We start from the raw sequence: 72089 nt of genomic DNA on the forward strand, positions 1-72089 counted from the left end.
CTTGTCATCCCTCCAGTCAATCCCAAGTTTCTTCCGGCGTGTGGAAGTTCCATGTCTTTTTGTCAGCCATTACTCTCAGTTTAGTAGGGAATAACATCATGTATTTGATTCCACGGACTCTCAGTTCTCTTTTTACAGGCTAAAAACTGTCATCGTTTTTGGATCATCAGAGTAAAATGAAGAAATATCTATATTGTTACATTCTCAAAGTGGAGTCGGCCATGTTTTCTAGTCGCCTGAGGGATTATATCCCTATCTCTGTGCTTAAAGATACGAGCAATGATTGTTCTTGGGGGGTGGGTGGGGTCTGTTTCGGTGGGGGTATTGCGAGCCTGTGGGCTCTTTCCACACAGAAAAAGCTGGAAAGTCCTTTAGTTTTAAGGCTGTTTAGAATCCATTTTTCAGCAAAACGTTCCACACACGGGCCTTCTGCCCACTCCGGTACACCCACTATTATCATTTTGCTACTTCTGGATCTTCCCTCTCAGTCCTGTATTGTTTCCTGCGTCATCACATTGTCAAGTTTAGTAACTTCTCTGCAAAGAGTTTTTACTGCACCCTAAAGCATTGATATGTCAAGTTTGTTTTGGTTACCTTTTCACTGATTTTGTGCACATCTTAACCTTAATGTTGATTTTGGTCTCAAGTGTGTTCTTTGTGTCATGAACTGCAGTAATTATGTTCCTTAGCATTGGTTCCGGTTGCTGAGTGTGGTCCAATGCCTCAACTAACCTGTAGTGTTCATCATTGTCTGTCACCCTCCCTTACTATATTCTTGGTGGTCGATTGTCTAATCGTAAGGATCCGTTCTCCTACCATGAAGAGTTCAGGGGCAGACTCAGTTCCTCCACTCCCACTCATTCTTTCTTTTGTAGTGCCTACTTAACATTTCAGCTTCTTCAGTATGAGAATTTAACTCTCTCATCACTCCGCCCCCAAGTTGGTGTTTACTATATTAACAGTTGTTGTTTCTATACCATTTAAAAATCCCCTGCGGCAATTCTCAACTCCTTTGTGAGCACCCAAAGGATCGATGGGCGCCTGAGGGCCCAGTGGTCTCCTGCTATGTACTTCTGTTTACATCACCATAGTGGCCTTCATACTAAAACGGTTGGCGGGCCACCTCCTATCTCAGGTACTCCTGAATAATTGCGGCTGACTCACTGCCCTGAAGGGGTTTCTGGGGTATACTACTCACACTAAATATAGGGTAGCGCTGTTCAAACGTGTAGAAAACAGTACACTAATAAGGGTCGGGCATAACAAATGTTATGGACGAAAACCCTCACTCACCCGAGGGTGACATGTTTCATCATTGGGTTCCTCCAACACACGGGGACCGCAAGGTACCCCGTGTGGGCTACGACTTTACCCAGAGAGGGAAGGAGCAGGAGTGCAAAGCACGTGTTGGTACTACTAACTCAGTATGGTAAGGAGGGGCAGAGTGCAATAAAACAAACCAGAAAAGTGTGACTAAAAAACTATCTACTTAGGGGCAACATCTTTATTCTTCCTTCCTAAGTAGTAGTGTTTTAAAATGCAAGTGAATGTAGGGTTGAAAAAGAATACCCTATCTAATGATCAACATGTTTCTGCCCAGGTGACAGAATTGTTCGAGGCATTCATCAGGAACATAGAGAAAGTCACTCTGCTAATAAGGTGCTTAAAATATAGTACAATACTTAGGCCTTCATCTCTTGACCATCAATCGCAGTAACAATCTATGCGATGGATCTGGAGGCTCTGTAAAAACAATAGAACCATATCTTAAAGGGATTAGCCATACACCCAAGTGCACCACAACCCAAATTCAGTGACCAAATAAAAATTCTTACCTATAGCATATTGTTTATGTGTTTACTCAACCATCTGCCGAGTCTCACACCACGTCAAATATGCTATTAGGAGATGTAAATGTTTGTTAAAAACATAACTGTTAAAGCAGACACCAAAGCACTTGGTACATAGACAGATCTAGAATGGATCATTATTACACATATTCTAACTAATAGTATATTGCAATGTCACCCGGTAGTAATCCCATTACAATATGCCCACTCAAATCATGAACGTTCTGTGTTACTATGTATGTGTTCGTAATATGTTCATAATTACATGGGGAACTAGAATACATAGCAGTGGTCCCGTTGGCTCTCAATCTGTATGTATAACGTTTATAACTTGCAATGTTATTTCACTCAATTGATGTTCCCATTATAGATTCTAGTCTTAGTGTGTCGTCAATCTTAAATTGTGTGGCCCGCTATTTCAACTCGGTTCCAATAAGGAGAGCAAAACACTCGATACTCGGGGTACTTAATATAAGCTAATAACAAACCAAACAAAGGTCTCATACGGAGGAGCGTATTAGCGTTGAAACAGCTTCAATTTCAACAAAGTTAACCAAAGGCTATATGTGGTTTGCTCACCTTCATGACGTTAGGCTTGACTTTGGGAACTCGGAGGGGAGAAACGGACTCAGCGTTCACTCCGTCTATTTATCCGGAAGTCAGTCCGGTGTACACGCCGACGTGCGTATTACGTCACACGCGGTGCGTATGCGTCTTGTAGTCATGGTAACGGAGTAAACAACCTCCGTATACTGGTAGCAAATGTAATGTGCGAGTAAAACAAGCTGTTTATTAGTCTGTGCATGTGTGGTATATATCGGTCTCTAATTCCTTGGTTCCTGTGAGAGTGTGTATTGATTATTTCTGAACCAACATACCAGTACGTAGTGATCATTACTATATTAAGGAGCGGCAGCTGGCATAAGAGAGCCTACTCCCTACATATGGATATTATAAACTCGGGTGTTTATTAAGAATCCTCTAACGTTGCGCAATCCATATTAGTATTTGGTATTAGATGCAAACATACTAATAATGAGGGTGTATTACGATCACGTGACATAAGAACCTATGTAAATATAGATGTATTTATATTAGCGAGAAGCCAATGCGCACCAGGGAATATCATCGTTCAAGCCATTTAAATGGCTGTCCAATCTAAAGACCCAACGCTGTTCTCTATGGAACAATATAGTCTCTATAGGTCCCATATTCTTGTGATAGTGTGGTTTATCCAATATCACCCAACGTAGATCATGATCAGTGTGGCCAGCATCCAGGAAGTGTCTAGTTAATTTGGTGTTAGATTTCTTGCACTTTCTCGAACTCTTATGTTCGATAATCCTGGTTTTAGCTTTGCGAGTAGTCATGCCCACGTAATACAAATTGCAGGGGCATGTTATAAGATATATAACTGCCTCAGAATTGCAATTCGTATGACTGGTAAGTACCCAAGGTGTCTTCAGTCCTAGATCTAATTGTGTTGTACGTGCAGTCAAAGGGCAGACTACACATGAGCCACATGGAAAATGTCCTTGGACTGGTGTACCTGTGTTTATAGTTCGTAGTTTAGTACCATATGCAATTCTCGGGCGAGAATGCACTAAAATGTTGCCAAGGTTCTTACTACGTTTGAAGGCAAACAACGTTTTTTCACAGGACTTTTTGCCTTTGTTTAAAATATGCCAGTTGGAATTGATTGCTTTCTTAATTGTAGTGCTTAGATGGCTGAAAGTACTAACACACACCAGGCGATTGGAAATAGGTTTCACATATGTTTCAAGAAGTGCCTCCCTATTGTTGTTGATCGCTCTCTTATTTGCTTTGCGTATCAACTGTGTGGGGTATTGGCATGTCTGAAGATGTGCACTGAGGTTGGTTGCATGTTTATGATATGTTTTCAATTCAGTGCAATTTCTTCTAAGTCGTAAAAACTGCCCAACTGGGAGGTTATCACGTAGGGCCCGTGGATGGAAGCTATTATAGTTTAATAGCGCATTGCAAGCCATTGGTTTTTGATAGAGTTCTGTACAAATGTTCCCATCACAAGGATACACTCGTAGATCAAGAAAAGGTAAAGACTCGTTACTTGCTTCCCATATGAAGTTAATGTGGATGTTGAGAGAATTAAGCCAGTCAGCAAACTCCAAAAGCGAATTGTGATCACCCTCCCAAATAACTAAAATATCATCAATATACCGCTTCCAAAGCAACAATTTGCTATGGAATGGATTTTCTTCTGGGTATATATGTGTTACCTCGAACCAGTGCATGAACAAATTGGCCATACTGGGAGCACAGGTACTTCCCATAGAAGTGCCCATAACTTGCCAATATAATTGGTCTTCAAAAGAAAAAAAGTTCTCTCTCATAGCAAGATTGGCACACTTTATTACAAAGGCCGTAGGAGTTTGATCACTACGAGGATGATCTTCCAATAAATCATTGATGGTCCGTAAAGTATCTTCTTGGGGAATGTTCGTATAGAGCGCCTCTACATCAAATGAGGCCATCAGGTGTATCGTTGGATCGAATGCCAGAGTAGTCAAAAAGGATAATACATGTTTTGTATCCTGTAAATATGATGGCATCTGAGTTACCAGTGGAGGAAGGAACCAATCCACAAATTTTGATAAAGGTTCTAATAAAGAACCAATACCCGAAACAATAGGTCATCCAGGGGGGGCCTCTGACTCTTATGTATCTTTGGAAAGATGTAGAATGCTGGGATCTTAGGATGTTTAGGTGTAAGAAAGTCTGCCTCATTCTTGGTAGGATCACGTGTGATCGGCTTGTAGTACTTGGTGTTTTGTAACTGTCTTAAGCACTCTGTACGATACGCAGTCGCATCCATCACAACAGTTGCTCCACCCTTGTCTGCTTGTTTGATAACAATGAGAGGATCACTCCCTAGTTGTAGTGCACATAGTTCTTCTGTTTTACTCATATTGAAAAAGGGTGTGGTAGCATGATTTTTTTCAGCATTAAAAGATTGAATTACTGCCTTTTCAAAGGTCGCTGCCTCCAAAGGTAATTGTTGTAAAGTAGGAAGGAATGTAGATTTATTTCTGAGTCCTTTGTTGTTTGTATTTTCTTGTCTAGTATCTTCCTTGTCCTCAAAGAAGAAAGAAAGGCGAATTTTGCGGAAAAATGTAAAGAGTTCTTGGTGGGTTTTGAAATCATCGCCCATGTACGTAGGCACAAAGCCTAGTCCTTTGTTCAGTATCGTAGATTCCAAAGGACTAAGTACTTTCTGACTCAAGTTAACTATGAGATCGTTGTTGCACTGGCCGATGCACCCGTCATACTCCGTGTAATCCGTTGTTCCAGAGTTGGATCCCATTGTACTTGGGGTCTCTGTTGTTCTTGTCGTACCTCTGGTCGACGTTCTCTGTTGTTTCTTCTCCTTCCTCTTCGTCCCCTGCCCTGGCCTAAAAAAGGCCCCTGGAAACCAGGTCCTTGGTAGGGAAATGGTTGGAAGGGTGGTGGTGGAAATTGCCACGGTTGGTGGGGACACCAAGCATTGTTACAAGGTGTAAAAGACGGATACCCACGCCCTCTCATTTGGCCCGGATATTGACCAATTTCAGTGTCACTAGAACCCGAATCATCTGTTTGGCTCCAATCGTCTGAATTCGAGGTCCATTCATCTGTGTTCTGCCGCCAACCTTGTGCTCCACGTCTGTTGTTCTTTTTAGTGGGCAGTGAGGTGTATTCATCTGAGGTATATGGATAGATCTTTTCTTGTGTAAATCTGTCCATATCTTTCTTCAGCTTATTCACCTTGTATTTGATCAAATCGTCTTTAGTTTCATTCAAGGTCTTGGTAATTTCCTCTAGATTTTTATAAAAGGTGATTTGGGCAGAACATTTAAGTTGATTTTCTAGAGTTTGTATCTCAATTAGCAATAAATCTGATGTTTCTTTTGCTGTGGTGATCAGTAAAATCAGCCAATCTCTCGAGCACTTCCAAGCAATCTTAGACCAATTAATCTTAAAAACTTTATTTTCTAGGAACAGCTTGGGAGTATTGGACACCACTAAACCTTGAGGTGCGATGTTGGCTCTCAAATATTCCGTAAGGATTGCTGCATGTAAGGCTGTGCGTATCTGTTTCCTCTTGAGATTAGTTAACTTATTCCATTCTTCAGTGAGTGCTAAAGTCTGTGTGATCTGAGTGTCCAAAATACTTGGTGTCTGCAGTATGGCCTGTACCATGTCATCATCAAATGCTAGACCCGTGTTATCTGTCATGGTGTCTGCACTTTACAATTGTCTATAAATAGATAATGACCCACAGCTAGATCGCTGTGCAGATATATATAGTCTCACACGAGAGGGTCCAAGGAAGAATTACGCTACTAGATAGAAGATTCTATCCTATATCTCTTCTTACGTATATACTACTCACACTAAATATAGGGTAGCACTGTTCAAACGTGTAGAAAACAGTACACTAATAAGGGTCGGGCATAACAAATGTTATGGACGAAAACCCTCACTCACCCGAGGGTGACATGCTTCATCATTGGGTTCCTCCAACACACGGGGACCGCAAGGTACCCCGTGTGGGCTACGACTTTACCCAGAGAGCGAAGGAGCAGGAGTGCAAAGCACGTGTTGGTACTACCAACTCAGTATGGTAAGGAGGGGCAGAGTGCAATAAAACAAACCAGAAAAGTGTGACTAAAAAACTATCTACTTAGGGGCAACATCTTTATTCTTCCTGCCTAAGTAGTAGTGTTTTAAAATGCAAGTGAATGTAGGGTTGAAAAAGAATACCCTATCTAATGTTCAACATGTTTCTGCCCAGGTGACAGGATTGTTCGAGGCATTCATCAGGATCATAGAGAAAGTCACTCTGCTAATAAGGTGCTTAAAATATAGTACAATACTTAGGCCTTCATCTCTTGACCATCAATCGCAGTCTGGGGTGCCAGACATTGTCTCCCCCTTTTCTCTCTGGCGCAGCACACCCAGTTCTCATGCACTAGCTGAATTCCTTTATATCAGGGGTCCCCAACCTTTTCGGTAATAGGAACTACTTCTGATCAATGAGAATCATTGTGAGCTACTGAAAGACAAGCAACTCACACATTTTAACCAGTTACACCCACGCCCAGCTTGATTAAATTTAAGCCTAATGTCAATGGAGCCAGATACTATGGTTTGAACAAAATGCTTTGACTAGGGGCACTATGACATGGCTACCATATGCTTATGCGTATGAACTTCTATATGAATGAATGTGATTTGTGTTTGGGTGACTTATGGCCTGTGTCATATGCACTTGTGATACAGGACATTATGTATGCCATATATAGTACAGGTACTTGTATAACACAGCAACGATGATGGATTCAACCCAGATCTGTGACTGGGGGTGTCTGAAAAGTTTCAGCGCTCCATCCATCATCTCCTTGTGTTTGCTTTGTTCGTGCTAAGTTGGAGGGTATGCCCAGACGTGAGTCCCTTGCTCACTTTGCCTCTCGATTCAAGCTAGCCTGGCTGATGTGGGGTGTTACCCCAAAACCGGTCCCAGGATGCTTGTTTCCGGTCCAGGGAAGACATGACTTGGCAGTTCGGGCTGGACTGTTCCCATGAGGCACAAGGTCAAGACTGATTTGCATATAGGTGTGTCTGAACTGGGGTAGCGGAGTGAGCTGAAGAACGATGATGGATTCAACCCAGATCTGTGACTGGAGGTGAATGTCTGAAAAGTTTCAGCGCTCCGTCCATCATCTCCTGGTGTCTGCTTTGTTTGCCCCAAGTTGGCAGTGTATGCCCAGACGTGGGTCCCTTGCTCACTTTGCCACTGGATTCAAGCACGCCTGGCTGATGAGGGGTTTTACCCCAAAACCGGTCCCAGGATGCTTGTTTCTGGTCCAGGGAAGACATGCCTTTGCAGTTAGAGCTGGACTGTTCCCATGAGGCACAGGATCAAGACAGATTTGCATATAGCTGCGTCTGAACGGGGGTGGCGAAGTGAGCTAAAAAACAATGATGGATTCATCCCAGATCTGGGGATGGGTGTCAGAGAGCTTCAGCGCTCCATCCATTATCTCCTTGTGTTTGCTTTGTTTGCCCTAAGTTGGCATGGTATGCCAGACTTGGGTCCCTTGCTCACTTTGTCAATGGATTCAAGCTAGCCTGGCTGATGAGGGCTGTTAGCCCAAAACTGGTCCCAGGATGCTCGTTTCCGATCCAGGGAAGACATGACTTGGCAGTTCGGGCTGGACTGTTCCCATGAGGCACAGGGTCATGACTGAGTTGCATATAGCTGTGTCTGAACTGGTGTGGCGAAGTGAGCTAGAGAACGATGATGGATTCAATCCAATTCTGTGTCTGGGGGTGAGTGTTGGAAAAGTTGCAGCTCTCCGTCCAACGTCTCCTTGTGTTTGCTTTGTTCGCCCTAAGTTGGCAGGGAATGCCCAGACGTGGGTCCCTTGCTCACTTTGTCACTGGATTCAAGCTAGCCTGGCTGATGAGGGCTATTAGCCCCAAATTGTTCCCAGGATGCTTGTTTCCGATCCAAGGAAGACATGACTTGGCAGTTCGGGCTGGACTGTTCCCATGAGGCACAGGGTCATGACTGAGTTGCATATAGCTGTGTCTGAACTGGGGTGGCGAAGTGAGCTAAAGAACGATGATGGATTCAACCCAGATCTGTGACTGGGGATGAGTGTCTGAAAAGTTTCAGCGCTTCATCCATCATCTCGTTGTGTTTGCTTGGTTCGCCCCAAGTTGGCAGGGTATGCCCAGACGTGGGTTCCTTGCTCACTTTGCTATTTCATTCAAGCTAGCCAGGCTGATGTGGGGTGTTACCCCGAAATCGGTCCCTGTGTAGTGTAGTTCCTATATCCCTGATAGGCTCTGCGCATTGGAATAATATACACTATAGATTTGACGTAGGATGAGGTCAGTATGTCTCTCTCAAGTACATTTAACTTAATTACTTGTGTGTGCCAGCTAACTCATAGGTCACTAGGAACTTCTCAAATAAACAAGAAGGGATTAGTTTCTGACAACCGCATAAACATGACAACTTTGTTTCCCTTAGAGTCGGAACAATTTCAGAACCGTGGAAACAATAGATAACAGTTTCACTCAGTCAATCGTGCATGCCTCGTTTCTACAGAGTTGCACAGAAATAGAGAGACGGGCGTTTCAATAAAAAAGGGTTTATTGAACAGTCTTATTTCTCATGCTAGAGATATGAACTGCTACAATCGTAAGACAGGCTGCGAAGTACAATATGTACAGAGTTAGCAGTAAGATAAAATAATACTGCAATAGCATGGTTTGTAGCTATGGCATATATTCATAAAATACATACATAAATAACACAGGCTAAAAATGTGTATACTCATCTGATGCTTCTAAATAGTTCTACCCCAGTGTACCTAACCTAAGTGTAGTACGAGGTAAGAAGTAGGTGCTGTTTTCTAAAGTATAGCTAGCTATAGCTATAGTTTTGCCAAGAGTTGCCAAAAGTTTCTCTAAGTTCTAGTCTGCTCCATACCTTAGAATGTGCGAGGTTGGAAGCTCTTTTCCGAGACTCGATATCTAACACCCCGCAAGGGGAGTCAGAAACACTGGAGCTGGATTCTCTGCGAGGAGGATGACAGCGTCCGGTCAGTGCATCAGGATGGGACTCGATCTCCTTCCGAACTTGCCGTGGCGATCCGCAAGTAGGCAGTCGAGCTGGACCGTACCGGAACCGTGCATGTTTAGGAATGCCTGTATTGACGTAAATGTCGGGCATCGGAACGTCATGAATGAACCCCTAAGGAATAGATGTTCAAGCATACTAAATGAGTTCTTGAAGAAATCAATATCCAAGCAAGGACAATGCCTAAGGGCTTAAGAGTCTGGTTTTCCAAGAACTCGTTGTGATGTGGATGGACGGATGTAGGAGACCATGCCTGTATTTGGTTAGCATGGACAATGCCTAAATAAGGGCTGGATTTTCTATGCCTAAATAAGGGCAATATGAATTGTACCTATATATGGGCATAAATCGGGAAACCTATATACGGAATCTAAATCTACACACAACACCCACTCCAGTTTCGTATGAACGACATTACTAAATCCTAAACATACTAAATATGTCTAAAGAAGAGTATCGCATGATAATCTAAAACATATCTAAAAAAATATGTCCTAAAAATGCATTACAAAAACCATTGCTATGCATAAGGTGCTGCACATATTAAAAGCAATGTTTAATTCTAAGCATATGTGTGCATTGAAAATGCCAACAAGAATGAACCAGAAATATATACATATGATAAAATGGCTCGTTAATACAGAAGAAAAAGGGCTGAAACCATTTCATGTCAGGTTAACACAAATCAATTGTTGATGTGACAAGGTGGCATAATATCCCTGGAAGATTTTCAAATAATTCTGTTCTCTATGAATAGTTCTACTATAAGCAGATTACTTGTGCCAAAAAATGAAAAAAATACAAATTTGGAAGAAAAAAAATAATCATAGGATAAAGTTCCAAAGTTAGTCCCTTGTCTGAAAAGAACGAAGGCCAAATTCAGAGTCTCATCGGAACACTGTGTGCCTGAATCAAAAGTCAGTGTGTGGGCCTGGAGAAAACATGAAATCTTCTAATCCTGTAGACAAAAAGTCGTCTACCGTTGTAGGTGAAAGTTGGAATACCTCGTTTAGAAGATTAACTGCACATAGATGTGAACTATCGCCTTCAGCATTGGTTGCATCAGCAATGTTCGAATAGGATGTTACCTACGTGCCTGTTGTGTCCTCTCGTACCTCAGTTGTAGCAATTTGCGTCTGTGAGATCTCAATAAATGCCGTCATCAGGATTGGTAGCCGCTGGGGACAACACAGAGCATGGGGCGTTACCGGGTCCAGCAGAGTATCGATATCTGTAGGCATGATTGATGGGAGTGTTAGACAGATGTCTAGCACGCATTCTTCACCGCAGAGCAGGCAGCGTAGAACAGGTAAGATGCAATCTTGCCAGATTGGTCTGAATGACAGAAACCATGTGGTGTTTAATTCTCGTAGACGAGGTAAACCCAAAATCTGGACGATGTGCTCACGACACTTCATCTTCAGTAGAGCTCTCTCCATGGCGAATTGGGTGTCGCTAGATATTTGGCTTGCCATATCGTAACAGTAGGAGCAAAAATAGGATCCCTGCAACGTGTGCTAAAAGGAGTGGCAGTCCGCCAAACAAAGAGTGCACGAAGTTTGGAAAAATTCAGAGGACTGCTTGAAAATTAGCTAACAGTCCTGCACACACGTTCTTCAATACATGTATAATACTGCTCGTATCAGACATGTTTAAGATACGACCTAACTTTTCTGAGAAATGTACAGGGCAGTTTGTATACAAAAGTGTATGTATCTCCGCAGAAGTCCTTGCGACTTGGAGATCATAGGTTTCTTTGGCCGAGGTCAGTGGCACTGTTTTTTGTAAAAGAATGGCTTTCATTCTGCTTAGAGTATCAATTCGTATAGAAAAGATGTTTAGTGAAGGCCATAAAGGCGACTTCCTGACTGTGTCTATTTGCGGAAACAAGACTTACATACAGCAAGTGACCCTGGATGTAACCGTAACTAGATATGGAATACCTGGCAACATGCCACAGCAGCTGTGATCATTCAACATAATGTAACTCCCATTAGAAGGTTGGCCAAAAATTGGATTAATCACTGCAGCCTGTGAACCTTGCAGGTGACAGGATAAGTTTGTAGTGGAACCATCACAGGCCCCTTGTAAGTTAATACCCTGACAAAGGAAAGAACCGCTTAGTGTGTGTTCACAGTTTTCACCGCTAAGAAACACTTCATGTTCCCCACTCCAACATCTATGTGTGTAAGGTAAATCCCAGGATGTCTTGATGTAGCCTTTACCCAACCTTTCATATTTGCCAATTGGTAGATGTTTTAGGAAATATTAAAAATAGAAGGTTGTAACAGGCAGAGTAATTTTACCATGTATGATCCACTCAGTAGCTGTTTTTTCTGCCACTGTGAATGGTAATTTTTCAAGTTTTTCAATGCTCATCATAGTGTAGTCTGCTCCCCTTTGTGCCAGTCTGATCTGTTTATCAGTGAGATTGAATTCTGAAAACAGTGACGTAGTATTGATTAAACGCCAAGGCACATAGCCTGCACGCAGGTTTTGTAGCGTCCAGCCCAATAGCATGATAGAACGTAACTGAGACTGACCATGTTGCAACATGACCAAGTCTTGTTCCATGATCTCTATGACAGAAGACACAATGCTGTCCAATGAATATATTCTGGACGACAGTCGTTAACCCATTGTCTACTACAGAGAGAGTTTTCTCTAAATTAATACGATCAATTTCTCGTATTCGTTCTGCAGTCTCTGCTTGGGTAACCTTCCATACTTCATTATAAGCAGCGTAGATACCGGCATATATGAAACGTTTTTGACACGGTTTTCTTGGTCCTAGCAAGAATTCCCTAAGGTCTGCGCCTTCTTGAAGTAAAGTCAAGTGTTGTTTTACATCCTTCAGTGTAGCTTTCTGTAGCCAATCAAGGCATAGTTTCCCTACACTGTATGTTGTTACTACCCCCGGATGCTGTCTTTGAACATAGCGCGGGTCTGGCCTATTGATAGTGAAACCCTGTGTTTTGTTCAGGAATCGATCTTGACAGTTGTTTGTGTCTGTGGGCCACAGCAACCATTTATTCCATTCTGGATCTGATCTGTTGTGATGCAAAATATTAGGTATGTTGACCTCCCCCAGTGTAGTGCTATTACTTGCAGGTATAGGTATGGTCGGTGTGTTCATGTCTTTGATCCTGGCTAATCTAAGGCAAGACGTTTGCTGGACAGTGTCATTCAAAAACATAATTTGCTCAGGGATGATACAGGCTCTAAACAAAGCTTCTACCCCCTGTACTTGCCAATCTTTTGTACCCCAGACAGATTGTGTCTCAATGTTGTCTTTCCAAAAGCCGAAACCTTGTCTAGATAGTCGGGCAATAGAGGCTGCTGAATAAATGTTTCGTATTGGTTAACATATTTTTCGTTCCTGTCTTATTCAGATTCTTGAAATAAAATGATTCTGGATTTGATAAGTTGAACCCTGAAAAATATGGAAATTTCATTGCAAAAGTTTTTGAGCTAGCCTTTGGAGGTGTAGGACAATGTTCCCATTGGTTATGCATAAATACATTTCTAGGTGTTGCAGATTTATGCAAGAAATGATGACCATAGTGCTTATAACAATACATTTGTTCATAGTCTGATGAACCCTCTAAATATTCATGATTTGTGAATACAGTAGACATCTCTAGATCAGACATCATGTTATGAACAGTCTTGAAGTCTCAATCATCAGAAAAGGTACTAGAGGTAATAAAGTCACTTAACGAAATTTTAAATAAGTGTGGAATCTTCAAAAGCTCAGACGGGCCAAAAATTTCATATTCAGTTTGGTCCCAAACTATACCATCATGTATAGGAACGGCTGTGATGTTCACTTCTGACAAGTCTCTTGCTTCATGATGGGATCATTTGTGTGGCTGGAGAAGTAAGTGCACTCTTTTACTTGCTGTGTCCATTTGAATATATATTCCATTTATCAGCATACCCAGAGTTAATACCAGAGCTAACCAAAGTAAAAAGAAGAATATTACCAAAACAATCCATAGTTCAATCCATAATGAAACCAGATAAGTCTTTTTCAGGAGATGAAAAAAGTCTGTTGCTTGTTCTTTGAAAGTTCTTTATGCTGGCGTCGTTTCAGGTTCGCTGGGATCCTCAGAAAACGTATCAAAGTTAATGAAATAGCCAGAGGCAGTTCTTTCAATGGTTTGAATTGCATCAGGATTCGCGGAATTCGCTGGAACCAGTTGATCACTTGTTACTTTGTTGTATACAGGTGTATCAGGACGAACTGTTATTTGGGTTTCAAGAGGGACGAGTTCCATAGCTGTGTTGCTTAGTCCTTTATCTCTCACTGTAGAATCTTCAAAGGTGATGAGTCTCTCAGTTTGAACCTCTTGGATTGTAGCTAGAGGAGTGTGTCTGCTACATTGTCGGAGTACACTTGGCCTACTGCTTAGTATCGGCCACATAGTGTGATTTGATCAGGTCGATGGACACAAATCTTTTCTCCTTTTTACCAGCAAGGGGCGGCAAAAGTACTGTTCTTGATCTGTGGATTGCTAGGACAGGTACTGTTTGTCTGTAAGAAGGCCCAAATTCCTTCTTGTCCGCGATCTTTTCTCTGATTAGATCACCAAGCTTTGGGATCCAGACAGGCCTTGCTGGGACGGCCGGTTTTTCCTCAGTGATGGTTGGCTTCAGGATCACGTTGCTTTGTTTCGTTCTTAGTTCATTTAAGTCCTTTAAAACAGCCAAACGATCTTTGATATCAAATTTCTTATTTTCCATCACTGTGCCTTGCATATCAAGGTCCGGTACCAACATTCTAGTTCCAAATAGAACTTCGTATGGAGTGACACCCCCTAGAGAACTTCTTGGCAAGTTAATAAGTGCGCGTTGAACCCCATAAAGATCATTGACCCACCCATCACCCGAACCGAATACCCTGGCTGTTATAGACTGCTTTATGTCCCGTTTTTTTCTTTCCATAACAGAATTGCCCTCAGGATGTAATGGAGACGAATACCGCAATACTACGCCCACACTGGCCATGGCTTCTTTGTAAGCTCGAGAGCTAAACGCAGGACCCTGGTCAGAATGTAGTGTGCCAATTGCGTATGTGCCGATAAAGACTCGCAAATCTTTTATAACAGTTCGAGCATCAGCCGAGAGCTGAGGCCACATCCATAGGAACCTAGAACACGAATCCACTGCGACCATGATATATTTATAGTTACCATCCCTTTGTAAGGGACCTCAGTGGTCCAGGTAAACACATGCTAATGGTTTATCTGAAATTAACAGGGGCGTCTGCGCAGGACGTTTCACAGTAGAAACTTTCTCTTCTGGCATATTTCGCAGTCCAAAACATAATTCCTGGTCTGTTTCCTAATGCCTGGCCACCAGTATCTCTGTTTTAATAACGATACTGTGGCGGAAACACCTGCATGAGCAGAGGCGAGCCCTTCATGTGCTGCTAGGATTAGTCCTAATCTATGTTCCATGTTTGGTATTACCCTATCCCCCAATCCAGGGATTCGAGCAAACGGAACATTGTTTGCATCAATTATATATGAGTATTTGAGTGGAAACTTTTTAGGTAACGTTGCACCGCTGCCTTTGCTTGAAGCATTGACAGCCAGCATTATTTCACTGTCTATTTTCGTTTTTGAACGAGTGATTGCAGCTACGGAAGCCGTTTGCACAGCCCCCTTCGCGGCTTCATCAACCAATGAATTCCCTTCAACGTGAACGCCATCACGTTGATGACTCAGCGTGTGTATCACATGAGTGTTTTGTAGTCCGTTTCGCAACTGAACTACCTGTTCCCAAAGCGTTTTTTGCTTGATTATGTCACCTTTCGCATCCTTGTAACCATTTTGAAGCCAATTCTGTAAATATTCATTATAAGATTGGACACAGTAAATAGAATCACACACTATGAGTGTGGGGAATTCGCGATCCGTGTTTTCAAGTGCCATCTTGAATGCTTGTAGTTCAGCTCGCTGAGCTGTACAATCTCCTAGAGATTGCGTTTTTGTGACCATTAGTCTGAATTTGCCATTGCGCATACGACCTTTAACGATCGCACATGCTGCACTGTAAGCTTGCTTACTCTCCGTAGCGGGTTGTGCAGATCCGTCAGTATAAATTATAAATTCGTACTGATCAAGAGGGAGAATTTCAGTAGGCAGAGGACATTCATGTTTGTATTGCAGGAATGCTTGTGTTTTCAAATAAGGATCAAAAACATATTCAATAACAGTTGCAGCAAGAGAATTAACCAATTGTATCCATCTTGGATGTAAAGGTTTTGCATTTGGAATGCTAACTTTAGTAACTGCCTCTAAGGCTGGTACAGGAGTCACGACCATTCTGCGTTTCCCCTGTGCTAGGGCTTTTTCTTTTGCTACAGCGGTTTGAACTGCTGTCAGAATCTTTTCTGTAGAAGTGAATTTCATTTCTGCTTGCGTATACAAATGTGATTTGTATGCAATTGGTACTTTTTCACCTTCGTTAAAAGTTAAGTAGGTGAATTCGCATTGACCCGGAATGATTCGGATCACTATGTTGCGTACGTTTACGCGTGTTTGCAAGTGTTTTGTTGCTAACATGTCTGTTTGAAGTGTGCGCAGAATTTCTGTGTGTCCTTGTGTCCATGTTGTGGTTTTGAAATCAGGTTTGATTAATTCGTAGAGAGGTTTAACCCTCTCTGCGTAGTTTAGAATGTATGTTCTTCCAAATTTCAGGATACCTAGAATCGACTGTAAGTTCTTCAGCGTTTTTGGAGGTTGGAGCAGCGCACACTTTTCTAAAAAGTTGGCTGCCAGGCTTTTGGCTTCACTTGATAGTTCATATCCAAGGAAAAGGACGTTGAGATGGGCAATTCTGGACTTTTTAAAGTTGAATTTGTAACCCTCAGAGGCGAAGCCCAATATAATGATGTTCACCCTGTTCAAGTGTCTGTCCAGGTCATCGTCTGTCAGAAATATAATCGACATATGACAATGCCTCGTCGTCATAAATTTGTAGTAACTCTGTTACTCTTGCTGAGAATAACCCCGGGCTGTTCTTGAACCCCTGTGGGAGTCGACAAAATTGACCCTGGGTCCCCATTATTGAGAAAGCGGTCAAAAATCTACTTTCAGGTGCAATATTTTGACAAAAGAAGCCTTTGAAATGTCTAATGTGGTTTTGTACTTTTTATGCACAATTTTATTCATTAATGCTGTACTGTGTGCAATTTGCACTGCAAATGTTTTACAACATGAGTTTAGGTGTCTTTAATCCAAAACTAGATGATATGTATTGTCTCGTTTGGAAACAGGAAACAAAGGATTGTTCATTGATGAGGTGCATGTTTCAATCACCCCCTGGTATTCAAGTTGATCTAAGATCTCCCTGACTTGTTTTTTAGCTTCTTGCTTAACTGGGTACTGCCTTTGTGCAGTTGGTTGATTTTTTTAACTGGATTTTGTGGTGAGGTGAGTCCTCATCCCATCCTACATGATTCTTGTATAATGCTGGGGCTTGGGCCACTGCCCATTTCCAGGCATAAGTATTTTTTAAATGTATTGGAACATTGTTGGAGAAGTCTGGCATAATGATGTCTTCGCCATGTGGACACTCCCTGACAAATTCTGGTGGCCAGTCTTGTTCTGCTAGAAGTATATCATAACCCCTTCAAAGATGCTCCCAAAAGAGTGCTTTCACTTTTCTTGGTATGTCTCCCTCCATCCGGAGTGTTATTTCATATAACCTATGCGGAGAACTAACCCTGGTGTCTGCAGTTTCAACTTGAATGTCCTCATTCATGTTCACTGTCTCCAGAAGCCCCTTCAGGTTCTGGTGAGCTACTGTAACTTCTGCTGCACTGTCCAACATTGTCTGAGCCCATTCTCCGTTCTTGAGTTGCGTTCTCAGAATCCTCGGCATGTCTGAACTTCAGACCTGCTACTTTCTTCTTGGAAAATGTAGGTTTTTGTTTGTGTTTCTGAACGTGTTGATCGTCTTTGGACTTCACGCGTTCTTCTTTGTTGTCTGACCGTCCTCTTCTTTCGGATGTCTGTGATGATATCTGAAAGGTACGAGAGGAACGTGTATCAGTATCTTGATACCTGTCAGGTTTTCTCAAATTATCCCTATTCCTGAGGTTATACCTCCTTTCAGAGGGCTCCTTTTGAGGAGACCTACCTCGGGATTGAGAATCATTTTCTTTTGAATGTTGTTTGTTATTTTCCCACTTCTTTTCAGAAGAGGTAGGAGTGTTTTTAGGAAAGACCTTATCAGGACTGTCAGACAGTTGTGGTTTAACTGGTTTCCCTCCCAAACTGTCACTGCCTAATTCTTCATAGGATTTTTCAATTATTCTGGGTAGTTCTTGTGTTTGTTCTGTTACATCAAATTCCCTTAATTTCCGGCGGATTGCCACTGATGCCGCTTCTCCTTTAATATTAGATAATATTATTGTTGAGACCCGGTCGAAATTTTTAAGTAACTTCATACCTAAATTCAGAGCAGGCTCTGCCCTGTATTCGTTTTGAATTTGTTTCAGGACATCAGGTATTACCGCCATGGACGGAACACCATGTGTTTTTGTGTAGATTGCAGCAAAGACTGTGCCCCAAGTGGTGCAGTCTTCCAGATGTGGTGTGCTCCCCATCGGCAAACAGATTGTTAGAATTCTGTGTTTCTCATAAGGGCTAGTATTAGGAAATACTGCTTCGATTTGGGTAATTGTTTGAGCTATCCAGAATGGAATTTGTTCACGTTTTGTGGGCATTTTACCCATGACTGCGTGTAAAGTCTGTGGAGTGATTTTTAGTGTATTCCCCTGATGAGGGGCTGGATTTTGAATGGTTAATGGTGGTTGGACTGTGAAAGTCCGCATGACATATTGAACCAATTGTCTATAAATTTTGATTAGCTCCTTGAATTGAGCTAGTAATTCTACATCTGTCATTTCTTCAATGTCAGGATGAGGTGTGTAGCCGGCTAAAATCGGCCATGTTGCTCCTGGTCTACCTAATGGACTGAGCCGGGTAATGTGATTGTAATGTTTTGGGGCGCCTTTAAACCAGAGCTCATGCTCCTGGTATGTGAGTGGAATTTAAATCTCCTCGAAAGGAATATATTCCTCAGGTGGATCATCTTCTTTGTAGAAGTGAAACAAGTGTGTTACTGGATTTTATTCTGGGAATACTATCCATGAATAGAATATCTCTGTCTGGTGAGATTCATGTGCATCTATCACAAAAACTGCTCTACCACCTCTTGGTGTTAGGCTATGTTTTATAAGTTTTAGAGTGATGGCTTTCCTTAAATTTGGATGGATGATTATAGCATCCTCGTCGATTTCTTGAAAACCTGTACGATTAAAAGCTGCTGTGACTTGGTCAGCCGCAGCTCCACCAGTATCGGTGTTTGTGCCATTTTCGGTCATTGTTTAATGAAAGTTTCAGAGCAAGTTTCAAGGGAACAAAGATAAGGTGCACAATATTTTCAGGAAAACAACAGATTAATCCAATCCGAGTCCTCACCATTTCAGACCTGAGGAATGGAAAAGCCATGAACATTTTCTTTCGTCTTGAGAAGGGTGATTGTTTCACATGATTGAACCCCCTCACTCTCATTCCTAGTCTGCTTCTGTTGTGAGACGACAGGAAAAATATAGGTTTTATATAATATGGGATATTATGTACCAACTGTTTATTACTCCCACAATATTTCATCATGACCTAATTGCAGGAAACTCCAAACTATAAAAAGTGATACTTATATCTTACTACTTGCTGTTTATTGAAGGGTCTAAAAAGACGATGTGCCCTATAAGCTGCTACTTTGTCTGCTCCTGCCCAATCCTCTACATTTCTGTCCAGAAAATGGCACCAATGAAATCCAGATATTTTGTGCTGTCCAAATTCTTAAAAAAAAAGAGGATGTTTATGAATGTCTTTATTTGTTAGTATATTACGGTTATCTACCTATTCAATTTCTTTAAAACAGAACGCTTCTTTATGGGAATGATGTAATAGAACCTGGACACCCACCACTGTGAAGGCACTGGAACCAGTGTTTGCCTCTGAGACAATAATTGTACACCATCCTCCAAGGTTTCTCATTGCAGTGTACTTTTTGTCCAGAGACACTTCACCACTGGTATTCAGTGTTATGCTTATATAGTGTATCATGTACCTCTAATCATGTTTGATTTCAAAAAAGACATCCAATTTGTACCTGTTCCAAACACTGGTAAATTATGTTATGTTATTGGTGCTTTGATAGAACACTACTATCCTGTGAGGTAAACCCGAAGCTCTGTAGCAGGTGTGTGAGGCCAGCCCTAGAGGGCTTACTCAAAAAGCCAGATCTTCAGCTTCATGATAAGGTCAAGAAGAGAGCAAGAGGCTCTGATGTGTTGTGGGGGTTTGTTTCAGGCTTTAAGGGCCAGGTACAAGAAGGTGCAGTCCCATGCTCTGCTTTTGTGTATGTGTGGGTTATTGAGAGACCTGCAGAGTGGAGATGTCTGCAAGGTTGGTGGAAGTGAACGAGGCTGTTCAGGTAGGCCGTGCCTGTGTTGTGGAGTGCTTTGTAGGTGTGGGTGAAGAGTTTTAAACATGCACACTTGTGTATTGGGAGCCAGTGGAGTTCCATAAGGTTTGGTGTGATGTGGGCTCGGCGTGGGAGGTTGAGGTCTAGTCTGGCTGCTGGGTTTTAGACGGTATGATGTCTTCTTGTGAGCTGGTTGCATACAGGGTGTTTCCAGAGACTAGTCGTCTGCTGGTGATGGGTGCTTGGATAATTGTTTTCCTGGTGTTGTCTGGTAGCCACTTGAATATTTTCTTCAGCATCCTTAGGGTGGTGAAGCAGGGCGCGACCACTGTGTTGACTTGGGCAGTTAGGCTATGTCCAGTTTATTGTGTATAGTAGGGGGTAGGTGTAGAGGAGGCAGCACCCCGGAGAAATACCCAGTAATATGCGGGCATTCCTTGCTCTCGCCGGTGGAGGTACCCTCATAACATTATGAGGTTTTCATCAGGAGCGCTCTTTTCATCATGCAGCTGTTACCATACTATAGGTATACAGGTTACTGCCTCGCCCTTTTTTGATTTAGAGGGTTTAGTAATAATTTTTATCACGTGCACCTTTTTATATCATTGCTCTGGTCCTGAAGAAGCGCCAATGACCCTTAAGGCCCCTTTGTGTTAACGAATATAGTCAATTGGAGCATGGACACTGGACCTTTAATAGCTCCTTGGCCCCCCTCTTTTTTGTAATGGTATTAAAGGCTGCAGACAAATCAAGGAGAACCAGAATTGCTGGTTCCTCTTTGTCTAATGTGAGCCTGATGTTATCAATAATCTCAACGACTGCAGTCTCCGTACCATTGGCAGCCCGGAATCCAGATTGTGAGGAGTCCAGGAGACCGTGGTTTTCTAGGTGGGCAGTAAGCGTTTGTTGACTAGATGCTCCAATACCTTCCCAAAATAGGGTCGCAAGGCGATGGGACGATAATGGACTGGTAAATTGGCGTCGGATGAAGGTTTTTTAAGAATCGGCTTAACTTGAGCGTGTTTCCACCTGATCAGAACTTTGGCTTGCTCTAGTGACATGTTAAAAATTTCAGTTAAAATGTTAGCAAATAAAAGCATGATTTTAGTGCAGGAGCAGGGTGAAAAGGGGTCTGCTGGGGAACCTGATTTAATCTTACTTAAGCCTTCTAGTACTTCAGTGGTGCTTATGGGTTCTGTTAGAAGGTGGTTCTGACACTATGGGCCGCCCGGATTTTTCGCTTTTTGAGCACCTAATTGTTGAGCTTTTATTGTGTGGGAGCCTCATAAGTTGGGACTCACCCACAGTGAACTCAGGATGTAAGAGACTGCATGGGGATTTTACTGGTGTTCCCCTGACTTGACCAGGCCACTGTGCAGCAGCTGGAGTAAGGGACACCGGGCTGGTTACATGCAGACACATGTGTACATGCATGTGCACACGTTTGCCGGCTGCGCTGGGGAGATTCCTAGCGAGCGCAGTCCAGGAGCAGCTACAAAGTGAATGGTGTGGCAGGACTTATGCAGTATAGGGTGGTGACATGGAATAGGCTTTATACACTGGAAAGAAACATGCCAGGGAAAGTCAGTGTGTTTTACTGTGTTTTCACTGCATTATTCCCCTATGGGGATGTGGGGCCCATGGCTAGATTAGCTTCCATTAGGCCTACAGATTCCAGACATGCACTTAAGTCCAATGTAGCGAATGTGAAAAGAAGTATTCTGCAGAGTCCAAAGTCATATTTGTACTGATTTTGGGTCATCCAGAACTGTCATAATTCTCTGAGCCAGCCATGACCAGACCCAGGCTGAGGGCTGACCTCAGCTGGATGGATTGATAACCTTTCTTCTACAAGCTAGGGCCTCCTCTCCACGAAGAGAAGATGGGTGGGGCTACAGGCCAATCCATCAACCGCTGTCGCTGGGTGCCAGGCACCAGGCTGCACCAAGGATTGAAGACAGCGTGGGCGGAAGGGGCTTCCGAGACATGTGGCCAGAGACACTGGACAACGCCATTTTGAACAAACCCAGAGGCTGGACAAGAAGGAGGGAGCAGGGGCAGGGACGTGATGTGTCGCTGTTTGATAGTACCAACAGAGACTGCCTGCCAGCCCCCTACTCAACTTTTAAAAAGTGCTTGCACAGAAAGAGAAGCTCTCTCTGGGGTGTGGTCTGCTGAGGCTGAAGGTGCTGGAGCCTGCCACCTTGGGCAGTTGGAAGGAGAGACCCCCTGACTGCCCCCAGGACCCTAACAGCACCAGAAGAAGAGCCCAGGACCGGTGCGCAGGAGCAGTGGCCTCTGCACAGGGAGAAGAGAGGCCAAGGAGGAGAGCCGGGCGAAAGGCTGGCGCAGGGAGTCAGTGAAGACAACTCCCTGCTGAATCCACCCTCTCAGAGACCCTGAGGGCAGAGGAGACTGTTCCCAGTGGCTGAGGCTGAGGGTGCTGGAGCCTGGAGCAATGGGCAGTTGGAAGGAGAGACCCCCTGACTGCTCCCAGGACCCTAACAGCACCAGAAGTAGAGCCCAGGACCGGTGCGCAGGAGCAGTGGCCTCTGCGCAGGGAGAAGAGAGGCCAAGGAGGAGAGCCAGGCGAAAGGCTGGCGCAGGGAGCCAGTGAAGACAACTCCCTCGTGAATCCACCCTCTCAGAGACCCCGAAGGCGGGGGAGAGTGTTCCCAGTGGCTGGGGCTGGTAAAGAGGAGCATGAAGCGCCCCATAATGCCTTGCCAGGCATTTGGAAAATTGCTGTTTTGGTGCTTTGTGGCCCCCAGAGGAGGGGGGTCACCCTCACTTGTGAAAAGGTGCTGGGGGGAGCTGCTGGAGAAGCGCAGTCTCCCCCCCCCCCCCCCCCAGCACGAAGAAATCTGCTGTTTTGGTGCTTTGTGGCCCCCAGAGGAGGGGGGTCACCCTCACTTGTGAAAAGGTGCTGGGGGAGCTGCTGGAGAAGCTTAGTCAACCCCCCCAGCACCAAGAAAAGTCCCACCCTCAGTGTCATGGGGACCTAAAGGAAACTACCCTCAAGGGCTCAGCTAGCATCTAAACATCTTCTAGGCTGGAACTTTTGTTCTTACACTTGAGGGTGTGTGGAGAAGTGCATCATGAAGTGAAGGGCTGAGTTGGGGGTGTGTGGAGAAGTGCATCCCCTGGAGGTGAACTGGTGTAATTGCACCGAAATGCATTTACTAGTGGTTATTTCTTTTTAGGTGGACTGAAAGTCACATGTGTAAAGTGAAGTACCTGTGTAAGGTGATGTTAAGCTAAATGGACGTATGTTGCTATACTTTCCTGCTAGGGGGTCTGGCTGTATTTATGTAATCCCATGCTTTTACCTGTGATTCCTTTTAAAGTGAAGAGGCGCACTGCAGGAGAAGTGTAGTTGCCAGGAGTACTTCTTTTGAAGGGACTGTAAGTCACATGTGTAAGGAGATGTCATAAGCCAAGTGGGGTTATGTTGCCAGACAGTCCTGCTAGGGTGTCTGGCTGTATATGCGTAATCCTGTGATTTCATCTGTGATGCCTTTAGGGGCTGTAATTGCAATGCATTCAAATGATCAACCAAGGTAATGAGTACTGTCATTCTAAAGTGTGCGTAAACATGGATTCTTGCTGCTGCGCTTAGGTGAAGACCCCAGACTGCTAGCCCTTAAGATGTAGAGGTGCATACTTTATGGTCAGTAGGAGATGCTCAGTCAGGGTCATGTGTCACCAAGGCAGGTGTACCCCTTTTTAATGCTTGTTGAGGTAATGGGGTGGGTGGCCGCTGGGATGGTGCCAGTGCGCAGGGCCCTCGCTCCAGGTTATGTTCAACCATCTGCATTGGGGGCAAGTTGATGTGCATACATGGGAGTGGTGGTACTAGACCCCACCCCCCCCACGGGAGGGGTGGAGATGTTATGCATTGTCACAAAGTAATTCCAACAGCTTATGTATATTTGTAAATTGGTGCATAGTATTGAGTAGTGTGTGTGTTTAATAAAGTACTCTTACTTTTATAAAGCAAAGTACAGACTGGACAATCAATTATTGAGTGTTATTTTTGCGCACCTGCAAATGGCGATTACTAGCCCACACCACCTCTCTGGAGTAAGCCTCAGACTGCTCTGCAACGCTAGCCTCTGAGAGTCAGGCGCTACAATTGGGTGTTTGGTTCCCAGTGAAGGACAAATGTGGTCATGTTATTTGTGCAGGCCTCACAGATGCTGCCTCGTTTTCCAACAGGTTCAAATTCCATTAACCGTGGGGCATCATTTATTTCCACGAGTTGGGGAGCCATAGGCATATTCCCGCTTAGCTGGTGTTGATCAAGGTCAAGATGAGGAAAGGATGAGTAAATGGTTTTAATTTTATTATCAAAGAAGGAAGATATAGAATCTACCCATTCTTGAGTGGGGGCGAATGGAGACTGCTCAACCAGAAGGGATGTGAACGCTTTCAATATTTTATAGAGTTCCTTACTAGAGTGTGTGGCATTGTTTTTTCGCTGGGTTAAGTAGGTCTTTTTAGCCAATTTTATGTTTTTTTATATAATTAAGATGGGACAGTCTGTAATTCCTGCGATCCTCGTCAGTTTTAGTTTTTCTCCATTGACGTTCAGCTGTTTGTCGATTTTTAGTGCAGTCGTGAACCACGGTGAAGCTTTATTTTTTACATTGACCTTAGTCATAGGGGCGACTTTGTCCAATGCGCATATAATAGATGTTTCTAAAATAGCTATGGCCTGTTCCACCGTGTCAGTCTGACAAATCTGCTGTGGCTTGAAATGGGCTAAGAAGGCGTCTGGAGTTAGTTTACGCCAAGGCCGAATCAGAATTCTTCTATTCAGCCCTGATTTCCTATGAGAGTTTATGGGCATACTACATTTTAAAAGATAATGATCAGTCCATAATATTGGGAGAGGTGGCTCAATGATTAATTTGAAAGAATTCGTGAATATTAAATCTAGCGTATGACCAGATAGATGCGTATTGGGCTTTCAGCCCTCATCAGCCAGGATAGCTTGACTCCAGTGGCATGGAAAGCACGGGACCCACGTCAGGGCATACCCGTCCCACTCGGGGTGACAAATGCAAAAAGAACAATTGATGGACAGAATAGAGAACAATGTCATACATTAACCCCAGTACAGAGATCTGGGCCTAAATCCATCGTTTTTTTGCTCACCATGCCATTCCAGTTTGGACCCAGCCATATGCAAATCAGTCTTGACCCTGCACCCAATTGGAACAGTCCAGCCCGAACTGCCAAGCCAGGTCCTCCCTCAGCACAGTTAGTAATCCACTTGTTGAAGTTTTTGATGTTGAATTCCAGGAGGCCAGTGGGTTGGTTTGTTCTCATGGAGGACGGTTATCCGGTCTACCTTTGTTAGGTTGTTTCAGTGTCTGCGTGCTGGGCCCGCAGTCGGGTTTCATCTGTTTTGGTGCATGTCGATTGTGAAACAGACTATGGTTGTGGTCTGTCCAGGTGGTAGGTCTTGAGAGTTGATTGTGATGTTGTTCGAGGATGTGAAAACGTGGTCTAGGATGTGGCAAGAAGGGTGGCTGAGTTGAGGGCCAGTTCGGACCTCTAAATGGAAATTGAGGCCTCTCAAGAGGATAAGAGCACTGGGGTCAAGGACTAGGGTGGTGATGAAGTCCATAATGTTGCTTCTGAGGATGGCTAAGGGATCTTCGGGGCAGTAGACTATGGTTCCACCCAGGTTGAAGTTTGAAGGAGGTGTTCCTTGTAGTTTGTTCCAGCTTTGGTCTTGCCTGGTGATCTTGTATCAGAGGAGGATGGTGGTAGCGATGCCTGGCATTGAAGCTGTGGTCCGCCACGTTTCTGTGAGGAAGAGAAGGTTTGGGCTGTGTTTCATCCAGCAAGTCCAAGAACCCTGTGGCCTGCTTGTTGAGTGAGCGGATGTTGAGGGGTTTCCTCAAAGAATGACATCCTCTCATCTACTGGGTATATCTAGATGTACGCATAACTTTCCAAAATAGTCAAGACTGCTGTGTTTTTTTCCTGATGTTACAGAAAAAGGGATATTATGGTGTTCATTGAAGAGGTTGAAGGTTTAGGGGTTCATTTCAGCTCAATAAAGATCCAGGACAACAGGGCCCACCCCATCATCAGGATTGGGTATCTGCAGGCTAAGTTGAAGCCTGGTAGATATTATGCTAGTTCTTCTATACTCCACAAGTAGAATTCAGTGACCAGACAAAAAACATGTATTGCAACATATTGTCCCCAAATAGCAAAAAACACCACACACACCTTGTTCATCTCATTGCGTGCCACACGCAAGAACACCCCACACACTTTGACTAGGGGTGGGCGGAACTCGTGGAGTTTAACTCCGTGGACGTCCGCTGAGTTACACAAATACTCTGCGAGATTCCGCGGTTCGCAGGGATTGGCCGAAACTCTGCATTAAAAGTGTAACACAGAGTGGCCAAAACTCTGCAGGCAGAGTGGAATTTATTGCCCACCCTTAACTTTGACCTCACCATCTCACATGATTTTCAACCTTGACTGTGCATCAAGGACTACAGCTTCTTCCACCTACTAATATCACATACATTACACCTACTTGAATACCCCTCTTTGACCTCATAGCTGTCATTGTCAACAGTGTCGTAATATTTATTTAACCAGATGCCCACATACCTAACTGCTTCATTTATTCTGATTTGTATCATCAAAAGCATTGTTATCACATGACTGATATTTGGCAGACCTTTTTAGCAGTTGCTTTTCAACTACTTCAACGTTTCCTCTCGTTTGCAACTAAGCAGTGGCGTAGCTAGGGGGGGGCGGTGGGGGCGGTCCGCCCCAGGCGGCACTATTTTGGGGGCGGCGGCGCGCGGCACTTGTGGCCCATGGCGGCGGCCTTTATCATTTATTTGTGGTGGACACTCACTGACACTACTGTCAGTCGCTACAGTAGTGTCAGTGTCCCAAAATAAATTATATAGGCCGCCGCCACTGAGGAGCCGGGAAGTGAAGGTCTAGCAGGCTTGTCTGTTATCCGCGTCCGTCCGATGACGCGACGGCTGCAGGCGCTGTCATTCACTGTGATGAAACCGTGACGTGTGCTGCAGCGGTCAAAATAAATGTAGGTTTAATTAGTGCACATTATAATTGTGACTTTATTTCAAATCATTACCATGCCCACCTGAAAGGTGGTGAGTGTATTTCCTTTTAAATAGCAAAGGTTTTCATTTACGTGGGCCTGGGCGACGGAATTCACACATACGGCGCAGTCTACCGGTTTGCTCGTTGTTTCTGGGTACTGGGGGGCCGATGTACAAGCACCTTGCGCAACTTTTGTGTCACTTTTCCCATGTTAAAAGTGACGCAAAAGTGGCGCAAGGGGCATGTAAATCTGCCCCTGTGTTTTTATGTTAGCATCCTTGACTTGCTTAACTCAGAGAGCTAACAAAGGAAGAGATGAAATATGCTAATGCGAGCTTTTAGCTATGTTTTTTCGTGCGTGAGAGGCAGAAACGCGCATTTATATCTGAAAAAGGAAGCTGATAAAATGTATCCTGGCTGATGGGTGGCAGGTGACAGACAGCCGTGCTCCGCCCACACCACGAGGTCAGAATATCGTGACCGCCTGAAGCAGACCGCCATACAGGAATGAAAACGCCACCCAGGTTTCATGGCTTCAATAAACTTAGCTTTATATCATTTTATTTTTTTTGTTGCAGTTTTATATAGCGCAAACTCGACCCGACGGTATCAGAGCGCTTTACATGAGCACCAGTTGCATCATAGACTGACATTCATTTTTTTAGGCACGGGGAGAATAATTGATTTGCCAAGAATCACAGACTGTTTGGGCCACCTGCCAGACTCAAATGGGGTTCCCCGCATTAAAAGTCGGCCGCTCTAGCCGTTAAGCCACATCCTCCCACAACCCTGGTGGGAGATGGGACTAGGGAAGTCACAGCTCCCTACGGCCTCATAGTATTTAAGGGCGTTTATTGATTTACATACATTTGCTGATAACACAGAGAGGGGGAAAGTACCAGAGACCAGAAAGAATAGAGAGAGAGAAAAAAAAAACGGACAACCAGGCAGAGATGCAGAGGAAAACAAACAAGAATAGCGCCTGATAATGGCAGAAAGGCAGAGAAATTTGTTGGAAGATGCAGAAAAACAGCGAGAAAGACAAAAACATGGCGCAGGAAAATCAATTTAAATAGGTAACATCCGTTTTCACCACCTCGCAGGCCCATGGGGCAGGAAAATCAATTTAAATAGGTAACATCCGTTTTCACCACCTTACAGGCCTCTTAAATGTAAACAGTAAGCTCAGTTCTCCAAAATTGGACCTGTTGGCGGGCAATACAAACTGCTCTTCCTTACCAAAGTGCAGGCTGTAGTTATCAGCTTTCGCATAGAGTCCATTGTAACTGGTGTTGAATGTTAAGCACCGTATTAATTTATCTTGACCGAGTGAGAACAGGATGTTACATTAACAATGCGCAACCTACCCCGTTTGTGATTGTGGGTCCCGTCCCAGGGCCGTCACTCTTGTAGCGCGCGAAAGCGCTACCAATGACGGCCCTGGACGCAATGTTTGGCCAGCCCTTGCTGAAAAGTAGCGCAGCAATTACGCCTCACGCGCTCCTCCAAATCGCGCTCGCCTCTTTTCCGGCACAGGCAGTACAAGGGTTTTGCTGCAGGCATCAGAAGGATGATTTTCTGCTCACGGCGGTTCGCATCTGGTCCATCAGTTGGTGAGCAGTCGCGTCGCCGCGGTTCGATTCAGAATAGAGTCAAGTTGTTTCAGGTGAGCCGTGACTTCCATGCCCACGCCCGGTGTAATTTCCACGTTGCGCCCGGCCTAATAGGGGGGCCTGCTTTACTTAAGTTGCTCTCCCAATGCAATCTCTAGGCGTTTTTGGTTGTGCCGAGATATACACTTTGCTGGTTTGGTAACCGGATGGCCTTCAGGCTTCAGCAGTGCAGCGGGGGCCTGCCGTTCATTGAAGACTTATCTTAAGTTGCTCTCTCCGATCCACGCTCAAAACCCCTGGGCGTGTTTGTATATGGTTGTGCCGGGGATTTATACTTTGCTGGTTTACAGGCTGCTTATGCACAGTATGTAACTGGATGGCCTTCGGTGGCGCACCTGGAGCCTGCTGTTCGTCGAAGAAGAGGTTTTTGACCTGTTCTCCCGATACACACTCAAATCTCTGGGCGTTTTTGAATGTGGTTGGACTTGGGATATACTTCGCTGGTTTCCGGCTTCACGTGCACAGTATGTAACCGGATGGCTGAGGGGGCCTTCGGCAGCACAGCGGAGGCTGCTTTGGTTTCTCACAAGTTAATGGCAGCAGAGTGGCCAGCCGCCTAAGCGCCGACCGAGGCAACAAGGTCTATTACCCCCAGGTCCCTCCGTCCTCGACACCGTCAGTGACAAATGAGATTTACTATCTCAATGACATTGAGATAGTAAATCTCATTTGTCACTGACGGTGTCGAGGACGGAGGGACCTGGGGGTAATGTCCTATTACTTACCGGTAATCTTCATTACTCCGGGTCCCGTAGTCCTCGACACCGTCATGACTTCCCTCCCTCCCTCCCTGTCTGCCGGCCTTCATTGGGGCTTGGTATTTCAGGAGGAATGCTGGGACGGTACTCCTTAAGTACTCCCAGTGGGAGGGGGAGGGGTAGGTCCAGCATTCCTTCGTTCTTTTGTCTGTCATTGAGATAGTAAATCTCATTTGTCACTGACGGTGTCGAGGACTACGGGACCCGGAGTAATGAAGATTACCGGTAAGTAATAGGACATTGCTGCGCTTTGGTCGTAATCAGGTAGTAATGCTTGTTCTCAAATGCTGTCGGATATGGAACAGCTGTAACGTTCTTTTTTTACTGCGATGTGTGGGGATTTTGGGACGCAATCACGTATAGCGTGGTACTACGATCAGCATGATTGAAAGTTTGATGCCCATACAGGCCAGGTATGTTATCGAGATACATAATCGGTATCGCCATGGCAACACTGTCCATCCCTGGTTCGACCCAAAATGGCCAGGCGGCGAAAATGGCGGCCGCCTCATACATGATGTTCATGTTTGAGTGGTTGGTTGCAGCACTTCGTGGTAATGGTTCAAACAAACAAAATGGTTATTATGCCTTGGGCGTCAGTTTATTATCACAAGCGTTTATGTATTGTCCGATAGGTTCAGTATTTAAGGATGCAGAACCAGCGTTTCAGATGGCCCACCTTTTCACTGTTATCCCATGGTGCAGGCAAGTCAACGCGATGTGCTCATTCGCACTTATTTACTTATTGCATTTACAAAATGTATATTGCTTCGTGGCTGTTTTATTTAAAGCGAAATTTCCATTTTATTATCGGAGCAATGTGCGCTTATTTGCTTGCAGCACCTACACGTGCCGGGTGTTCCCATGGCCGCGCCGTGCAGGGGACAAAGGGGATAGCTGATTGGCACCTATTGGCTGACTGCAGGCTCGACCAACGCAAACCAGCAGCGCGGCCTCTTGCTGCTCATCGAGGTCGAGGATATTTCACATTCTGTAATTGTGTGAGGGAAGTTTTTTTTGTTACAGGGCGTCTAGAGGAAGCACAAGGGTGCTAATTCACATCCATTCCGGAGGTATCTTGGCCACCAGATGACACTAAAGGCCATTTAGGTTTGGCAAAGGCAGCGCTTGAGTGGAATGGGCAACCGTAAGTCAATGGTTATATGGTTTTGTAGTAGTGAATTGTTGAAGAGGGAAGTTTGCCTTATGGTACAGAGGGTTTCAGGCCACCAGATGGCACTGACCCACTGTTGCTCGATAAATTAGGACGTCACAATGAATATTTGCACGTCGTTTTCAGTGTTGCGGCCTAAACATGAGGGCACTACAGGTATTTTAGGATTACAGTCTCTTATTTACACCTAATTCGGCTATCTGCTAATCTACTATTCCGCGTCAGGGCAATGCTGTGTGTTTTTGGGATTGCTGTTTAATTTATTTATGCGCCAGACTATAACAGGGTGTGAGAGGCCCTAACACATATCTCAATTGCCTCAGGCCTATACCATAAATTCATTAGTCAGCTGACTCACGGACTCCGGCTGCCGCAGTGAGCATCTGCGTGATAGCATGATGGCTGGGTAAGCCTTGGGAGAGCCTGTGAGACACATATACTGATCAGTCAGGCGGGCTGACAAATGTGTTTAAAAGTATTTTTAAAAATCACACCAGTATAATTAAGGGAGTAGCCCTGGGGTGCTGTGCGCAGCCCTCCACAACGGCGAGTTCACATGGTTAACACTTACTTGCACTAGTTAATAGACCAATGTAAAACTAGCATTCCAATGATACATGCGAGAAATATTTGTGCCCGAAATTTGACAGTGAGTTGAGATTCAAAATTCGAGTCCGAGACTTAAGCTCACACAATCACAGGGCTGCGGATGCCATGGGCGGCAATCTGAGGGATAGCCCCGGGCGCCACAAGCTCTAGCTACGCCTCTGGCCAGATTGACCGTCTCCAACCCGTTGTCCTTCCCATCACCTCGTGAAGAAGGACCTGACCCATTGTGGAATGCGTTGTCATCCTCTATCCCAAAATATTTTCTGGAAGCATATGCTAAATATGTTCCTTAATAAATCTATTTTTCTTCTCAACCACCCCATTACTGTGGGAATAACAATACTGATGTTTCACACAATGATTTTCCAAATGTTATCTCATGGCTTAAGAAAGCACTATATTTTATTATTAGTATTACACATTTCGGGGAGTCCTCTCAAATTAAATTTACCAGGTTTTCTTTCACAGCCACTCTGCTGACCACTGTGACAAAGTCTGTTTTCCATCTTGAACATGAATCCATCACCACAGTAGGAAAATATCTGAAAGTTTGCACTCGGTATCCTGGGTGGGATTCCTATGATGAAGCATGCCACCAACTAGGTTGGTGGGTGAGGGTTCTTTTTACAAATCTATTGGTTTTTTGCACACACTTTGTTGGATGCAGAATTAATTTTGTGAGCCCGTTCTTTTTGATTGTTTATAAATATTTTAATAGACATGATCTGTTAGTGCCATGTTTAATAAAGCAGACCTAATTCTGGCTTTCATTTATATAGCTTCACTATTTTATCAAACTGGTTTTGCAACTGATATAAACAATAAAAGATACATTAATACGTCATACAAAAAAAATCTGTACTTTTCTTATTTTGGCCAATACTGTTAGGGCCAGAATTTCATCATGCCTGTGTTATTTTACGCAATTACTTTGGTTTTCATTAGTGGATTTCTCAAATAGTAGGTGTCTTTGAGCTATGTGGATATAGTGATAGTGGATTAACAGTATTTGTAATTATATTCTTTCTCTTCACTTTTTGTTTTCTGTGTAGAAAATTCAACAACTCTCAGAAGGATCTATGTTTGGACATGGGCTGAAGCATCTTTTCCTTAGCCGTCGTCGGTCCAGAGAACGGGAGCATCACAGCTCACAGGAATCATATCAACATCAGTATGGCATGTCTGACCATGAGTCACCAGACGAGAAAGAACGCTCTCCCGAGATGCACAGAGTATCATATGCAGTGTCCCTCCATGATCTCCCAGCCCGACCCACAGCCTTCAACCGGGTGTTGCAGCAGATACGCTCTCGCCCTTCCATCAAGAGAGGGACAAGCCTCCACAGCAGTAGTCGTAGGAGTAAGAGTGGGCCATCTGAGCCCCAAAAGGGGAGCCCTCTTTCCATTCGAAAGGCCCCCCAAGACAGCAGCCTTACAGCCATACTGCACCAACATCAGGGAAGGCCGCGTTCATCTTCTAATACTGACCCCACGCTTCTGACTGCTGACTCTTCACCAGCCTACCTGGTGAACGAAGAAATGGAACAGACTCCTGACAAGGTAAGACTTAGGATTCAAACACAGCTCAGAATGGTTGTGCTTGTCCATTATCCTCTTCTAACAATGAACCTGTTTTTAGGTCCCGCTACAGAGAGCTTTTTAAGTTGCTACTAATTTTTTAAAAGCGAACTCTGTCATCACACACACAATCATTTGTTATAAAAGCATTATATGTGTAAAGCAATCCTCGTTTCTTCCCATTAGAGCAGATAAAAAAAAAACTTAGCATTAGAGTGAACCTCTCACCTCACAGCTCAGTACACCTGACCCCAAGATGGCCGGCTGGCCGCCCTAATGTCTCAACACTTGTGGAACTTAGGGCAGTAGCCTTGGAGTCCATTATCTCGAGGAGCAAATACAATTTCCCGTTTCTACTCCCCCTCCTCCTTTCCATATGCCATTGACTTCTCTCACCCTGCCACTGACTGTTGCCTCTTCTTTTGCCATCCCAGGAGCGCTACAGGAGTTCTCTCTTTGCTTCCCCACTCCTCCTCCTTTCCCTTGCTCCCCTCTTGCTAGCAGGTCAGCAGACAGTGGTGCAGCAACTCTTCACTCCATGCTCTCTCCTCCTCGCAGATAGATTTAATTTATTTGTTTTACTTTGCTGACAGTTAATACTAATACAACTAACTCCGCGTTTACCATTGACTCCACTATTACAATTATAACCACTAGCACTATAAGTACCACCAATGCTACCAGCATCGCTAGTACCATCATTACCACCACCACCTATACTGGGGGAACAGCCATTACAACGCGGTTTTTACCACGCGCAGATTTTACATCGCATGTGTTACAACGCTTGCGATGTTACAACGCAATGCCATTACAACGCAAGTCTTTACATCGACTTGCGCTAGATGGCGTGCAAACATTACAAATAGTGTAGTTTACTATCCCAACACCTTCCCTACTGTTACGTGGACTGGAGTTGGAATAGTAAATTACACTTTTCTAATGTTAGCACGCCATCTAGTGCAAGTCGATTTAAAGACTTGCGTTGTAATGGCATAGCGTTGTAACATCGCATGCGTTGTAACGCATGCGATGTAACTGCACGCGTTGTAATGACACGCGTTGTAATGTCATACATCCCCTATACTGTGATGAACACATTACCAACGCTACCGCCTGTCTCATTACGACCACTACTATTGCCACCACCCAATACCATTACGACCATCAATGTCTTCTCCAATACGAACATTGTCACTACCACCATTACCACTGCTATCATCAATACCACTACCACCATGAGCAATATCACCCCCTTCAAATTATGTCAAGTATTTCAACTTGACCGTTGCGCACTGTATCCTATGGCTATTGCTATAACATTTCTAAATCATGATCTGACATTTCAACAAAATAAACTTTAAACATTAATCAAAACATTCATGAAATAAAACTCCATACAGAGATAGACATTGTATGTTAATCACTTCATGTACGTGATTTTAATCCATTGTATTCACAAAAATATTCTCTTATAGCATAATTTCTTTGTAGACAATGTGTAATGTCCATAAATTCCGTTTCTTTGTGATGTCTTTATATTTAACGTGCCCAATGCATTTCGGGCCCCATTGGCCCTTCCTCAGGGCCTAAAAATCTGCAAATCATACAAACAACGCAATTTTAATGCAATCCTTTCATGTAATGCGCAGGGGAACATAATGACAAATTAACATTTCAATATTCATGATTGATTGTGCATCAAATGGTTCACAACAGCACAAAATATTTTCCTTAAACCGTCTCCGTTATTCACAATTCTAACTAGTTGTTTGTGAAAAAATAAATAAAGTCAAAAAAAGAGTCAGATTACCGTGTGTTAGACCTGTCAGCCCTTTGGGTGGTCCCTCCTCATCATTATTTATTTTGTCCCACTTTTGCCTCAAACCCTGTTTGAATTTTTCCTTTTTGGGAACCACCAGACTTTTTCGTGTTGCTACAGATTCAGGGAGCCATTTTAGCTACCCCTGAAACTTCTGTCTGAGGGCCTGGAGCACAAGATGGTGGCCACCTGTGACATCACCAGCATCCACTGGAACCTACCAGCACCTTCCAGAACATTCCAGGAGATTCCAGAACCCTGTGACCGTTGGAGGCGGTTTAGAATGTTGGGAGGTTAAGACAGAGTGTTGGCAGTTGGAGCTGGCAGTTGGCACCTGACTGGTGAAGAGAGAGGAGCACAACAGTGAAGGAGGAAGGAGTGAAGCAGCAGGGGTGGAAACTTGTGCCTGGAGTGGGGTCCATAAACCCACCCTTGATACTTGTCCCTACTGATGGATCCCAGCCTATAGCCCTGTGTGGGAAGAAGACAGAAAAACTCATCCTAAGGACCTGAACAGCAGGAACAGGCCTTAGAAGCAGAAAGCAGCAAGATCCTGACCTGGAAACTGGTTTCCCTGGAGTCCGGCGTCGAGTAGCCTGAGACCTGGAGCCCGAGGTGGAGAAGCGGCGCTGACTGAAGTAGCAGACGTCGTACCCGGAGCCGCCTGAGGTCGTGAGAGGGCGCCGACGGAGGTCGTGAGGAATACCAGAGGTCGAGGAGGAAGTGAACCGAGGTCGAGCGAGCGGCGTCATCGGAGGAGTGAAGTCCGCCCTCCGGAGTCGTCGGAGACCGAGGTAGAGGAGCACCGGAGGTCGGGGGTGAGGATCGCACTCCGGAGTCGCCCGGAACCTGTGTGGAGGAGCACCGGAGGTCGGGGGTGAGGATCGCACCCCGGAGTCGCCGGAAGTCGACATCGAGGCCAGGCCGGCCGACGTCATCGGAGCCGAGAGCGCCATCGGACCGGAGCCGCCCGAAGTCGACATCGTGAAGAGACTGCCCGACGCCGTCGAATCGGAGGTCGAGATCGAACCGAGGCCACCGACATCGGACCGGAACCGCCTATCGGCGTCGTCAAAGAACTGACATTGTGCCGAGGCCGCCGAGACCGAACCGGAACCGCCTCACGGCGTCGACACGACTCCAGCGGCGTCGGAACATCAGAAAAAGGGCAGTAAGTGGAGTAGAGGGCGCCTAAGGCCCTGTGGAGACCTGAGAGACTGCTCTAAGGGGCTAGGGAGGTGCTGAAACCAACCTGACTGTGCAAGGGGTGAACTGGGACTAACCTAGAGAGGTTGTGTGGAGAGAGAAAGCCAGGGCACTGGTATTCCCCCCTTTGATCTACCTCAGCTTAGGCCTCAGCCTTGTCCCAGCCAGGGAGTAGCCCCCCCTCAAGCCTTCCACAACCCTACAAGCTGTGCCTGGGCCAAATCAGCCCTTAAGAATTGAAGTGTCATCTGATTACATGAGTGTTGCTGTATACTTTTAATTATTTATTGGGGGTACTGTATTTATTGAGTTTTTTACCTATTTATTGCTTCACTATATTTATAGGTCCACAGGACTTGATGGTGTACAATATTTATTGGTACAGTATTTATTGCCTCAAAGTATTTAATTGTCTGTATATATTGCACTTGTATTTATGCCCTGTTATTTATGATCACCCCTATTTATTTCATCAAACAGCCAATATTTATTTGACCTGCACTAATTGAAACTTGTATATTGTGATTGACCTATTTATTTTTCCAATCAGCAACTAAGAGAAAAAGATAAAGAAAGAATATTTTCATAATTTTTACGGTGTAGAGTCGTTTTTGGAACGGATGCACGCATGGTTATTGTATGGGTATATTGTATGCTTAGCACTGCGCCTGTTTCCTGACCACTCGAGCCAAGCTACCACAGTGTGTCCGGAAGACCACCACCACCCTTTCAGAGTGGGAGTGGGCGTTTTCCAACATAAATTGGTGTTCAGTGGTGGGATAGAGCTGTGCCTACATATACTCAACAATAACTGTGGGTAGTCCATAGGCCTACACCGGGAGTTTTCTCACAGCGGCCTTCCTAATTGTGGGTTTTTGTTTTTTCCAAATTTACTCTGGTGGTGGGAGGAGGTATTACTAAAGGTACCCCCCTGCATTGTTACTGCACAAAACCTGTCCTCTAACCTGAGTGGGCAAGATGGAGTTTGTACTAGAGAATCTAGAAACGTACACTGTGGCCCAACTCAGGGAGTTTTGCCAGCGGGAGGGGGTGTACTGTCCCCCAGGAGCAAAGAAGGGTGCACTCCAAACCAGCTTAAGGGCTTGGGGGGAGGCACGCCGAGAAAGCAAGGCTGAGGAGGAAGACAGGGATGGAGAGCCTGACCCCGAGGGGGCTGAGATGTACCAACCTGAGGTGGGGAACCTGTCAGCAGGGCCCAGGACACTTTCTAGGAAGGGCAGCACTGTCTCTAGCGGGGGCTTATCCAGCGTGGAGTTAGCAGATCGGAGAGAGAAAAGACAGCTCACATGGGATTTAGCAAAGCTGGAGAAGGAGAAGGAGGAACAGAGGTTGGCTCATGAGACGGAGAAAGAGAGGATGGCTCATGAGATAAGACTGAAAGAGATAGAGCTTCAGATCCTAAGAATTGGGGCACCAACTGTTCCTACTGGTGGCAGCCAAATCCAAGAGTCCACCAGGGAACCCAAACCTTACCTGCCAAAGGACATAGTAGCTAGCTATGGGGTGGGTGATGACATCGCCAAGTGGCTAGCAGCCTATGAGGTCTCGTTGAGGGCCCATGGGGTTCCAGTGAAGTATTGGGGAGGAGGATTGTATAAGTACATGCCTCCCGCTGGTAGGGATGCTTTATTGGCCCTCGAAGAGGATGAGCAGACCCACTACCCCACCATGAAACTGGCGCTCATCAGAAAGTTTGGACTAACACCTGAAAAGTACAGACAGAAGTTCAGGGGTAGTCACAAACTGGGCACGCAGAATTGGGTGGACTTCCTGGACTATGCAAAGAAGGCACTGGAAGGTTGGATTCAGGGCAGTGAAGTAAGGAACTACGAGGAGCTGTTTGACCTAGTACTGAAGGAACACCTACTCGAGAAATGTTTCCCTGAACTGCGGCAACACCTGGTGGATAGCAAGCTGACCAGCCCCCGGAAGCTTGCTGAGGAGGCGGACATTTGGGCTAGTACCCGGGTGTCCACAAGGGGGACTGGAGGGGATACTCAAAAGGCCGGACAGGGCGCCCCCCAGAAGAAAGAGGGAGGGGAAAAGAAAAAGGAGTTCTCCAAAGGCCCCCAAAATAACTTCCAAGGGAAGGGAACAGGATTCACCTCTAAGGCTAACCCACCCAGAAACCCTAATCCTGGCCAGAGTCAGCAGCCAAGGGTTGTCCATTGCTACGAGTGCGGTGGCGTTGGACACTATAAAGGAGATCCGAAGTGTCAGAAACGATCACCCCCTCCCACTGGAGGAAAGCCCCCCGGAGTAGCTAGTGTAGTGCTCGGGGATGAGATGCCCTTAACTAAGGGAAGGGAGTGGGCGGGTGTCACTTTAGTGTCCCTGGGAGAACGGGAGATGGTTCCTAAGATCCAGGTGCCCGCAAATACCGCAAAGTATGGGCAGTGGATCACCATCAACGGCCAAAGAGGGGAGGCTCTGAGAGACACAGGAGCCAGTATGACTATGGTGCGTAGCCAACTGGTGTCTCCAGAGCAGGTAATTCCCGATGTACTCCACCCAGCCGCGATGGCTGACGGCAGAACAGGTCACTATCCAGTGGCCGAGGTTCCCTTTGAATGGGGGGGGGTTGCAGGTTCACTTCGAGTTGCCGTAAGCCCTGCCGTGCCAGTCGATTGTCTGCTGGGCAATGACATGGAGCACAACGCTTGGAAGGAGGTGGAATACCGGACTCACACCGAGATGCTGGGTACACCTGACTGGGCCTGTGTTAGCACAAGGTCCGAGACTACCCGAAGAGGGAGTTCATTCCGGCTGGAGCCTGGAACAAAGGCCCAGCCAGCTGCCAGTCAAGGGAAGAACCGAGGACAGGAGGAGCCTGCCTCGGCGTCTCCACCCCGTAGGACGGATAGGCCACCGGAGGTGGTGGACCAGGAGTCTGCGGAGGGGGACGTTACCAACCTGGAGGACCTACCCATCCCGGCCGAGTGGCACGTGGAGGGAGGCCCGTCCAGGGAGGAATTCTGCCAGGGCCAGAGGGAGTGCCCTACCCTTGAGGGGCTGAGGCGACAGGCCGAAGCCCAGGCAGCAGGGAACGTTGAAGGGAACTACAGTGTTTACTGGGAGGATGGCCTCCTCTACAGTGAACCCAAGGCACCCCTACATGGATCGTCACGAGCCTTGGTAGTTCCTCAACGTTATCGAGCCTTCCTTTTAGAGTTGGCTCACGAGATACCATTGGCAGGACACCTGGGGCAAGACAAGACCTTCGCCCGTCTTGTCCCACACTTTTATTGGCCTCAGATGAAAGTGTCGTCCGATACCTACTGCCGGACATGTGTGTCTTGCCAAGCCAGTGGGAAAACAGGGGTGAAGCTGAAAGCTCCCCTGGAACCACTTCCTGTCGTTGGCACCCCCTTTGAAAGGGTGGGCATCGACATTGTGGGTCCATTAGATCCGCCAACTACAGCTGGTCACAGGTTTATCCTGGTTCTGGTGGATCATGCCACACGGTACCCAGAGGCAATACCTCTGAGGACCATAACAGCACCTGTTGTGGCAAGGGCCCTGATGGGAATCTTTACCCGAGTGGGTTTTCCCAAGGAAGTTGTGTCCGACAGGGGGACCAACTTCATGTCAGCGTATATGCGGGCAATGTGGAAGGAGTGTGGAGTGACCTACCGGTTCACGACTCCTTACCACCCCCAGACCAATGGTCTGGTGGAGAGGTTTAATAAAACCTTGAAAGGCATGATCAGAAGTCTGCCTGAAAGCCTGCGGAGGAAATGGGACGTCCTCCTACCCTGTTTACTCTTTTCATACAGGGAAGTGCCACAGAAGGGAGTGGGCTTCAGCCCCTTCGAGCTTCTGTATGGGCACCCTGTACGTGGACCTCTTAACCTGGTGAGAGACGGATGGGAAAGAACTCCCAGAAAGCTCCCCCAGGATGTGGTGAGCTACATGCTGGCCTTCCGGAGCCAAATGGCTAAGTTGTGGAAGCAAGCTTCTGACAACTTGGAAGCCAGCCAAGCAGTGATGAAGGCGTGGTATGACCACAACGCTCACCCGGTGGAGTTGGAGCCTGGCCAGAAGGTGTGGGTGATCGAACCAGGAGAGCTTAGTGCCCTTCAGGATCGCTGGTCAGGACCCTTTGAGGTTTTGGAGAAGAAGGGTAAGGCTACCTACTTGGTGGACCTGAAGACCCCTCGTCAGCCCCTGCGGGTGCTGCATGCCATCCGCCTCAAACCCCACCACGAGAGGCCCGAAGTCATCTTGATGATGGTGACTGACGGAGGAGAGGACGTGGAAAGCGAGCCTCTCCCTGATCTGTTTGCGTCTCAAGAAAAGGATGGGTCGGTGGAGGGAGTGATACTCTCCCCATCTCTAACTCCTGAACAGCAGGAGGACTGTCGCCAGGTCCTGGGGCAGTACTCTTCGTTGTTCTCCCTTGTCCCGGGTAGGACTCACCTGTGCGTCCATGACGTGGACACAGGAGACAGCCCACCTGTGAAGTCCAAGATCTACCGGATGTCAGACAAGGTGAAGGCCAGCATTCATAGTGAGGTCACTAAGATGCTGGAGCTAGGAGTGATTGAACCTTCTAGCAGCCCCTGGTCCAGTCCGGTGGTGTTAGTACCAAAAGCTGCACCACCGGGTGCCCAACCAGAACTGAGGTTCTGTGTGGACTACCGGGGACTGAATTCAGTGACAAGAACTGATGCTCATCCGATCCCTAGGGCGGATGAATTGATTGACCGGCTGGGAGCTGCCCAATATCTCAGTACCTTTGACCTTACTTCAGGGTACTGGCAGATCTCGTTGACTGATGGAGCAAGGGAAAGGTCAGCCTTCTCCACGCCCAATGGCCACTACCAGTTCTGTGTGATGCCCTTTGGGCTCAAGAACGCACCTGCCACGTTTCAGCGCCTGGTAAACCAGATCCTCACCGGAATGGAGAGTTTCTCTGCTGCTTATCTGGATGACATAGCCGTCTTCAGTAACAGCTGGGAGGATCACTTGCGTCACCTGCAAGCTGTTCTCCAGGCCCTGAGACAAGCTGGATTGACGATCAAGGCCAGCAAGTGCCAGATCGGGCAGGGGTCGGTAGTGTACCTTGGACACTTGGTGGGTAGGGGAACGGTGCAGCCCCTCCAGGCGAAGATCGAGGCCATCATGGCCTGGGAACCCCCCAAGACACAGACTGAGGTCCGAGCATTTTTGGGCCTCACGGGATACTATCGCCGCTTCGTGAAGGGGTACGGTACCATCGTAGCCCCTCTCACGGAGCTCACGTCCAAGAAACAACCTCGACGGGTAGTCTGGACGGAGGCTTGTCAGCAAGCCTTTGAGAAATTGAAGAAAGCCATGTGCGAGGCCCCGGTCTTAAGGGCCCCAGACTTTTCCAAGGAGTTCATTGTCCAGACAGATGCATCAGAACATGGCATTGGGGCAGTGTTATCGCAACTCAACGAAGAGGGTCTGGATCAACCCGTGGTCTTCCTATCCAGGAGACTACTTCCCAGGGAACAGAAGTGGAGTGCAATAGAGCGTGAAGCCTTTGCAGTGGTATGGGCTCTGAAGAAGTTGCGGCCATACCTGTTTGGCTCGCACTTCCTAGTTCAGACCGACCACAGACCCCTTCGTTGGCTGATGCAAATGAAGGGGGAGAATCCCAAGTTGTTGAGGTGGTCTATTTCCCTACAGGGGATGGACTTTCAGGTGGAACATCGGCCTGGAATGGACCACGCCAATGCAGACGGTCTCTCAAGGTATTTCCGCCTTAGTGATGAGAACTCCCAAGGGGTTGGGTAGCTCTCCCCACTTTCAGCTGGGGGGGACGCGTGTTAGACCTGTCAGCCCTTTGGGTGGTCCCTCCTCATCATTATTTATTTTGTCCCACTTTTGCCTCAAACCCTGTTTGAATTTTTCCTTTTTGGGAACCACCAGACTTTTTCGTGTTGCTACAGATTCAGGGAGCCATTTTAGCTACCCCTGAAACTTCTGTCTGAGGGCCTGGAGCACAAGATGGTGGCCACCTGTGACATCACCAGCATCCACTGGAACCTACCAGCACCTTCCAGAACATTCCAGGAGATTCCAGAACCCTGTGACCGTTGGAGGCGGTTTAGAATGTTGGGAGGTTAAGACAGAGTGTTGGCAGTTGGAGCTGGCAGTTGGCACCTGACTGGTGAAGAGAGAGGAGCACAACAGTGAAGGAGGAAGGAGTGAAGCAGCAGGGGTGGAAACTTGTGCCTGGAGTGGGGTCCATAAACCCACCCTTGATACTTGTCCCTACTGATGGATCCCAGCCTATAGCCCTGTGTGGGAAGAAGACAGAAAAACTCATCCTAAGGACCTGAACAGCAGGAACAGGCCTTAGAAGCAGAAAGCAGCAAGATCCTGACCTGGAAACTGGTTTCCCTGGAGTCCGGCGTCGAGTAGCCTGAGACCTGGAGCCCGAGGTGGAGAAGCGGCGCTGACTGAAGTAGCAGACGTCGTACCCGGAGCCGCCTGAGGTCGTGAGAGGGCGCCGACGGAGGTCGTGAGGAATACCAGAGGTCGAGGAGGAAGTGAACCGAGGTCGAGCGAGCGGCGTCATCGGAGGAGTGAAGTCCGCCCTCCGGAGTCGTCGGAGACCGAGGTAGAGGAGCACCGGAGGTCGGGGGTGAGGATCGCACTCCGGAGTCGCCCGGAACCTGTGTGGAGGAGCACCGGAGGTCGGGGGTGAGGATCGCACCCCGGAGTCGCCGGAAGTCGACATCGAGGCCAGGCCGGCCGACGTCATCGGAGCCGAGAGCGCCATCGGACCGGAGCCGCCCGAAGTCGACATCGTGAAGAGACTGCCCGACGCCGTCGAATCGGAGGTCGAGATCGAACCGAGGCCACCGACATCGGACCGGAACCGCCTATCGGCGTCGTCAAAGAACTGACATTGTGCCGAGGCCGCCGAGACCGAACCGGAACCGCCTCACGGCGTCGACACGACTCCAGCGGCGTCGGAACATCAGAAAAAGGGCAGTAAGTGGAGTAGAGGGCGCCTAAGGCCCTGTGGAGACCTGAGAGACTGCTCTAAGGGGCTAGGGAGGTGCTGAAACCAACCTGACTGTGCAAGGGGTGAACTGGGACTAACCTAGAGAGGTTGTGTGGAGAGAGAAAGCCAGGGCACTGGTATTCCCCCCTTTGATCTACCTCAGCTTAGGCCTCAGCCTTGTCCCAGCCAGGGAGTAGCCCCCCCTCAAGCCTTCCACAACCCTACAAGCTGTGCCTGGGCCAAATCAGCCCTTAAGAATTGAAGTGTCATCTGATTACATGAGTGTTGCTGTATACTTTTAATTATTTATTGGGGGTACTGTATTTATTGAGTTTTTTACCTATTTATTGCTTCACTATATTTATAGGTCCACAGGACTTGATGGTGTACAATATTTATTGGTACAGTATTTATTGCCTCAAAGTATTTAATTGTCTGTATATATTGCACTTGTATTTATGCCCTGTTATTTATGATCACCCCTATTTATTTCATCAAACAGCCAATATTTATTTGACCTGCACTAATTGAAACTTGTATATTGTGATTGACCTATTTATTTTTGCAATCAGCAACTAAGAGAAAAAGATAAAGAAAGAATATTTTCATAATTTTTACGGTGTAGAGTCGTTTTTGGAACGGATGCACGCATGGTTATTGTATGGGTATATTGTATGCTTAGCACTGCGCCTGTTTCCTGACCACTCGAGCCAAGCTACCACAGTGTGTCCGGAAGACCACCACCACCCTTTCAGAGTGGGAGTGGGCGTTTTCCAACACCGTGGTAAAGTGAAGCCAAGAAAACGCTCATGTGCTCAGGAAAAGTGAAACGTGGAAAATACCGACCTCTTAACCACATTAACACCCAGTACCTATGAGTGTGATTAAAAACCTAATAATATCCAAGAGCCCAAATATCACCTATCGTAGTGGTAACAAATCAAAAAACCATGAATAAACGCCAAAACTCGTCTCACCAAACTTCTTATTTATATCCGGCTGACTTATGGAATTCCACCTATTGCCTCGACTTAAACTCCTAGAAAAAATAAATAAATAAAAGGAGTCCGTGACTACCTAAACGCGAACCTACTTCAAAAAAGATTATCACATGAGTATATCGCTGTTTTACCTTCTTATCCGACCAACGGGACTTATATCCCAATTCAATCCGTGTAAGTCCGACGTCGTTCAAAAAGATTGTTTCTTAAACACGCCGTGGAAACATCTCATCCCAACATGTATTATCTCCTGAATTGAATCTTCCACTACACGCCGGTAACAGCGTGTTTAAAAAAAACTAAACGTGGAGTGCTCGAAAAAGAAAAAGGACTACTAAAAACTAGAACCACTCTATGTTGGGAGCCATCTTGAAATGGTACACTTCCAAACTCTAGTTAAAGAAACTCGAATCGAGAACTACAGCGAACGAACAGTAACTCAAAACTCCTTACATGGGGGCCATCTTAGCCTTGTGCAAAATATAGCCAAACGTGAATCTTCATCTTTTGTTATATCTTTACTAAGTGAGTGAATCCTCTCCCAATACTCATGTGTTATGGATATCATATCCCCAGAACGCTGATGTTAGTTGGTTAAAGCTCAAGATAAACATGAAAAAAGAGGATAATACGAAGCAGTAGTGGAAAATAAATAAACGAAAAAAAGAAGAAAAAGCACAAAGAATGTGTATCAGTGAAATAAACAAATCAATGTGGAGACTTACGGACTTATATTATATTACTGTTTTTACCCAGTTCCATATTATGAATGCATAAACACTGTCAGTACTGGTTTCTCGGCTAATTACAATCTAAATCATATAAATTCTATACTGTTGTTTTAATGCCAATCAGTTCTTTGATTAAGGCGCCTCTCAGCCTTAACATTAGGTACATTACAGGAAACACCCTAAATCTACTTTGTCGTTGATCCATTTTGGATCCTGAGTTTCCAATCTTCTTATCCAGAAAATCTCTCTTTGAAGTAAAGTTTTAGAGAGATCTTTACCTGGTGTGGGTTCAACCCTTTCTATTACCTGGAATTTCAATTGAGATATGTTATGACGAAATTTCATCCAATGTACTGATAAACTACTTTTGGTGTTTTTGTTACGAATAGTACTTTTGTGTTCTGAAATTCGCGTTTTGATTTTCCGTTCCGTTTTTCCTATGTATAATGATCCACATGGACATTTGATGCCATAGATTTCATTATTAGAATTACAATCTGCATTATGCCTTATTTTGATGATTTCTCCAGTATGAGGATGTTGTATAGTGTTGCCACACATCACATTATTACAATGTACACAATTTTGACATCTTCACATTCCTTTAAACTCTTGTATGGGTGATATAGGCTGATTTTTGAGCAATTCTTTCAAGTTCCTGGATCTTTTGTACGCAAAAATAGGTTTGTTCATGAATAAATCTTTAAAATCACTCTCGTGTTCAATTATTTCCCATCGTTTGTTAATGATTCTTTTGAGTTGACTTGAACACGTGGAAAATGTTGAAACAAACACTTGACTATTGAGTGTCTTTTTTGGTTGGACTTCTAAAAGCACATCCCGGGGTATAGCTGTCATCTTAGAAACGGCTTGATTTAAAATAGTTTCAGGGTATCCCTTAGACAAATATCTCTCTTTAAGGATTTCCAAATTTTTTTTAAGCGAGTTTTCTTCTGAACAGACCCGCTTAGCTCTAAGAAGCTGGAATATGGAAGATTATGGATCAGATTCTGTGAATGAAAACTATTGAAAAGTAATGCGTTGTTTTTATCGGTGGGTTTATGAAACACCTCCGTTTGTATAACATTATCTACAACTGTTATCAAAACATCCAGGTATGATAATGATTGCTTATCTATGGTATGCGTGAGTTCTACATGTTCCTCACATTGATTCAATTGTGCAATTTTATTTTCTAGAAATTGCCTGTTGTTCCCCCACATGAGGAAAATATCATCAATATATCTACAATATAAGAGCAGGTTGTCTGTCCATTCCTTGTCTGAATTAATGAACCTCTCCTCGAACATGGCCATGTAGGTATTAGCGTAAGCTGGGGCCCCAGCAAAGCCCATTGAAGTGCCTTTTAGTTGTAAAAAATATTTGTTTTCCCATTCAAAATAACTGTGATGAAGACAGAAATGTAGCATCTCCAAAACAAACACTTTGTCAGCTCCTATGGTATATTGCTTAAGTAAAGCCCATTCAACTGCCTCCATACCTCCCTCATGGGGAATTGAAGTATATAATGTTTTTACATCCATAGTGCATAACAGAATTTCTTTGTCCAATGAGATTGAGCGAAGTTTTTGAAGGAAATGTGATAGTGTCTTTTACATAGGATGACCAATTTTGAACAAAAGGTTGTAGAAAATAATCTATGTATTGTCCGATAGGTTCGAAGATCGTCCCACACCCTGTAACGATCGGTCTGAACGGTGGATTTTTTAAGTTTTTGTGTATTTTTGGTAACATGTATAATCCAGGTCTTTTGGGGTTAGTGACTGTCAAGTAATTTTTGGTGGTTTGAGTGATCCATCGCATCTCAATAGCTTTAGCAAGTATGCATTCCAAGGTGACTATCATCTGTTGAGTGGGATCTTGGTCAAGTAATAAGTAAGTGTTAGGATCTGAAACATGTTCACTTACTTTAGACATATAAAATGTCCGATCCATAACCACTGTTGCTCCACCTTTATCCGCTTTCTGAATGACTATTCTGGTATCCATTTTAAGGGATTTCAAAATGTTTTTATCATGCTGTGTAAAGTTTATCTTGAGCTTTAACCAACTAATATCAGCGTTCTGGTGATATGATATTCATAACACATGAATATTGGGAGAGGATTCACTCACTTAGTAAAGATATAACAAAAGATGAAGATTCACGTTTGGCTATATTCTGCACAAGGCTAAGATGGCCCCCATGTAAGGAGTTTTGAGTAATTGTTCGTTCGCTGTAGTTCTCGATTCGAGTTTCTTTAACTAGAGTTTGGAAGTGTACCATTTCAAGATGGCTCCCAACATAGGGTGGTTCTAGTTTTTAGTAGTCCTTTCTCTTTTTCGAGCACTCCACGTTTAGTTTTTTTTAAACACGCTGTTACCGGCGTGTTGTGGAAGATTCAATTCAGGAGATAAAACATGTTGGGATGAGATGTCTCCACGGCATGTTTAAGAAACAATCCTTTTGAACAACGTCGTGCTTACACGGATAGAATTGGGATATAAGTCCCGTTGGTCGGATAAGAAGGTAAAACAGCGAGATACTCAAGTGATAATCTTTTTTGAAGTAGGTTCGCGTTTAGGTAGTCACGGACTCCGTTTATGTATTTATTTTTTCTAGGAGTTGAAGTCGAGGCAATAGGGTGGAATTCCATAAGTCAGCCGGATATAAATAAGAAGTTTGGTGAGACGAGTTTTGGTGTTTATTCATGGTTTTTTGATTTGTTATCACTACGATAGGTGATATTTGGGCTCTTGGATATTATTAGGTTTTTAATCACACTCATAGGTACTGGGTGTTAATGTGGTTAAGAGGTTGGTATTTTCCACCTTTCACTTTTCCTGAGCACATGAGCGTTTTCTTGGCTTCACTTTACCACGATAATCTGACTCTTTTTTTGACTTTATTTATTTTTTCACAAACAACTAGTTATAATTGTGAATAACGGAGACGGTTTAAGGAAAATATTTTGTGCTGTTGTGAACCATTTGATGCACAATCAATCATGAATATTGAAATGTTAATTTGTCATTATGTTCCCCTGCGCATTACATGAAAGGATTGCATTAAAATTGCGCTGTTTGTATGATTTGCAGATTTTCAGCCCCTGAGGAAGGGCCAATGGGGCCCGAAATGCATTGGGCACGTTAAATATAAAGGCATCACAAAGAAACGGAATTTATGGACATTACACATTGTCTACAAAGAAATTATGCTATAAGAGAATATTTTTTGTGAATACAATGGATTAAAATCACCTACATGAAGTGATTAACATACAATGTCTATCTCTGTATGGAGTTTTATTTCATGAATGTTTTGATTAATGTTTAAAGTTTATTTTGTTGAAATGTCAGATCATGATTTAGAAATGTTATAGCAATAGCCATAGGATACAGTGCGCAACGGTCAAGTTGAAATATTTGACATAATTTGATTTGATTTATGACCTGTTTTAGACAGCATGTCAACCATTGCAGCACGCCGTTTTTTCTAAAAAAAACACAAAAAGTATACAGGAGTTTAGTCTCAGGAGTGCTCCTCTTTTCAAATTATTTCATAGCTCTGTCTAACCCACGATATCATTTGACACTATCACAAGTTTAATGGAAAATAGAGCAACGACCTTGGCATATACCAATGAGCAAGCCTCAGAAATGTATTCACTAATACACAAAGTTAAATCTTTCAATGTGCAGGGAAACGCGTTACAGCAACAACTCAAACAATTGGAATTTCTCACAAGGAGGCAATTGAATCAACGCCTCCACGCCTCTACATTGGTACAATATCATCGAGCCAAAAGAATTCCGAGGGGTTTAAGACTGTCTATAAAACCAATGTTGTTTAGATTTCACCTCAAAAAGGATTTTATGGACCGTTGGTACGCAGTACTCAATAAATGCTCCCTAGACCCCATTTTACTATTAATAGAAGAATTGGCTGTAGTGATTAAGGAAATCACTGAGGAAATTTCGGTTATTAAAACGGATCTTGAATCTAGAATGGATACAGATGACTGGAATAAAACATTAGAAGATACCAACAGTAAATTGGAAGCATACTCTAAGGAACTTCAAGAAGGCAAACTCAGAAAATATAAAAGAGACACTTTGGACTACAAACTCAATGAGGTATATACGTGGGCGGAAGTTTATGCCCAAAGGAGAACATATTTTAAAAGGAACACTAACACTTCCTCAGAAGAGAGCGTAGCAACTGAAGGTGATACCCAAACTAATAGAGCGCCTCCTAGGATTGAAAAGTCTAGAGATAAAACACAACCTGAATGCGAATTACCAACTACCTCAGCCTCTGCTTCCAAGTCTTTTTTAGCAGAGGAGACCGATATCAGCCAACCGCCAGGAAAACAGGGAGGAAAATCAGGAGAAGTCAAAGAAAAACAAAGATTGAATTTGAGAAGCCAGAAAATAACTTAGTTGTGAATATTTCATCAATTCAACTAACCTTTAAGCAAAAAAAACTTCTAAACAAAGGATTAGGTTATGTACCAACGTGCCATTCTACTACATTGGAGAACGAAATAGAGTTATTTAAGTTTATGAGAAGTTTACGTTTACGTTATTTTTTTTGCTACATTACCAGAAACTGAAGTGGAGAGGAAAGATCCTGAATGTATTGAATTTAAAAAGAAATCCATATTTAAAGCACCAACTTTTCATAACATACTTGATGCTTTCGAGAATTTAGTAAAAAATGACCTTTCAAAGATCAAAGTTAAGGGATCAAAAAGAAGGAACTTTACACAGCATGATAAAAACATTTTGAAATCCCTTAAAATGGATACCAGAATAGTCATTCAGAAAGCGGATAAAGGTGGAGCAACAGTGGTTATGGATCGGACATTTTATATGTCTAAAGTAAGTGAACATGTGTCAGATCCTAACACTTTCTTATTACTTGACAAAGATCCCACTCAACAGATGATAGTCACCTTGGAATGCATACTTGCTAAAGCTATTGAGATGTGATGGATCACTCAAACCACCAAAAATTACTTGACAGTCACTAACCCCAAAAGACCTGGATTATACATGTTACCAAAAATACACAAAAACTTAAAAAATCCACCGTTCAGACCGATCGTTACAGGGTGTGGGACGATCTTCGAACCTATCGGACAATACATAGATGATTTTCTACAACCTTTTGTTCAAAATTGGTCATCCTATGTAAAAGACACTATCACATTTCCTTCAAAAACTTCGCTCAATCTCATTGGACAAAGAAATTCTGTTATGCACTATGGATGTAAAAACATTATATACTTCAATTCCCCATGAGGGAGGTATGGAGGCAGTTGAATGGGCTTTACTTAAGCAATATACCATAGGAGCTGACAAAGTGTTTGTTTTGGAGATGCTACATTTCTATCTTCATCACAGTTATTTTGAATGGGAAAACAAATATTTTTTACAACTAAAAGGCACTTCAATGGGCTTTGCTGGGGCCCCAGCTTACGCTAATACCTACATGGCCATGTTCGAGGAGAGGTTCATTAATTCAGACAAGGAATGGACAGACAACCTGCTCTTATATTGTAGATATATTGATGATATTTTCCTCATGTGGGGGAACAACAGGCAATTTCTAGAAAATAAAATTGCACAATTGAATCAATGTGAGGAACATGTAGAACTCACGCATACCATAGATAAGCAATCATTATCATACCTGGATGTTTTGATAACAGTTGTAGATAATGTTATACAAACAGAGGTGTTTCATAAACCCACCGATAAAAACAACGCATTACTTTTCAATAGTTTTCATTCACAGAATCTGATCCATAATCTTCCATATTCCAGCTTCTTAGAGCTAAGCGGATCTGTTCAGAAGAAAACTCGCTTCAAAAAAATGTGGAAATCCTTAAAGAGAGATATTTGTCTAAGGGATACCCTGAAACTATTTTAAATCAAGCCGTTTCTAAGATGACAGCCATACCCCGGGATGTTCTTTTAGAAGTCCAACCAAAAAAGACACTCAATAGGCAAGTGCTTGTTTCAACATTTTCCACATGTTCAAGTCAACTCAAAAGAATCATTAACAAACGATGGGAAATAATTGAACACGAGAGTGATTTTAAAGATTTATTCGTGAACAAACCTATTTTTGCGTACAAAAGCTCCAGGAACTTGAAAGAATTGCTAAAAAATCAGCCTATATCACCCATACAAGAGTTTAAAGGAATGTGAAGATGTCAAAATTGTGTACATTGTAATAATGTGATGTGTGGCAACACTATACAACATCCTCATACTGGAGAAATCATCAAAATAAGGCATAATGCAGATTGTAATTCTAATAATGTAATCTATTACATCAAATGTCCATGTGGATCATTATACATAGGAAAAACGGAACGGAAAATCAAAACGCTTATTTCAGAACACAAAAGTACTATTCGTAACAAAAAATCCAAAAGCAGTTTATCAGTACATTGGATGAAAGTTCGTCATAACATATCTCAATTGAAGTTCCAGGTAATAGAAAGGGTTGAACCCACACCAGGTAGAGATCTCTCTAAAACTTTACTTCAAAGAGAGATTTTCTGGATAAGAAGATTGGAAACTCAGGATCCAAAAGGGATCAACGACAAAGTAGATTTAGGGTGTTTCCTGTAATGTACCTAATGTTAAGGCTGAGAGGCGCCTTAATCAAAGAACTGATTGGCATTAAAACAACAGTATAGAATTTATATGATTTAGATTGTAATTAGCCGAGAAACCAGTACTGACAGTGTTTATGCATTCATAATATGGAACTGGGTAAAAACGGTAATATAATATAAGTCCGTAAGTCTCCACATTGATTTGTTTATTTCACTGATACACATTCTTTGTGCTTTTTCTTCTTTTTTTCGTTTATTTATTTTCCACTACTGCTTCGTATTATCCTCTTTTTTCACGTTTATCTTGAGCTTTAACCAACTAATATCAGCGTTCTGGGGATATGATATCCATAACACATGAGTATTGGGAGAGGATTCACTCACTTAGTAAAGATATAACAAAAGATGAAGATTCACGTTTGGCTATATTTTGCACAAGGCTAAGAAGGCCCCCATGTAAAGAGTTTTGAGTAATTGTTCGTTCGCTGTAGTTCTCGATTCGAGTTTCTTTAACTAGAGTTTGGAAGTGTGCCATTTCAAGATGGCTCCCAACATAGAGTGGTTCTAGTTTTAAGTAGTTCTTTCTCTTTTTCGAGCACTCCACGTTTAGTTTTTTTTAAACACGCTGTTACCGGCGTGTTGTGGAAGATTCAATTCAGGAGATAAAACATGTTGGGATGAGATGTTTCCACGGCGTGTTTAAGAAACAATCCTTTTGAACGATGTCGGGCTTACACGGATAGAATTGGGATATAAGTCCCGTTGGTCGGATAAGAAGGTAAAACAGCGATATACTCATGTGATAATCTTTTTTGAAGTAGGTTCGCGTTTAGGTAGTCACGGACTCATTTTATTTATTTATTTTTTCTAGGAGTTGAAGTCGAGGCAATAGGGTGGAATTCCATAGGTCAGCCGGATATAAATAAGAAGTTTGGTGGGACGAGTTTTGGTGTTTATTCATGGTTTTTTGATTTGTTATCACTACGATAGGTGATATTTGGGCTCTTGGATATTATTAGGTTTTTAATCACACTCATAGGTACTGGGTGTTAATGTGGTTAAGAGGTCGGTATTTTCCACGTTTCACTTTTCCTGAGCACATGAGCGTTTTCTTGGCTTCACTTTACCACGGTAATCTGACTCTTTTTTTGACTTTATTTATTTTTTCACAAACAACTAGTTATAATTGTGAATAACGGAGACGGTTTAAGGACAACATTTTGTGCTGTTGTGAACCATTTGATGCACAATCAATCATGAATATTGAAATGTTAATTTGTCATTATGTTCCCATGCGCATTACATGAAAGGATTGCATTAAAATTGCGTTGTTTGTATGATTTGCAGATTTTTAGGCCCTGAGGAAGGGCCAATGGGGCCTGAAATGCATTGGGCACGTTAAATATAAAGGCATCACAAAGAAACGGAATTTATGGACATTACACATTGTCTACAAAGAAATTATGCTATAAGAGAATATTTTTTGTGAATACAATGGATTAAAATCACCCACATGAAGTGATTAACATACAATGTCTATCTCTGTATGGAGTTTTATTTCATGAATGTTTTGTTTAATGTTTAAAGTTTATTTTGTTGAAATGTCAGATCATGATTTAGAAATGTTATAGCAATAGCCATAGGATACAGTGCGCAACGGTCAAGTTGAAATACTTGACATAATTTGATTTGATTTATGACCTGTTTTAGACAGCATGTCAACCATTGCAGCACGCTGTTTTTTCTAAAAAAAACCACAAAAAGTATACAGGAGTTTAGTCTCAGGAGTGCTCCTCTTTTCAAATTATTTCAATATCACTCCCTTACCACCACCATCAAATGCTTTACATCCTTCATCATTATCACAAAGTCAGTAGGTCTGGCTTTAATGAGCTAACACATGCAATAACAAGTTCGAACATCACATGCAAATACAGATTTATCAATACATGAAATAAACAAAAGTTATTTTAGCTCATCAAAGCCTTGACAATCTTCCTAAGAGATGTACTTAAACGTATTCACAGCTGAGAAAGCTATGTATGGAGACTATTTTTGTAAAATGAAAATGAATAAGTTGTGCTGCAAAGAAACGGTCTTCGGAGTGTGGCTGTCATACATGTATTTGCATGTTGAATAATAAAAAACGCTGCTAATTCATTTGCTGAATAATTTACCACTGCAAATACCAGTCATTACAGTTAGTATTTTTTTAAAATATCTTATTGCTTTTCATGGTTTCTCACAAGCATTTCTTTAAGTAGGATACCGCTGTTTGTTTGACTATAAGCCCTACCATTAGATATCCTCTACATTAATATGATTGGTAATTGACTGCTTGATATGGTATCTCAGTGCAAGAACGACATTTTTTCAACCAATATTCAGTGCATTCTTAAATTGATTAAACACACTTTGGGCAATATATATGTTTATTATTTTAGAAAAACATTCTGCAAATGTCCCAACCGTCCTATATGAGAGCCTATATTTCAGAACGATCCTTTATTCGAAAGTTCAACAAGGCAGGATTATGCCACTTGTATTCATTTTTGAGTGCGGGTCCACTTCGATGCCATATCTGTGTCATGTGTATACTGGCGGAAAAGTTGGAGTATTTGGATCGTTTTATAATCACTGTACTTTTACTCATTAAATGTAAGGTTTTCCTATATGTGACAGCTGGAATCTGAAGGTTGCTCACAGATCTATGCAGCAGACACTCAGCCCAGTGAGATACTGCCTGGCAGATTAATTTAATTGCAGGGGTCATGGTGCGCGAGAAAAGCAACATGAATTAGAAGGTGGCCACAAGTAATTACCAGTGGCTTATATTATTTCAAGCATTGCACCCATCACTATTTTTGTTTTTCTCAGTGCAGAGGGCTGGGTATAGCAGGTATGACTAGATGTGGGCTTGTGCTCAGTGTGTCACAGAATTTAAGCTAATCTCACTGACGAGGCCTAGTTAGACCGAAACTGGTGTGGGTTTGTTTGTGCTCCTTTTTAGAGGGGGCCTTTTATTTCGGGCTGGGCGGCACCTATATGCAGAGGACCAAGGTTGATTTTCTTATCACTATTTCCTGTATGAGGTAGCATCTTGAAAAAAGTAACAATGGACTAAGATTTGGTCCCAAGTAATTACCTGAGACTTAATTAATTCATGCATTTCACCTATCACTTTTTAGGTCTGGTGAGACTTTTAGTAAGGGCTTCAGAAAATGCTACCACTGTGGTCTAGAGCTTGCGGTTACGCGCGCGCGCTTATGAGCAGATGCGCCATTCGGCTTTCCTCTCTCGTCATGGGTCATCAGCTTTCAAGATACGAGAGCTTTCTTTCACATTCCTGAAGTCGATAGCTTCCTTGTCATTTGCGTTACTAAGCAATCCTGGGCGGAGCCAACTGTTAAATTAAATGAATCAGGTTATTCGTGTTTACAAGCATCTCCTGAGAAACGCGGCCAAACTTTCAAATGACTCCGTGGTTTGAAAGTTTCGCCGCATTTTTAAGGAGATGCTTGTAATCAGCTTTCAAGATAGGAGAGCTTTCTTTCACATTCCTGAAGTCGATAGCTTCCTTTTCATTTGCCTATATATCCCTACCTTTCTTCTACCCCTCTACCTCTACTCTACCTATCTTCTACCCCTCTACCTCTCTTCTACCCCTCTACCTCTACACCCACTCTCTCACAGACACTCACTCTCAGACTCTCACAGACACTCACTCACAGACGCTCTCTCAGACTCTCTCTCACAGCCACTCTCTCCCAAACTCTCACAGACACTCTCAGACTCTCACAGACACTCTCTCAGACTCTCACAGATACTCTCTCAGACTCTCACAGACACTCTCTCACAGACTCTCACAGACACTCTCTCACAGACTTTCACAGACTCTCCCAGACACTCTCTCACAGACTCCCAGACACTCTCTCACAGACACTCTAACAGACTCACAGAGACACTCTCACAGACACTCTCTCAGACACCCTCTCAGACACTCTCTCACAGACACTCTCTCACAGTCACTCTCTCACAGACTCTTTCACAGACTCTCTCACAGACTCTCTCACAGACACTCTCTCACAGACTCTCTCACAAACTCTCACAGACTCTCTCAAATACTCTCTCACAGACACTCTCACAGACTCTCACATTCACTCTCACAGACTCTCTCATAGACACTCTCACAGACACTCTCTCACAGACTCTCACAGACACTCTCTCATACATACTCTCTAACAGACTCTCACAGACTTTTTCACAGACTCTCTCTCACAGACACTCTCTCACAGACACTCTCTCACAGACACTCTCTCACATACACTCTCACAGACACTCTCTCACAGACTCTCACTCACAGACTCTCACTCACAAACACTCTCTCACAGACACTCTCTCACAGACACTCTCTCACAGCACTCTCTCACACTCTCTCACAGACACTCTCACAGACACTCTCTCACATTCTCTCTCACAGACTCTTTCACAGACTCTCTCACAGACTCTCTCACAGACTCTCACAGACACTCTCTCAGACTCATAGACACTCTCTCACAGACTCTCACAGACACTCTTTCACAGACTCTCACAGACACTCTTTCACAGACTCTCACAGACACTCTTTCACAGACTCTCACAGACACTCTCACAGACTCTCACAGACACTCTTACAGACTCACAAACACTCTGTCAGACACTGTCACAGACACTCTCTCACAGACACTCTCTCACAGACTATCTCACACTCTCTCACAGACTCTCTCACAGTCTCTCACAGACACTCTCTCACAGACACTCTCTCACAGACACTCTCTCACAGACACTCTCTCACAGACACACTCTCAGACTCTCACAGACTCTCCCTCACAGACTCTCTCACAGACACTCTCTCACAGACACTCTCTCACAGACTCTCACACTCTCACATACTGTGAGAAAGTGCCATCTTTCTTGCATGGTATGCCCCCACTTTTTGCTGAATTGCTGAATGTACTTTGACTGTGTGTGCCCTGGACTCCTGCCAATCAGGTGCACAGGGCCTATGTTCGTTCCCTAAAAACCTAAAACCCAAATTGGCAAACCCTGGCCACATGTCAGCCCCTGGTAAATGGTACCCTAAGTACCCAGGGCCTTGTGACCAGGGAAGCCCTCTAAGGGCTGCAGCACTCATTGTGCCACCCTTAGAGGCCCTGTACCCTAACACACACACACTGCCCTTGCAGGCTGAGTGTCTGGATACAAGACAAAACAAAAAATCGACATGGCACACATCCCTGTGTGCCATGCCCACCACCTACACTGCCCTGGCATACATCAGCCACCCCTGTAGCTGTGTGCCCTATGCCAGTGGTGTGGGCACAGGAGCATGAGCTCTGTGCCCCTACAGTACCCAGGTCCATTCCTGAGCACTGTAAGTGCAGTGCTGCCATTTAAGAGTACATGGTGCTGAGAGCTCGTCAAACACAAACTCCACAGCACCATAATGGCAACACTGAAGACTGAGAAGTTTGGTATCAAACTTCTCAGCACATTAAACCCGCACTGATGCCAGTGTGGGATTTAATGTACCAAGCACCCCAGAGGGCATCTTAGAGATGCCCCCTGAAACCTAACCTACAATCCACGTCTGGTCTGGGAGGCTGCCTAGGTTGCCACACAGCAGACATGTTGCTGGACTCCTGGGTAGGAGAGCCCCTGCTCTCCTGGGCCTGCAACAATGCACACCCTGGGCGAGGTGCTAGATCTCCTCCCCCAGGATGGGCAGGGGGAAGCTTCAAAGGCATGCCACCTCTGTGAGCTTCCCCAGGCCACTGGCAGCCCTCACTCTGGTGGGCAGCCTGGCCGGAAACCCCAAATAAGGACAGGGGATGTGCCAGCCTGCCAACCCCACCCCTCAGGTGGGGGAGGCGAGGTGAAGCACATCTCCGGGCTCTCGCCATCTTGAAGATGGGAAGCCCTGCCCAATCAGGACTAGGCTATTGCCCCCCTCCCACAGGAGAGAGGCAGGATAGGGGGTGTACCCACCCCAGGACATTGGTCCCTGCCCTTCACCTGCCTGTAACGCCCCTAAATCTAGTATTTAGGGGCACCCTGAACCTTCCTTTCCCAGATTCCAGATTCCGAAATACAAAGAAGAGCAAGAAGAAAGAAGACCTGCCCTGCAGCTGCTAAGAAGAGGAAGACACCAACTGCTTTGGCCCCAGCCCAACCGGCCTGTCGACCCTCGAACCTGCTACTGCTACAACCCGGCACCTCTTGTGGCCAGCAACCTCACAAACCCCAGAGGACCTGGCTACCTTTTGGCTCTAAGCACCTGGGACTCCCATGAGTAGAGGCTCTACTCAAAATCAGCTTCTAATCCCTGGCATCAGCTCGGAACCGCGAACCCTACACACTCTGCACCTGCCAAGCCTGGCCTGTGCCGGAGTGAACAAAGACCACGAGGATGACCCCACGGCGACTGTGACCCCGAGTCCGGCACCCAAGGACTTCCCTCGATGCTCCTGACGACGCCTGCAGCCTCAGAACCAGGTACCCCCCAACCGCGATCAACAGAGGGTAAGATTTCCCGACACCAAAAGGCACCCGGCGCCCCACGGCCCCCTGTGCCCAACTCCTGGGTACCTACCTATCCTCCAACTACCCAACTTACCTCTCGAAGTGGTGGTGGCATCTGAAGAATCTTTGTCCCCGAACTTGCAGTCTTTTTCTAAACCGGAGCTTTCCCATTGAAATCAATTGAGCGCCCGAAGGCTCAAAATCACCCTGCACCCAGCCGCCCGAGTGGCCCTGGCAGTGTAACCATTGCACCTATCTACGTCCCCATTTGCCCTGAGCAAGGGACCAGGAGCCCAGCTCCCACAGCCACGTGGCCTGCTAGTCAGCAGCTACCAACCAAGGCCCCCCTGCCTCCCATAGGATATCATTAGGCCTAACTCACTCTGCACCCGGCTGCCCCTGTGCCGCTGAGGGTGTAACAACTGTACCTACCTGACCCTGGGAGACCCCTGAGTCTGTGCCCAGAACCTTAACTTTGCCAGTCAAGTACATACCTGAAAGCCGGTAACTCAATTTTCACCATAAGGTAACATTGACTGTTTTTTCCTGAAATTTCTTCTAAGTGTGGACTTTTCAAAACTTAAAATATTCACCAAAAATCAGCCAAGTAATGAAAACGAAAATACTCACCTGCTATTAGGTGAGCTCCCAGTGCTGGATCTTGGTGCCCAGCACTGACCCTGAAAAATATTCACAACCGTCTTTACCAGTAACCCAATTTTCTTCCATAGGAAACCATTGACTGTTTTTCTGTGAATTTTCTTCTAAGTGTCGATTTCTGCAAACTTTAAATATTCTTTTAGAATTGTATAAATTGTGAAAACGTAATTACTTACCTGTTTTGGATAAAGGTCCCAGTACTGAGTCTAGGCACCCAGTACTGGATTACAAAAGTAACGAGAACATACTATACCTGCAACTTGAATTTTCTTCTATAGGGAATCATTGACTGTTTTCTATGAAATATTTTCTCAGTGTCAACTTTTAAAATAGCAAAATATTGTCTAAAAATCACAACAGTAACTAAGTCGACTTTTATCACTTGTTTCTAAGTACTGACCCAGGACTGAATCTAGGATCCAGTACTGGAATCCCAAAAGTAATCCTAAAAGTAATCTATTGCAAATAACTTGAAACTTCCATTGAACTCAATGCATTATTGTGTTTAAAATTGTGTTGCCTATTGCAACCACTTGTAACTTTCTACAAAAGCCAATTGCATATTGCAAAAGTATTTATATAAAGCATCTCATTCTGAGAAAGTATATTTTAATACCTATTGTTGGTTCTAAAATAAAACAAGCATATATTTTTTATATATAAACCATTGGCCTAGAGTTCAGTTGTTGATTGTGTGAGACCATTTGCTGACTGAGTGTGTTCAACAAATGCTTTACACTGTCCTCTGATACTGCCTTACTGCTCGACCAAGCTACCACTTTAGAAAGTAAGGTTATATCTAACTTTAACCTCTGCCAAACCTCTGGGGACTGTGGACTCTGTACACCCTGTACCTATTTGGGAACAGTATATACAGAGCCACTTTCTCACATTGGTGGATCAGCGGTGGGATACAAATTTGCATTTGTTGGACAACTTGGTTACCATCTGATCACACGACAGAACTCTTAAAATTGCCTTTAGAATTCTGATTGGTCTTTTCCAAAATAATAAAAGTCTTGCTAGGGCCTTGCTTAAGTCCCATTAGAATTTTAGAAAAATAAAAGTCACTATAGTCATGGTAGAGGATTAGAACTGTCAGGTTAGAATGACTCAAAGAAACCCAGCTATTAGTGAAAATAATAACATGGACCTGGTGGAGGAGCTCGACCTCACACCTCACTTACACTTGTCTTTCAAGAAATTGAGGTCCCTATGCAAACTTAAAAATATACCAATGGGCGTGCATCCAACCAAACTAGAGCTCCAGGAGTTCTTGGCTGAGTATGCTAAGGACCACCCATCTGAACATGGTGATGGCCAGTCAGATGAGGAAAGGGAGGAAGAGGCGGTAGATAATAACCCCCCCCCCCCCACTATTCCCTAGAGAGGAGAGGGCCCCCATACCCTTCAATCCAAGAATTACCATCTGGGGACCTAGAGGTCACACAGGTGACTCTGGTACCAGAGAGATCACTGGGGGACCCACCATTGAAGAGGACAGCCTTTTAGAAGGCTGACCAAAAGATTAGATCTAGAGTCCAGGCTCCTGGCTCTAGAAAAAGAAAGGAGCGATGGGTTTAGCACCCATCAATGGTGGCAGCAATAATAAAAACAAGGATAGGGAGGAAACTTCTGATCCTAAAATCCCCAAAGGGATTGTCCCTAAATTTGAGGAAGGTGATGACATCACCAAATGGTTCACAGCCTTTGAAAGGGCTTGTGAAATAAGAAGAGTAAAAAAACCTCTCTGGGGGGCACTCCTGTGGGAACTGTTCTCTGGTAACTGCAGAGACAGGCTTCTGACCCTCTCTGGGCCAGAGGCAGGATCCTATGACCTCATGAGGAATATTCTGATTGAGGGATTTGGATTCACCACTGAGGAGTATAGAATTAGATTCAGGGGGCTCACAAAACCCAGACCCAGTCCTGGATTGACTTTGTAGACTTCTCAGTAAAGACACTGGATAGTTGGTTAGCTGCACATGGTGTGCAGGATTTTACTGGATTGTACAATTTATTCATGAAGGAACATAGATTGAGTAACTGCACAAATGAAAAGTTGCATCAGCATTTGGTAGACCTAGGTATAATTTCTCCCCAAGAATTGGGAAAGAAGGTAGACCACTGGGTCAAGGCTAGGGTGACAAGGACAGCCACTGGGGGTGACCAGAAGAAAGTGGTCACAAAGCGTCCCCAGGGGAAAGCTGGTGAGAATCCCCAAGATAAAAAGTCTGAGTCTTCCAAAGGGCCCCAAAAACCTGTTCAGGGGGGTGGGACCCAAACTACTCCCTATGTGCCTCAACCCTATAGGGGAAAGAACTTTGATCCCTTAAAGGCCTGGTGTAATAACTGTAAGAGGTCAGGACACCTAACTGTAGATAAGTCTTGCCCCCACAACAAAGCCCCTAAGGCACCCAGTACAGCTACTCCTGGGGCAGCAAGCATACAGATGGGCTCAGAAGTGTACCCTGAGCAAATCTGGGAACACACTGAAGCAAGTCTAGTCTCACTGGGGGAAGTGGAGTTTGCCACTGTAGCTGTGTGGCCACCCAACTTAAAGAAATATTTGCAGTACCCCTGGGTGAATGGAACTAGGGTAGAAGCTCTGATGGATACAGGTGCCAGTGTCACTATGGTGAGAGACACACTGGTTTCCCCAGAGCAATATTTGATTGGGAAGTCTTACCCAGTCACCAATGCTGACAGTGTCACCACTAGTCATTCCATGGCCATGGTGACATTAGGCTGGGGTGGGTTTACTGGCCTGAAACAGGTAGTGGTCTCTCCAAAGTTGCCAGCTGCCTGTCTGCTTGGAAATGATCTGGAAACCTCAGCTTGGCTGAGGTTGAGCTAAAGGCCCATGCAGCCATGCTGGGCATCCATGACTTGGTGTGTGTGCGCAAACCAGAGCACAGAGGAAGAGGAAGGGTGAAAAAGTAGGTATAGAGCCTGAAATAATGGCTCAACCAACCAAGAGAAAAGGTAAGAAGACTGGGGAACCAGCTTCTGTACAGCAAAACATTCAGGACCCCTCTCCACAGGGAGAGGATTTGGATACCCCTGAGGGAACTGAGCCCATGGAGCTTGACCCTTACCAGGTTGAACTCTTGGGCCCAGGAAAGAGCTGTGCCAGGGTCAGTGAGACTGTCCCACTCTTGAAAGCCTGAGGCAGCAAGCTGTTTCAGAAGCAAATGGAGATGTCAGTGGTACCCACAGAGCTTAGTGGGAAGAGGGATTACTGTATGCTGAGGCAAGAAACCCCACTCCTGGAGCCACCAGGAGGGTGGTAGTGCCACAGAAGTACAGGGAGTTCCTCCTAACTTTGGCTCTTGACATCCCCCTAGCTGGACATCTGGGGCAATCAAAAACTTGGGAAAGGCTAGTGAGTCACTTTTACTGGCCCCAGATGCACCAAAAGGTGAAGGAGTTTGTCAGCTCCTGTGTTACCTGTCAAGCCAGTGGCAAGACAGGTGGCCACCCAAAGGCCCCCCTCATCCCACTACCAGTGGTGGGGGTACCCTTTGAAAGGGTAGGAGTGGACATTGTGGGTCCACTTGAACCTCCCACAGCCTCAGGGAACAAATGTATTCTAGTAGTAGTGGATCATGCTACTAGGTACCCTGAAGCAATTCCACGTAGGACTACTACAGCTCCCGCAGTAGCCAAGGCCCTCCTGGGGGTCTACACCAGGGTTGGGTTTCCTAAGGAGGTGGTTTCAGACAGAGGTTCCAACCTCATGTGTGCTTACCTGACAGACATGTGGAAGGAGTGTGGAGTGCAGTACAAGTTTACCACACCCTACCATCCACAAACCAATGGCATTGTTGAGAGATTCAACAAGACATTGAAAGGTATGATCATGGGTCTCTCTGAAAAACTCAAAAGGAGATGGGATGTCCTGTTACCATGCCTGCTTTTCGCTTACAGGGGAGGTATTCAAGGCACTACGATATGATTAGCGCAGTATATCTAATGATAGTTTGACTAGTTATGGTGTATTAAACGGTCCGAAATCCCCAATTATGTTTAGCACAACAAAAAGGGCCGAGAACCGAACCGCCTCCATCTTGGATTGCGGCTCTTTCACTTGGGAATCACGTGGTCTTTTCCGCACACCCTCTGCTTCCCCCTTTCCTTGCATTTAATTAGGAGACAGGCTGAGTTGCTGAGAAGCAAGGTCACATCTGCTAAAAGGGAGTATCAAGCAAATTCCTCTAGACCTGGGACGAGAAGGGAGTCACCCGTTCGACCTTCTCTGTAAAGATAGTAACCCTTTTGTATGTGTAACCGAAACTAGAAATAGGCATGAGCTCATTAGGGGCGCCAGGACTAACTGGTACTTTTCCACATATAAGGTTTTGTATGCTGTACTGATAATGTATAAAAGTGTGTTACTGTCAAGGAGCCAGCAGTCTTCCTCGGCGCACCTGATGGGTGAGGATCGACGAGGCTCCTCTATATAGAGTTCTGTGGTGGCTAATAAACGTTTGAACCTTCCACGTTGCCAACTGCTCCTTATTTTGCATAATATTGCGGGCCAGTGGTAAGTGTGGCCCTTGGAATAATTATTTGGACACAACAGTTGGCGACCACGAAGGGACCCGTGAAAGGGTCTTTCCCCCCCGTATTCGGGTGGTGGGATTGTGGGCGTCCTGACCGGTTGGCGGGAGAGGAGCCTGAGGATTTCTCCCACCCTGCGCGACTTTTCGGTACGTCCCCTGCTGCTAGTTACCCTTCACCGGGGTCCTACGGGCTTAACCCAGAAAATGGACTGATTTGGTCGGGAGGAGTTGGCAGCGGAGAATGAACATTCGTATCTGGGTGCACCCGGTGAGTATTGATTTGATTTGACGCACGCGTTATAAACGGTGCATTATTGGTTAAAACACGCGTTGAAGACGGTGTGTTATTTGATTGATTTAAGAGCATTCGTTGAGAACGATGTATTTTTGATTTTGAACACGGATTGCATTTGTTTGAAGCTCGCGCTGGACAGCGGTGCACTGATTTGAAGGCACGCACCGGAGAGTGGTGTCTTGCTTGATCGGGTTAGCATTACCGTGGTTTGACTCGAAGTACGTACAGGTTGTATTTGATTTGAGTAAAAACGGCGCGCCGGAGGATTATAAACGGATTGCACGTGGAAGGACCCGCGACCTAGACTGGGTAGCCACAGGGCATACTCCTGACGGGGCAAGTCCTCGTTGGGGGCTGGTCTTAGTGGTGAGCCAGGAGGGTGGCCGGAATCCCGCGTGCAGTTTGGTGTTTGGACTGTGAACCAGAGTCGACGGGCTTGGTTCTCTGATACCGATTGTATGTTGTGTATGATTCGTGTTGATTGTTGTTTTGTGTATACATGTCTGAAAACTAACCAAAATGTCCTGTTTTAGTAAATTGAATTGTTTTGGCTGCTGCTGTCGAACAAGTGACTCCAGACTAGCTGAGAGCCAACCCGCCCCGCCGGAGGGCAGTCCTAGCCATTTTATGTATGTCAAACATGGGATCTCTCCGTAGTTGTTCTGCACTCTGTGGCATAAGTATACCAAGGGAAATGAGGAGTTACGATGGCCCAAGACGGGTTCGTTTGATGAGAAAAAAATTGCGTTCCTACAGGAACAGCTGTTTTCTAGGCGAAGTAGGCAGGCCATGTTCGATGCTCTAATTGCATGGCAGAAGGAGGCCAAACAACGGTGAATAAGGGAAGAGAAAGTAGCTAGAGCCAAGGCAGGACAGAATGTTACTCAGAAAGCTATGGCCTATGACCGAGAAAGAGTAGATAAGGGATTGGATTTCATGAATCGCGAATTTAGATTAAAGGTTGATAAGAGCTATGTGACCCGCCCGAATGCGGAAGATGAAATAGAGGATTTATTGGACACCAGGCCACCACCCCCTTATGTACCGCAGAGGATATATCCGGAGGTGTCAGGGGCCTCGGCCCCGGCCCCAAATATGTCCCTGGGGGCCTCGGCTTCGGCTCCCCCGGCCACTACTACCCCTCCCTCCCTGCCGAACCTCTCCCGGTTACCGACATCTGTGTCTGAAGTTATGGCCATGCTGCCTAATTTATTGACGGCAGCTGCAGCCGGGACCCCTCAGCTGTTGCCGGGGTCAATGTCTTCCCCTTCTGTTCTGCCCTCCTCCTCCGCCAGTACCACGCCGGTAACAGCTGTGACTACTCCAATACATCCGGCCGGTCTAACGGAGGGTAGGAAGTTGTTCACTCGTTCTGCCTTGGGAACGGAAGAAAGGGAAACTATTGCCACACAAGCATCCCAGTGGATGCGACATCCCATTTATACTCTTGCTGATATTTGGAGTACCATGAGAGACTATGAACCGGTGATGCAACAGCATGCCCTGGAGCATATGGCCAACCGTCTTATTTCTGTGTGGGAACAGGTACACCAGGAAGGGAAAGCTCCGGCTATATTATATGATATTCTTGATCAAGTCCACAAATCTCAGTTGACACCGGAAGAGGTGTATGGGAAGGTGCAGACTTTGGTTTCTTATAGAACTCGTTTGCAGTCTGCCACTCCCGCCGGATTCTCCCAGTTCCCTATGCGAGAAGTGCACCCTATCTTCCATCCGGAAGTTGCTGCAGTGGTGGATGCCCACGGTGTCGTTACCCGCCCGGGAATAGACGCCCGGTTCCAGGAACAATGGGTCTATACCCCCTGGAAGCGGAGTGAGGTACTATCCCTAAAAAGCCAGTTGCCAGATCCTAGAAAAAACCCCACCGCATATTACAAGGAACTAACCGAGGCCGCCTCGTCAGCAGTAATGACGTTGGCAGATATTGAATTATTCTTTGCCTTATTAGTACCGGTGGACATTTGGCGCCAGGTACATGACCAGGACCATGTTACGGAATTTGGTGGGACATGGGACCAACTGAGAAACTGGGATAGAGATCGTAAACCAGGGAACAAGCCCCGACCTGAGATACTGACCTTGCCTGAGAAAATAATAACTTATATGCATTCGTTGATCCCACCCAGGAAAGTAGATTGGGACAAGCTGACGGCCTGTAAGCAAAAGAAGGACGAGAGTGTATCTGATTTTTTCACGAGGTTTGAGGGAGTATTCATAGACTTCAGCGGACAGGACTTGGCAACGGAGGGGGGTGTACGTTTATTTGTTAATAGATTCGTAACCAATTTGCTGCCTGAGGTATCGGCCCGGTTACAGGCAGCTGAGAGTACCTGGACGACCACCACGCCCTCCACGATACTGAGCATGGCTCAGTATTATGAGCATCGGGAGAATGAGAGCAAGGATAAGACAGAAAGAAAGTCGAAAGAGTTGAAAACACGAGTGTTACTGCAGCAAGTGGAGAGGGGTAGAGGAAGAGGAAGAGGGTTGCAGAATTTCGCTCCAAGAGGGGCGGGACCGACGCAAACGGCTGGGCGAACAGATCTAGGCATAAATCAATGTGCTTTTTGTAAAGAGGAGGGGCATTGGAGAGCACAGTGCCCGTTGTTGTATGAGCAGAATACTGCTTCAAGGGGTCATGGACGGGGAAGGATGAGTGGGCATCGAGGTGGATACACGAGACAAGAACAGGCAGTCCGAGGTGAGAACAGTCAGAATTATTTCGACCAAAGCCAAGGTAAACAGTACTACAATGACGGACGTGTAACGGACGAAGACACCGGGTATACTCAAGCATAGGACAGCCAAGGGCAGAGTAAGGGGCATGTGTCAATCCCGATAGATCAAGCTGGACCTTATGTCCATGCACGATTGTTGGATGTATCAGGTAAGTTTTTGGTTGACACAGGGGCTATGAACAGTTCTGTTTCACGTGCCCTGGTCCCGGGGGCCGCTCTGTCTGGCCAGACTAATGTGTCCGTGGGGTTCTCTGGAACTCCGGTGGTGAGCCCCATTTCTAAGCCACTTTCCCTTACTCTGGGACCGGTTACGATAGAATCGCCTTTCCTCCTCACCTCCCAGTGTGGGGAAAATCTCCTGGGTATGGATATATTAAAAAGATTGCATGCCCGCATCTATTGCTCCCCCGATGGAGTTTACCTGACCATTCGGAATACCTCTATCCCCTCCATCCAATGTTTTTCAAAAACGGACTCACTACCCTCTGAGCTTGCAAAACTCCAGAGGGATCTTTGGGCCCTGGGGGACACTGACGTAGGGTTCCTACAAATTCCCCCGGTGTCCATCACCCTGAAACAGAATGCCAAATTGCCGAGGATCCCACAGTACAAAATAGCCCCCGCGGGAGAACGCGCTTTACTGGCCATTATTTCTGATTTGATTAGAACAGGGGTGGTGGAGGAAACGACTTCCAATATCTGCAAGAGTCCAATTCTTCCGATTCTTAAACGAGCCCCCGTACCCCAGTCCCCTGATTATGCTGATACCTACCGATTTGTGATTGATTTGCGAGAGATTAACAAGATTGTGGTACCCCAATATCCGGTGGTACCAGACATTAATTCCATTTTGACCATGATTCCTCCCACTGCAACATTTTTCTCGGTGATTGATTTGAAGAATGCTTTCTTTAGTATTCCCATACATCCAGATAGCAGACATTTGTTCGGTTTCTCATTGGGGGGCCGCAGCTTTAGATTCTGTCGCGCCCCCCAGGGGTATACCGAAAGCCCTAGTATCTACAGCCAAGCCCTAAAAAGAGTATTGAATTCTTTACAATTGCCGCCAGGTAATGTCCTATTGCAGTATGTTGACGACCTCCTTGTGGCCTCTGATACAGAACATGGTTGCCGCGATGCCACGGTTACCCTGCTACGGCATTTGGCCACTCATGGTAACAAGGTGTCGCTCTCTAAATTTCAATATTGTCGACCGGATGTGACCTATCTCGGTCATCTCCTGTCGAAGGAGGGAAGACGGTTGACTTCTGAGCGCATCACAACCATAACTAACATGCCTGTTCCTCGCACGCAACGTGATGTCCGCGCTTTGCTTGGTATAACCTCCTACTGTCGCCAATGGATTGCTAACTATTCTCTCTTGACTAAACCTTTCCTGTACCTAACTACGAAGGATGTGCATGAGCCTTTACCTCGGACCGATGAATGCCAGACTGCCTTTTCCGCTCTGAAAACTGCTCTTTGCTCTGCTCCTGTGCTTGGCACCCCTGACTACCGGAAACCTTTTGTGCTCTACGTGCATGAGGTGGACGGTTGTTCTCTTTCAGTATTGACACAAGACTTTGGTGGTAAGCAAAGGCCTTGTGCATATTTCTCGGCGGTTTTGGACAATGTCGCCAGAGCACTTCCCAGTTGTCTGAGGGCTGCAGCGGCAGTGGCTGTAGCAATCAGACAATCGGAAGGGCTAGTCCTGAATACGGATCTGACAGTGATGGTGCCTCATGCTGTGGACGTATTATTAAACAGGACACAGACGCAGCACTTAACTAGTGCGCGTCTTACAGGGTACGAATTGACCCTGTTTGCACCTCATATAACGATCAAAAGATGTGTTAATTTGAACCCTGCCACGTTGTTACCCCTCCCTTCGGGAGATGGTGGACAAGACATACATGAATGTATCTTTCGAACTGAAGAAGAAACCAAGGGCCGGATAGATCTAGCTGACACCCCACTATCTGATGCCCAAGGAGAATTGTATGTTGATGGGTCTTGTTTTAGATTACCGGATGGTACGACAGCTGCGGCTTATGCGATCACTACCCTGCAAACAGTAGTCGAGGCAGCAAAGATACCATACCGGTCGGCCCAGGCGGCCGAATTGGTTGCATTATTCAGGGCCTGCGAGTTGGGGAAAGGCTTGAGGCTAAATGTCTACACCGATAGCCAGTATGCGTTCGGTGTAGCACATAGCTTCGGGAGGTTATGGGCGGAAAGAGTATTCTTGACATCTCATGGCGAAAAGATAAAGAATGGACCATTAGTTGACCGATTACTGGCTGCATTAACATTGTCTAAAACCTTGGCCATAGTCAAATGCAGTGCACACAAGGTTATAGTTGATGATGTAGGGAGGGGAAATTTCTTTGCGGATAGAATCACCAAAGAAACAGCCCAGTCTGACACCACTTCCATGTTTGTAGTGACAAGAATGATAGAAGCAGGGGTTTTTAACAACACCATAGACAGTGTGAAAGAGCTACAAAAGGAGGTGACCCCGGAAGAACTGACATACTGGCAAGAACAGGTGGGGAGGCTTGATGAGACTGGATGTTGGACTGACTTGTCAGAGAGGTGTAGATGGTTACTGCCAAACGCATTTGTAAATGCGGTAGTAACTATGGCACACGGACCTTCACATGTAGGGGTTCAGGGCATCTGTGCCACATTGGATCCTGTCTGGTATAATGTTCATATCCATAAGACAGCTAGGAACTTGGTTCAGCATTGCATGATTTGCCTCCAGCATAATCCTGGGGTCAGCATTCCCGTCTTGGCGGGTAATTTTGCGCCACCCACCCTGCCCTTTGAAGTACTCCAAATGGATTACATACAGCTAGAGCGAGTTAACAATCTGAAATACGTGCTGGTGGTGATTTGTACTTTTAGTAAATGGGTGGAGGCGTATCCCACAAAGGAAAATACTGCCCTGGCAACCGCGAAAGCTCTGGTAAAAGAGTTTTTCCCTCGATATGGGTTGCCATGGGTGATTTGGAGTGACAACGGGACACATTTTAATGCTAACTTAGTTAAGTATGTATGCAAGGGTCTGTCCATCCAGCAGAAGTTTCACGCAGCCCGACATCCTCAGTCAGCGGGTCTGGTTGAGAAATATAATGGGATTCTGAAATTGAAACTGGCTAAACTTCAGGACACGACGGGATTAAAATGGCCTGATCTCCTGCCCCTGGCCCTGCTGTCCGTAAGAACTACTCCCCATTCCCGGAGCAGTATCTCCCCTTATGAAGTAATTTTTGGCAGACCTGCCAACGTGTGGGGAGTACCCTGGCCCAAATCCTTCAGGGACATCGACCATCCTATGTTGACTGATTATTTGTATGCTTTGACTAAAGATCTCCATTCCATTCATCAACAGATATCTGCCGTACTGCAGCCCCTGCCGGAGGGTCCTGGACACAGCGTGGAACCTGGACAGTGGGTCTTGGTTCGAAACTACCAACGAAAATCGAGTTTGGATCCGCGCTGGTCCCGGCCGTACCAGGTGTTCCTGGCTACGCGAACGGCGGTGAAAGTCGAGGGGAAGCAGCACTGGATCCATATCTCCCATCTTAAGCGAGTTCACCTCCCGTTGCCCAGGGAGCAGCTTGACCAGGAGGGAGGCCTGCCAACTCAGGGCGAACCCAGCACTAGAGAACCACTTTCCCTGGACACCCGCAGAGAGGTTGACGGGCGAGGGGAGAGTGCTGTGAGCCTGGAAACACCTTTTTGTGGCCACCCAACTGCTAAAAGCGAGGCATCTGGTCGGGAGCCCAGCTCCTTGTCTGACCCCACTGTGCCCGTTTTGTTTGTGAATCTTGAAACCCCTGGTCGGGATCGATATCACCTGCGGCCCCGGAAATAGGGAATCCCAGGTCTAGCCTTGGCGAAGTGAAGTCGGAGGCCTCGGCAAAAGACCTGAGGATTGGTAGAACACTGGACTGAACTCGTTGAGAGCATGGAACTTTCAGTAAAGCTCTGTTCAGAACGAAGATAGAGACATTGGTCGGTTGGTGGGGGCCCAGGTGGAGTTTCTTTTCAACAAGGGTTGCGTCAAGTGCGACCCCAACGCGAGAAGTTTTTATCTTTTACCCTTTTTGGTTTCTCTGAACAATAGGAGTCTGCCTGTGAGGCTCTATACGGACACAGGAAAGAAGCACCCTCCGGCAGGTCGGACTGCTAGTAGCCCTTTTTCCCGAGATTATATTGGACTTTTAGTGAGAAAATGTACCCTTTTGCTCGTTTTGTCCCTGAAGAAGGGCGCCCCATAGTACCCCGTACCACTCCCCCGCACTTGCCAATGTTCTCCTCATGGAGCTTGCGTGTTAAAATTGTTTTTATTTCTATATTGATTGTATCATTTGTACTATGCTTAGGTTTGTTTATATATCTAGAGTTCCGCCATCCTGTACACACCTTGATAGTGTCTACCCCTGCCCCTAAGGAACATCATTTCCAGACTTTTGCCCCTCATAAGGAAAGACACCGACAGACATATGTACATAATGCCTTCATTGAGATGCTACATCAGACTCATAGTTCCACAAATGTTACTGATTGTTGGGTCTGTGGTCTTCTCCCGTCAGTGATGCATAAGCAAGATTTGTTCATATCAATGCCCTTGTCTTATCTAGGTAGTTGCGAAGCCTGGTTCAAAATGTTATCCATGCTATATGAACACTACACTATAGATGAACGTCGATTCTCAGAGAAGGATTATGCCTTGATTCTAGCCTACATAGAGAAACACCAAGGTTTTACTCCCAATGCTGAGGGGACGGATGGTACCCTTGATCCTACCGCCTGTATGAACGTATACACTGATCATGAAAATGATACCTGGTTGAGGGATGAAGTATTGGATTTCATGACTTTTAACTTTACTGAGTATTTCAAGTATTTCCAGGAGCGAAATGTCTCAGATGAGAAAATCATTCCGGTCCCGGTATTGAATACGTCCTCCTCCTTCTGCGTGCAGGGTACTGGACATTTATCCGTAGGTTATAGTAGATGTAATTACACTTATAAACTACAGACTTTCAGTAGTCCCCCAACACTCACCCCTCCCAATGTTTATTTTGTGTGCGGTGAAAACGCATACACTTGGCTACCCAGAGGATGGGCAGGTCGATGTTACTTATCTTTTCTTTACCCACCGGTCTACATAGCTCCTTCTGATTATCACAAATCTCATTCCTTAAATCGGCGGAGCCTAAAAGCTGAAGCCGCCAGTAATGATGCCACTGACCAGACTGACACTCCAGCCCAACACTTTGTTGATATCATAAAAGGGGCGTTGCCCATATGGGGACCCATCCTCAATAGTAAAGAAGTTAGGAGGCTATCTAGAGTGGTGGAAGGGGTGGTTAATACTACTGCAGGAATATTAACTAATATCACAGTGGAGCTCCAGGCGACCCGTCTTGTGACCCTCCAAAATCGTCTTGTTTTAGATTTGGAGTGACAACGGGACACATTTTAATGCTAACTTAGTTAAGTATGTATGCAAGGGTCTGTCCATCCAGCAGAAGTTTCACGCAGCCCGACATCCTCAGTCAGCGGGTCTGGTTGAGAAATATAATGGGATTCTGAAATTGAAACTGGCTAAACTTCAGGACACGACGGGATTAAAATGGCCTGATCTCCTGCCCCTGGCCCTGCTGTCCGTAAGAACTACTCCCCATTCCCGGAGCAGTATCTCCCCTTATGAAGTAATTTTTGGCAGACCTGCCAACGTGTGGGGAGTACCCTGGCCCAAATCCTTCAGGGACATCGACCATCCTATGTTGACTGATTATTTGTATGCTTTGACTAAAGATCTCCATTCCATTCATCAACAGATATCTGCCGTACTGCAGCCCCTGCCGGAGGGTCCTGGACACAGCGTGGAACCTGGACAGT

At 45.2% G+C, this 72089-nt stretch overlaps 1 protein-coding gene across 1 annotated transcript; it reads left to right on the forward strand.

Moving 5' to 3' along the window:
- Positions 1 to 28588: 28588 nt before the first annotated feature.
- Positions 28589 to 47922, forward strand: LOC146871729 (transmembrane and coiled-coil domains protein 2-like). Its single transcript, XM_085599770.1, has 3 exons — positions 28589 to 28807; positions 32408 to 32914; positions 47795 to 47922. The coding sequence occupies exons 1-3, from the start codon at positions 28712 to 28714 to the stop codon at positions 47807 to 47809; spliced, it is 618 nt and encodes a 205-aa protein (XP_085455896.1). The 5' UTR covers positions 28589 to 28711; the 3' UTR covers positions 47810 to 47922.
- Positions 47923 to 72089: the final 24167 nt, after the last annotated feature.

Source organism: Triturus cristatus, chromosome 1_1, assembly GCF_964204655.1.
Source record: "Triturus cristatus chromosome 1_1, aTriCri1.1, whole genome shotgun sequence".
NCBI lineage: Eukaryota > Metazoa > Chordata > Amphibia > Caudata > Salamandridae > Triturus > Triturus cristatus.

Excerpts from the sequence above, each read along its gene's own strand:
- LOC146871729 (XM_085599770.1), top strand. The coding sequence starts at position 28,712 with ATGATTTTCTGCTCACGGCGGTTCGCATCTGGTCCATCAGTTGGTGAG. Across the intron at positions 28,808-32,407 it reads ATAGAGTCAAGTTGTTTCAG|AAAATTCAACAACTCTCAGA; the intron begins GTGAGCCGTGAC and ends TTTTCTGTGTAG.